This window comes from Homalodisca vitripennis, chromosome 1 (genome assembly GCF_021130785.1).
Source record: "Homalodisca vitripennis isolate AUS2020 chromosome 1, UT_GWSS_2.1, whole genome shotgun sequence".
NCBI classification, from domain to species: Eukaryota; Metazoa; Arthropoda; class Insecta; order Hemiptera; family Cicadellidae; genus Homalodisca; species Homalodisca vitripennis.
The window spans coordinates 162,657,789-162,729,877 of NC_060207.1; positions in this window are offsets into that span (position 1 = coordinate 162,657,789).

Genomic DNA, 72,089 nt, shown 5'->3' on the forward strand with positions numbered 1-72,089 from the left:
TGTACTCATTGAAATTCATTTTCCACTTGTAATTGATTTTCAACTATTTTGCCTTCAAATGTTATTGCTGTTACCTTGGAACCCTTGTTTTTGTGTTTACTTATATCTCGAGAAGAACTCTTAATGCTTTTCCAGGCTGTCTTTGAAAAAGTTTCACACTCACCCAATGCTCTATTAATGTCATAGGCTTTAGTTTCACGTATGACCTTTTTATAGATCCTCCGGTACGTTCTAAAAATATTTTAAAGTCTTCATTTTCAGTTTGAATGAAAATCTTGTGAAAGAATTTCACTTTCTCTCGAGAAATAAGAATTCCTTTTGTAACCCATGATAACTTTTGAGTTTTGAGACTGTTTTAGTTTCTTTAATAAACATGAAACATCTAAATAGCAATTAAAGCAATCACTAAAAGGCCCGATACATATCATTGACATTGTCAAAGTTATTTAAAAAGTTCCAAGTCTCATTTTACAGAAATTTATTTAGTGGGCAAATGTTTAGAAGACTCGTGAAATTTTGAATTCTTATATTTGAGAGTCTAGTTTCTAATAATCTATTTATATTTTGAAATTTTAGTGACCAAGATGGGATTTTTCACTACTTTAAAACCAGTGGGATGTAGCCCGGAGGGAATTTTAAAAAAATAGTAGGTCTATATTCATACCAGGGACCCTAAGAATATCCATGTTAAATTTCAGTATAATTAAGTTAAATTGATTACTCGTGAAATCAAAACAAAAATAACAAAGGCACTTCCGTTTTTAATAACATTATTGGAAAATAAAGGATTAACATGTACAATTACTCAGAATTTATATAGTTTTAACTATTTCATTGATTAAATTCCATTTGGAACAATTAATTATAGTCTATTAACAATTAAAAAATTATATTCCAAATGGTTTTATTTCAATAAATGTGAATGAATTTTTAGTGAATTTCGCAGTGAAATTTTCAGATTTAGCATGATTCCAGTTGTGAATGTGCAACGTCATGTTGCATTTGGCTGTGGGTTAAAGTGTTTTCATTAAAAAGGCCATGTGTCTTTTTGTTGTAAAAATTCCTTTACCATTGTTTTAAAATTTTTATACAAAATGTATACAATAACTCATGTAAAACATATAAATGCAAATTTAATCAATATAAAATAAATAGGGCAACAAAAACAACCAGTAAGATACGTTAACATAGCGTATGATAACCATAAACGACATGAAAACTGTAGCTGTAAGAAGTATTGGTAATTTAACAGGGCATTCCTTTGCATGTTTGTTTTTTGTAAATCTGTTTGTTTACTTGACCACATTCTTTCCAAGGTTCTATATTCCATCATAAACTGATGTGTTGTAAAAAACATACATAGAGCTGCATTTATAATTGTTAAATTGTATGAAAACAAACTTTTAAGATAGAATTATCGATTTTTAGTATGATTGATTCTTTTACTTTCCTAATAGCATTCATATACGGTACATGCCTAACAAAAAAAACAAAAATGAATGTGCTTACTTTTGTTAAGAGTCAAGAACTTTAAAAGCAGTTAAAGCATGGGTAAACAAATGAAAATAAGATTATGAATTGTTTTCAAATCAATGTGAGTTTTTCATTTAGAGATTGTCTTCTCTTAATGAAAATGTGACTTACGAAAACGAGACTGTTTTTAAACAAAATAAAAGACTTATTATGGAACACAAATTTATACTTATTTACAAAAGGAGATCTCCTGACTGAGTAAATGATCATCAGTCCGAGCATAAATCACGAACGATAGAAGCAGGAGAGTCGGTATATAAGTGTATCTTGATCCCTAGAAGCGTACTAAGGAAGGATCGTAAGGATAAGTTTAATTACACGAGCACAGAGGTTATCCACATAATTCAGTTTTGTTTTTTAAATAAACTTTTAACTGAACATTGTACTATAAATATTGATAAACTAAGTAATGCAACTATCGATTATAAAGTTACTATCTTACTTTTGCTGTGAATTTAAAGTACTGTGAGAACACAATAGTTATTATTTAATTGATTGAGGGTTTATATACATGTGTAAATTTCCTTGATTAAGTAAGACTGGAAGTAAATTACAATTTCCAAAAGTAGACACCTTATCCCAGAAGTAGGTTACTCGATTTGTGTATATGTGTATTGTATTGATCGGGGAAACAAGGCAAACTCTTCTTTGAGACCAGACCAGAGTAAAATTACAATGGCCATAGTATATTCCTTTTTTACCGACATAGGCTTCTCAGAACTGCTTAGGTACATATATATATATATATATATATATATACTTAATCAGATAATCAACGGAAAATTGTTACCCTTTTCAAAATCAAAATTACATGAAGCCTATCATGAGAGTGTTAACTGAAAAGGTAACAATGCCGACTTTAGGATTATCAACGCTGGCCTGAATTTTTTGAAGTGTTTTTAAAATAGGTAATGAAAGAAATATTGTAATTCAGTTCAAGTTATTTTATACGGTCATAAAAAATCCTTTACAACCTCCAACTTCATGTCCCAAAAACACTGTTCTTTACATTTAGATCTAGAATTAATTAACACATTGGAATACATTTGAGTAATTATAACTTACATAACTCATGAAATTATGTCCAGATTTTTTCACTTGGAAATTACATTACGAAGCCACGGGTTACAGCTTTTTGTATAAAAAAAATACGAACGCTAGTTAAAACTTAGAAATTTTTTTACGGAGCTGATAAATAAAAGTTATAGATACACCGTTAAAAATATATTTTCTTTCCTAAAAACCCATATAGTTACTATACAAATATTCGTTTGTATATAATTCTAAATGTATTTAAGGAAAGAGGAAGGGGCACGTTGGAATCGTACTGTTGCTGACTTCGTTGAGTCAGCTGTCCTGTGGTTGGCCAGTTTCCCTACCCACATAAACTTTTAGCTTTGTTAGTCAACGAATCCGTAATGCTTCAGTCGCTGCAACGTATATTTTTTTATAACAATATAATTATAACAGGTGTTTTAGAGTCTGGACACCATTGTATATTGATACAGCATGCAGTCCCGTGTGTACTTAACGTTTAAAATTAACCAAAATACAAATAAATTAAAGAAATATTATGTTCCCTTAATAAGTAAATAACATATGTTAAAACCAGTTAGAAGTTGTGTTATTCATGTTATGTATTAATAAAACCATTTTTGTGTAATAATTTTACGTAAAAATGTTGGTATGATTAGATTTTAAAATATGCCTATGAAAAATGTATATAAATAAAAATTATATGTCTCCACCAGCCCTTTTATATTTTTCTATTAGACCATTTATTTTTTTACAACGCTCATCGATGATTATTGTTTGTTTTAATAATAGTCTAGTCAAAAGAGATTACATCTCCTAGTAAGTGGTAAAAACCAGATCGATAAGGCTGTGTTTGTGTGAACCGAATTAATCCAGATAATACAGTTTCTGCTGTTATTATAACTGAACTACTGTTATTAAACTGTTTGAATTGAACTACGAGTGACAACATACTCACGCTATCCGACTAAAATTACTGTAAACATGCTTTGTTATTGCTTTATCCGCTAGATGGCACAGCCCTACCCATTATATATAATTACAATTATTTATAAATGTTTTTACCGAACATGTTTAGTTCGACATCTGTACCCACGCTTAAAGGTCTATGCTACCTGGACCCGCCGCTACCGCCCATATCAGTGACAGTTTTGCGCCTAAAATCTTTGCTGTAAAATATACTTTTCTGAATAATTATTTTAATTTCCATTACCAGTGCAGATCGATGATTCCAGTCTAAGATGCACCCGAGAAGATTTATCATCATCGCTACAAAGTTGTTTAACTGTAGAGAAGGTCAGTGATGCAGACAATTATACAGTTCAATAATTGTTCTACAATTATAACACAAAACTATGTTTCCTTATTAAAATTATTATTCATGTCTTATTAGAGTCAAACTGTGGATATTTAGTGTTTTTATTACAGTTAATAAAAACAGATTCATTAAAAGACAATTAAGCTATCAAGAGATTGTATAATCATTGAATTCCCCACTCCTTGATAATTAAAATTACATATACGTCTAGATTACTTCTGTCAAATAAAAAAACGGAAGTTTAGGAGTGATACCCCACCTAAGGAAGCTGTGTCAAAAAATAATTAGGATTTTAATAAGAGACCTAGTACTTTTTAAATAAACGCAACACTTAGTTTAGTGGGAATTAATAAATGCCAAACATAATTAATACATTTATAAAAGTATTACATTTCTAATGTTCCAAAAATTCGCTGTACCTCTTGTCCGCGTGAGAAAGATGTACAGTCTTTGTGGGTCTTTGTGCCTCGTCTTTGTGGGAAAGATGCCTTTTGGTAAAAATTGAAATAATTATATAAAATATAACATTATCTATTGGTTATTACTGGTTACGATTTATTTTTAAATCATCAAGAAAATTAGTAACTGAAACGAGACATTCAACTGATCTTTAAAGTGTCATGTTTCCTTAAGTATCACCCACAGACATTTGCAACACATAAAACATCTGTAACATTTTTGTAATGTGTCGGTAATCCTGCCTAAATAAATATCATTCTACTTTGAAAAATATAATCATACTTCTAATAGTAATAGCAACTTCTTTTCTACTTCACCTTCCAACTGTTTCTTCGTGTTTAGTTTCTTCGAAATCTTTTTAGTTTTAAATACTATCTTTTTTTCTTTGACGTGTCCTGCAGATGTGCGGAGTTTGGGTTTCTTCCTTTTTATAGATATCCCTTCCAGCCTAGGAATTTGTATAAATTAGTCTAGTAGCTTTGTTGGAGTTTCCTTTGAAGTCTCTGGTGTTGGATCATGAACACAAACGGTGAAAGATTGAAAGCATCTTGGTGTCTGTACAACTTTCAACTTTCCTTGATCACTTATGGCGAAGAAGTGATCAAGATTTGCTTCTTTTTTCAGAGATAATATTCCAGTTTAATTAAACCTATTAACACGAGTTTCAACGAATCAGCCTTTTTCAAGCTTTGTTACCTCTCTTGTAACCTCTCACGATTAGATTCTACTAATAGTTCTTCCTGAATGAAGAGCCAACCACTTCTTTGCCTCTTCCTTAAAATAGTGTTTAAGTGGCTTCAAGAAAGAGCGGTCAAGAAGCTGAGGAGCTTCGGTTGTATAGCAGGGTAAAGATAAAATTATGTTTTTAATTTCGTCAGCATATTCTATTAAATCATTTGATCATGCAGTTTACGTATGATGCATGACCATATAGACAAGCCGAGTATTTTCTGGAGGTTTTGTAGGTACAAAATGTCCTCTTAACCACCTTAAAAGTATTTCACTACTTATATAGGATACTTTTCTTATTCATAAACACCATAGAACTGGAGATAGACTATCAGATAATTCCTTTTTCTTTCGAACTCCTTAAAAACAACTGAGAGAGATAAATATTATCCTTCAGTGTTGCAACACGCAATTACATTGACATTTTCTCCTTTCTCTGTAGATATCATTACATGAATATATCTGGCACCTTCAGTTGCTACAAATTTTTCTTAAACCTTATTTATCTGTCTACCAGTCTCACCTATTTTGAAGCCGTTACCAAGTCTAATAAATAAACATTTTTTTAAATATTCTTTAGAGAGAATTTGAAAAACATTACCAACAATCTCTATCTTCATCCCATCACTTCTTGCTATAGAGAGCCCATGGATATGTCCCACACTGATGGATCTGGGTTTTCCTTAAAAAGAATGAAGCTAATCATATCCAGCCATACAAAATTAAAAAAGATGGTTAAGGCTAGGTTTGTTGGCAAATTTTAAAGTTAGAATTCTCATTGTCACTTGACCTGGTTCAAACCCGTAATTTTTTAACGCTGAATATGTTTCACAAGATGTTTCTCATTTTCAACACCTAAACAACCTGGGGGCCTCTTTTTGAAATTGTCTTTATGTTACTTGTCTGTCTTCGACGAAGCGTTCTAGAGGAAATTCCTTAGTACCTGGGGGCCTCGTTAACACTAATGTCTCTTGATTGCAGTCTGTGAGCATCTTTTGCCCATTTAGCACGGATAGCTCAGATACTCTTTCGGTTTTATACAGTAGGCATCTTCTTTGATCATAGCATTATCAATCACTTAAATTTAAAAATAAAAATTGGTATTACATAAATAATAGTTTTTATGTTAAGGAATTGCCTTTAATTTCAAGACTATTAAACAAATACAATATTTGACAATAGTAAATCATCATATGGTATATAAGTTCTTCCTCATTTTCAAAATTAAAACCTTTTGTTGTACAAAACCCTGTGGTTGTCATAAAAATATGTATGTGTATAGTTTTGAAAATTTTAATGTATTAATATAGAATTTTCAAATGTAGGGACAATTCTCCATGATAATTTTGTGACGGGCATCTGTGCCGAATTTATGTGCGAGACATCGCACATAATAGACATATCCTTTATGGCGTGGGTGAAATTCTGTGGCAGATGGTCGATCTATAAAGCAGCCAGGATAGCCATTCACTACATATGATATTACAGATATGCTAGCAATAAGCTACCCAAAACAAACTTTTAACAGTTATATGAAAATGTCCTGTTATATTACTAAATACGAGTCTCAAACATAATCACTTCTATGAAAACAAAAAAGCACGGTACTTGAAAAGTATTTGGAACAGCCAAAAATACAATCTTTAACAGTTTTGAACGGACTCTATAAATCCAATCAGCTTATGATCACTAACGAAAAAATAAATATTGATTGAAAATATTTATTAAAAGGGAGATATCCTTTCATCGAAATGGGATTTGTCGAATATTTAGTACAAGATTTCTTTAAATAACCTATAAATTCCCATAGATTGAGTAACTGATATGAATGAAACTTTTGAGTTCGTTAGGATTTTGAAATGAATTGCGAAATTCCTATTAACCACTGTTTATTATTTAAAGTGTTTTGCACAAGGAAAAAATGATCCCTTATAAATAAAAAATTATCTTCAAACTCAGTAAATATGTAAACTATTTAATAAAACATCTGGTATACAGGTATACATAACACTGATAAAATATACTCATGTGAGTAAAACACGTGTTGGACGAGAAAATAACAACTAATATTCGATACAGATCAAATGGAAGGTAACGTGCGGCCAAATGTAAACCATAATAAAAGATAACAATATCCAAACAGCATGTAATCGTATATACCTACAACTATAATATTTATTATACGTTACTACACTTCCAACTTTTAAATTATAAATCATTGAAATTAGGTTCTAATAATTTAGAAATATAAAACATTACAGGTAAATTAAGTAAAAAAAAAAAACACCATTTAGACATTTAATTACCATTATAAATGAAAAATACGAATTTCAGACCTATTTAAAACATATAATTCAAAGAAAATATATGTAATTAAAAAAAAATAAATCGTGCAACATTTCTTCAATATAAAAACATATCATTTAGTGTATGAAATTAATTAATTTAGAATTCTTAACGTAAAAAAAACAAAAAAAGATCTGAATAATCGTTTATACTCGTATTCAATAATTAATTTACAAATTAAAAATGCGTTTCTGTGCTGATATATCAGGCATAAAGTTACCAAAAATATAAGATTATTAAAAACCAACATTAAGAGAATATATTGTGATAATAATTAAATTACCGTATCAATACATAAACACAAGTACTAAAAGTTTAAAGATGAAATGTGTACAAATCAAGGTAACAGTGTAAAATTGTCAAAATTAATTAACCAGAAAGTTGGTTGAAACATCTGATACTAAACGTATATGACATGACAGCGTATATTTTAAAGAGAGAACACCACATTAAACTGGTGTGGTAGTATACAAACTTACTGTGGGCAAATGGAAACACCAACATCTTAAGGGTCAAATTAGTAATTTAAAGTTTCATTCAATCAGAAATGAGGCACCTCGACTAGCATATATGGCCAAAGAATTAAACAAAACTTAGCGTAGCCAACATATGAATTAACCGATCTGGCATATACAAAGCATTAAGCTACGGTACAATCCACGTAATTGATTCACTTTGGGTATTGACGAGAAATGTGTGTGGGATTTGTTTCCTGTATGGGAGTGTGCAAAACAGTTATGCGGTGAGCCAGTCGCAACTCTCGTAAACAGTCAGTACGAGTGCAGCACTGAAAGCAGCGATGATTCGGTATATCAGTTACTATTGGTTTGAAGTGTTTTTGTTGCACAAGTGTTGTTTTATGGGAATATACATTGTATATGGAAGTAAATATTGTAGGATACATTTCCCCTTTCAAGTCATCAAAATACTTTTACATGTTGTTATTATAGTGAGTGAGGTAATCAAATTTCACTTCTAAACATAACCAATCTTCTAGTTCAAGTTTAAGAGAATTTAGAACTCTTTCATGAAAAATGGTAACCGTTCCATTTTGAGACGAAAGGCGTCGAATTATAAGTATTCTGCGGTGAGGTTCATAGCACGTGTCCAAAACGTCTCCATCTTTCTTTTAACTATTGAACAAAAATTATCAACAAATATTCATAGAAAATTGTTTTAAGTATGAAACTCATGATTTTTGTATGATAACTTCAACCCGTTACCCTAAACTCACAGATTTAAATTTTGAAAAATATGATACAAATGATGTGATTTTTGTCATAAATAGAGAATTGGGGGGCTTTTAAACAATTAAACGTAGAACCTCGTCGGCTGATATCTGAGCTTGAAGCCCTTACAAGAGGAGAAAAATGCTGCAAACCAAATATTTGTCAATCCAGTATAAAATGGCACGTGTCAAAGTTTGCATAAAACATATAAAAAACACTGAGTTCGATGAAGGCACATTTCACTCCATTTTATTTAGCTGAGAGTTGTTGAATATTTTTAACAAAGTTATATGGCTATTATGATGGCAACGCGAAAATATCAGAATAAATAAATGTCAAGACGAAGTAGATCATGTTTTATCAATGTGACATATTTATTCAATTTTGTACAAAGAAAAATAATACACTGTAAAGGCAATTTTAAAATATTGTAGTAACCTCCCTAGCTCACCGACAAATTTTATATTTGAACACTACTATGAAACCTAACGTATGGAATCAAATATGATTGTATTATGTGACAGGATCAATAAATTCCTAAATTATTATAGCAGTATTTTGATTATGCTTCCACCACAACTGAAGGATGTAACCTCATTATTTGGTTGTAAACATTAATAAAACACACACACGTAGAGCGGACAGCGATGAACTTATTCCGTGTTTCTGCCAACTTAACATTGTTATCAACCTATCGAAACAAAATATCCTAATTTGTGGGAAAACTGGCACATGCGCCACCCTGAATATCAAGGAAGATTTCATATCTACACTTTACACTTAGCATGAAAATTTATTCCTACATAACCAAGAGTAAGCTCTATGATTGTGCAGGTCCAAATATGGATTTTATTTTAGCATAATTCAAACCTATAAGTCAGTAGGTCAAAATGATACTTCTTCCATCTTTTGGGAAAAAGGGCTGTAAAAATTTCCTTTTATCTGTCCGTATGACATCTTAAGTATCAAATGACATATATATATATATATATATATATATATATATGTATCTATATATATATATGAATATAGATGTATGTATATATATATGAATATATATATATATATATATATATATATATATATATATATATATATATATATATATATATTCTGGAATAAGGCTTAATATTTATCATCATAGATACACAAAAATCTTTCATTTGTTAAATACATTTACACCCCGTATAGTAGGCTTTAATCTAGTAATAATTTATGGAATAATGTTGGCATGTAATCTATTTTCATCCCAATCAGACCGGGCATTAAAGATAGGTAGAATAAGTAAACATAATGATAGACTTTAAAATTCCAACTCTGGATTTATTTTTTAAACTTGTAAAAATTTTTTTCAGGAACTTAAATTTTTTCTAGTCTATTACATAAAATTTATTTAGTCTATTCGCAGCATCAAAATAATTCTATAAGTTAAAATTAATTCCATACAATTGTTATGCAGTCAATCTCCATCAGTGTAATAATTGCCTTTTAGCTAAAATGAAATAGTTTAGTTGGTATTTTTATGATTACTTAAACCACAATTTTAAACGGTAATAATAAACTACGTTGGTTAAAAACAGTGTATATATTTGACGTACCGAAGTGTTACTGGAGCGTGGAGAATGAAGATGTGCTAATGACTGTGGTGGTTAATGGCTGGGTGCAAGGAACGTGTGCGCTCTCCACAGAGTCTTTCTTTATTTACAGAGTACTCAGTCTTTGTTAAAAATGTAACATTAATTACAGCACTAATGGCCATTACGTGTTTTACTACATGTTTATCATTACTCTACACATATTTTATTGAAACTACTGCGAGAGTCATAGAGGAAAACAGTAATGTCCACTGCTACCATGCAAGAACTCCTGGTTTCGTTCTGGAATGTAAATCTAAATTGTTAAATGTCAATGCAATCCTTGTATTTATCAAATAATTTTTATCTAAAAATATTCTAAATTTTAAATATTACTATTAACACTGAGACAGCGTTTTTTCACCAAAATCTACCATTTAAATAGGTACGAAAATTATCACTAAATACCATCAATTTAGAATACCATACATAAATTTAGAAATAACTTATTCTTTTACTATTGCTAATATATATAGTCATGCTTTATTTGTTTCTCTACTAGGTCCAAGTTCCAATACTGTATTATTAACATTCAACACACTTTAGGATAGATTATGAGCAGTTGTTACTATGTTCGTTAATACTATCGCTATACAGCCAAAAAATAAACCCGAAAAATTACATCTCAAACTGAACGCGTGAACATTTGATTTTACACACCAGCAAAACTTCTTTCTTCTTCAAGTTTCTAAATCCGTATTGATAATAAGCCAGTTATCCTCCCACCTCTCCAATTGAAGCTGATTGGAATTTAAAGTTTTTGTTATTCGATACGTTGCTTGGATAAATAATAGGAGCTTACTGCTTACTCTTCCATCGTGAATAGAAATATTTCAAATATAAATATTTCGAGTCGAGTAACAAACTTAAGGCACTTCTGAAATTACTTCATTTAAGACATAAAAAAATAAAGAACCCTATTTTAATATTAAACAATACGCTTGTTTTCACCCTTATTGTGTCCAATCTCATGCCCATTGGCCTGTTAAAGGAGGAATAAAACAATACGTGGGGGAATATTGATAGGACAAGGAACTATTTAAAATTACTACAGTCACAGACAGGATATAAACATTCGCTGAAAGGAATCACGCCTTAGTCTGTTTGTCAACAAGCTCTCCAGATATACTTTTTATTTAATTTAGACGTAGAATAAAGGAAAAAATTTCACATTTAGTGATTTTACCACGGTTATTCAAATTAAAACCATTAATCACTTAAAGAGAAATTTTGCTTATGAATTTAAGTAATAATAACAGTTTGTAAACGAAATACTTAGAATAAATTCATAGTCACTAAAAAAATATGTTATATAAGCTGTTTGGTTTTCCGATTAAATCGGTATTAGCTATAATGTGTATTGCATTTCCTACAGTGAATGTTGATTTCCCAGAGGATAATATCATGTAAAACAATCGCATTGATATCATGGGTTCTAATGAGTCGTACAGATTATTTTAATTAATAACATAGTATGTTGAAAGTATGGACTTATTTCAAACATAATTATCAAATTCAGAGCATTTATATTTTAAATACCATGGCTAGTGTAACTAATGTTTACAATATGCTTTTCAACCTAGTTTTATTGGCATACCATTCCACTGGAATTTACTATGTCTCATTATAGATAAATGACATACTGTTAAATGTCCATTACATAGTTAACGTGTCATTAAGCTTCAGTTGGTTACATTTATCCAATACATTGGAAGCAGTGCGTACACACACATGCCCAACAAACACACACACACACACACACACACACGCACGCACGCACGCACGCACGCACACACACACATTAAAATATATAATGTGCATTGTAGTTATAAAGGGGAATAATGCTCCTATTGGCCTAAAGTATTATAGTCGAAAAATCACGTATGTTTTATTAGTTACAAAAGACAATCATAGGTGGAATGCTTGGATTTTATGTCCCGTGCTGTCGATTTATTTTTCATTCATTAATTAATTTCAAATTAAGTATATACATCCTTAACCCAATATTCAGTCTGTAAATAAATCGATTTTGATTGATCCATCATATATCGTGTGGTAATTAATTTGATTTTTTATTAACCATTCAAAACAGTGGGAAAAATACTTTCATGTTACAGGAGAGATCTGACACTTAAACGTAAAGTAAAAAATTCTAAATTTCACCAATTTAGATGAGTTATTTATCACTACAGTTTACTGACATTTTGTCTTGATTATATATAAACACAATTCATACTTATGTTTTGTATAATTTAACTTTCTGTATAATTTTAACTATATATAATTTTAACAAATTTAACTTTTTGTATAATTTAACATTCTCAAGCACTAGAAAACTCAAATTCAAGGAGAAGGATGTATAAAATGTTGTGCAAACTGTTTGTAATAATATCAACGTATATTATAACAATGTTTGGAATACAAAACTAAGTGAAATTAGTTTTTAAATAATTGTAGGATTTGTAAATTTGATTAATATAATATGCATGCTTTATATGAATCAACTCAATAATGAAGAACACTAAAACTATCCGTGTGTTTGAAACTGACTGACCTAATTAAATACATAGATTAGTTGCTAAACCACGTTATTAAAATAATTACATAGTTTCCCAGTTAAATTAAAGTTAAAGTTTAAAGTGAAACAGATAATACTATGTAATTTTAATGGTGTCTGGTATAATTATTCCTATCGTGACAAGAATGCCTTGGCAAATACACTGAAATTATAATAATGTACAATAAAGGGAATATTTTTACCCTTTCCACACGGAGAACTCAATATTGTTCTAATTTATATTAATGAGAGTTTAAAACGTGGATTGCCTAAGCCCACAAACAGAACAAGCTGTTTTACGTTTAGTTGTGGTCTGCTGTATAAAACATTGGTATCTTATACAGTTTTTGGTGCGGAAGGGATCGTGTCCTTTTCCTAATTAGAATAATTATATCGCTGTAATGTATTATCGAATTATTAACTGAAATGTACGATAGTAAAATACTGAATGCTGTACATTTTTGATATTTGTATAGATGTTTAAAGTCTATTATGGATGAAATAATATAAAACCGGGAATTTTACATAAACACAGGAAAAAATACTAAGCCTATTTACATTTCTGTGCCAAGTACCCTAAGGGTTAAAATTAATTTAAAAGTGGATGAATATTTCTAGAAGTTTACAGTTTATTTTATTTTAATACAATTTATAGTTTTATAAAAAATTGCATTACTATTTTTAAAAGCACATTTCAAAATTAATTGGCACGAGGGTAGCGAAGAATCTTATTCAGTCCCATTTATCTCAGTCTTTCCGCACGATGTTCCGAAAGCGCACTGACCCATAGAAATAAAAGTTAGCTAGAAGCTTCATTTATAAACAACAATCACTAAGTTCAATGATTGTGACTGCCACCTCATGGAACTTGGCTGAACGTTAGCGAATATATTTTGTACATTGATTTTATTGTTAAAAACCATGACAACGGGAAAATTAATACACATATTTGGAAATTAATAGAATACTATCATGATATTTTAACATATGACTTGTTTATTCATAAAGTAGAAAGAAAAAATTAATAGTAGAGAGTCACTTTTAAAGTTAATTTAAATATAAATATCATGGTGTTAATATGTAAGAAACGCTGTTCCATGAAAACCTTGGTGACAATATGGTCCATTAGTCTTATGGACAATCTCTCAATTAATATATCAACGTTTAATAAGTTAGAAACTAATTATGCAACAATAAAAAAAAAAAACTCAATGCATATATGATCCATTCAATATTACTATTGGTAGGCTATGACAAGAAGTTGTATAATTTTTGTTATCTAATGTATGATAAAATATTACTGGGTGAAATAAAGAAACAAATTCGTATTTTTCCTCAGCTCAGCGCATTGGAGGTAAAAACTATCACAACACCGTTAGTCTTGACCTGGCTGCTTTGACACAGTTGTATTAAAAATATTGACTCAATGCTTTTTGCCCTTGGCTAGTCTCCAGTCCTCTAAAGGAAAAATAGGATATCGTTATCCTCTGGGTTTGCTTCATATTATTACAAGGTTTTTAAAACTATATGCTTTATTAAACTGACTTTCCTAAATCTTTTTACATAAGGTGGAACAAAAAAGCCTACAAATGAACATAACTATTCTCCTTCTTTATAATAAATCTGATTACTGCCCAAAAGTATTTAATGATGTGATAATGAAATTTGTAAATTTTGTTTTAAAATAAATCATTTACTACCGAAAAACATTTAAATGTGATATACATCTTTTTAATGTTTTTTTTTTATAAATCGATTTTTAAGCCTTATCCTGCCCGTTTAATTGGCCAAATATAATATATTTGGCAGTATACAGAATATATTATATTCTGTAAACTGTATATCATATCCAGGAGTATTGTTTTGCAGTTTGGAATTACGCACTGCGCTGCAATTAGTAAAAAGTTAATCAAAATCGATAGAATCAGTCAGTCATGACGTGATAGATTGAAACATTTGTTTCATATGTGAGGTGTATAATTGATACAAGGTTTAAATATAACAGCAATATTTACGAAATCATTACAATGTCATGGCAAAGTTCAAAATTATAATCAGACAATGGTTTCTTTCACAATGGTAATGTATTTTACACAAAATACGTAGAGCTCAATTTCTTCTGTAAATTAAGAATGGTAGGTACATGAAACATGTATTAGGTGGTTAATTAAATAAGAAAATATGGTCGCAGATATAAGCAAGTATCAAGTCATTACAGGGTGAGGTATTTCCCAGAGGTTTGAGGAACTTAGAGGAATTGACAAACGTGAATCTGTAATGTCAAGTCTGTAAAATATCAGATTGTCTAAATATAATAGATAATTTCAGAAGTATAGTTGAACTGATGTTTCAAGCTAGTTCTTTACGTTTGAGTGTACTTTTAAGGAATAATACACACTGGAGTCTATGTGCATCGTAAATCAGTAGCTGAAGTTTTTAGTCAGTTCGAGAACCTAGGTACTAACATCTGGCCAGACGATTCCACAAGCCAGCATAACATACATTCCGCTTTTCCAAAGGCTTCAGATGCTACAGGCGGTTCGTTGCTTGAAATTTTTCATTTCATTTTTTATGTAGAGAATTATCATAAAACAATAAGGTTTATTGCAAAATTTTTACCAATTTTACCGTAGGATTTTGTTTTTGTTAGAATTTTTATTGAATACCGTTATATGGAACTACTCGTATTTTACCTCCTAAGATGATGAAACTCTACAAATTTGATATCAACAAAATGATATAGTTTTATTGTATTGTTTATTAAAACAAAAGCAACATATATTACTAGTGTTCCTGAAAAGATTATCACTTTCGTTGTTCTTCTCAAAATTATAGTTGAAACAAAGGGAATATTTACTCTTAGTATTTAAAATATAATTTCGAAAACTGATGACTTTTAATAAACTGAGTAAATCAATTTTGAAACGTTCATGAGTAATATGAAAATATGCACAGCTCATATTATAACACAGTTTTCCTCGACATGACTAAGGAATGGTTGATCAGTATGTAATCCGTTTTCTCCCTCTTTTTGCATACTGATAAAATTGTAAATACTGTAGTCCTTTAATAGTGTTTTGTAAAAAGTGGTAGCCCATCAATTTATGTGCATTTACCGATAAATCAGAATATGGACAATTTAAAAAAGAGCAAACTTCCTTGATAAAATAAATTAATAAATTATTATGCTCCTTTTTAGATAAATGGCAATGTGTAATCCGGGTTTTAGTTTTAACTATACTTTGCCATCGTCCCCTAATATGTAAACAAAATCGTTTCACACACACACGGATATGTACTAGAACACTGGTGTCCTGTTTTTTTTACTAGCATCTTATCACCTGCATATGGATGTTGGAGCATAGTTACCTAAGAAGTTCTAGTGGTCTTCCACGAACTTGAATTGGCTGTTGTGGACATCGGTTACCTGTGAGTTGTATGTTGCTCTCTAACAGAATATCTATGTTGAAAGTTCACGTGGCTGTCTCAGATAATTTATGTCCTTCACATTTTAGTCAGATTTTTTTATGAATGTGAAGTGTATTAATTTGTATCGAAGAATTACTGACTTCTAAGTTTACGTGGCTTAATCTAGGAGAACACCTGTCTTTGAAGTTCGCGTTACTATCTCAAAAAAAGGTTGTCAATGAATTTCGTGTGGCCCTTTTGGAGAAAAGCTGTCATCTCTGTAATGAATATGGTTATTAAATAACAATTGAATAAGAATTTACTTCAACGTACCATATACAATAAAACGTTTCTATTTAATTTTTCAAAATAATATATTATAATTGCATAACCTATGTAATTAAACTCGCTTAATTAGAATTTTTCTCAAACTATGATTTATTAGAATAAAATAGATCAATGAATGCTCCTTGGAAAAATAGTGGCTTTATATGAATGCCTCTGAATATAAAGCAAATCAGAGTGCATGTAATATATTGATGCGACTAAAAAAAACCATTCTGTAGAACTCACAACAAGGAAATCACTGATAAACCGAATATTTGTGTCTCTAATTTCTCTCTAAGGCATCTAATTTGTAGAACGTACTTAGCAGCTTTACTAACCCACTTGGTTGTTTATCCACTACTTTTTAATATTAGGATTAAGCGTTATGTTAATTATATAATATGTTTAATATTTCGATACATGTACCTTTAAATAAAAGTTAAAGTTAATGAAATACACAACTTAAAAAGTTCCTTTAGAGCAAAAATTCACATTGAAAAATATAATTTTAAAGACACATTTGTATAAAATCAAAATTATAACCGTTTTCACTACTTTTTAGCAAAGAACATTGAGTTATAGTAGAATATTTTTGTGTGTGTCAGGTGTCTGTTTCAGCAATACTCGTTTGTAGATTATTAAGATTAACCCTGTTTGAGAAATCCAATTTATTATTATCAATTATTATTATTTAATATTATCGTCAATAATTATATTAATTTTTACCCCCCCCCCCCGTGGGGAGTGCTCTCCATAATGGTTGCATTTAATCGTATAAAATTTCGTATGTATCTATTTTAATATTTTCAAACTGCATGAATACTAATAAAAATATGAATATATATATATATATATATACATATATATATATATATATATATATATATATATATAATATTTTGTTATTTAGGTGGCAAATATAGACTACCCACACAAGTGACTGGTTAGTTCTGGAAATATCTTTAGTTTCTATATCCTTTTGTAAATACGTGGAATAAATCTGTCATAAAAGCTATTCGTACCCGTTATCACTAATTTCGGAAGATAAGCGTTCATTCGGAAAATTATGTGTGCTCGGATATAAAATTATGACAATGATTAAACCACACTGGTAATATCTTTCACGTTGCAGGTATGGAGCGGCCTCACGGGTTGCTTGATACAATTAATCTCTCTCGTAACAATCTCGGACATTGTAAGCACCTGTGAATTGTGATGGCAGAACCATTGTTGTATATTCTCTCTGAAATCAGAGTAATTTTGTCCCTTGCACATAGGGGTTAGAGCTGGCTCTAAAGCTCAGGTTGATTATTTATTTTCATATTTTCTGTGAACATATCGTATATTATTATAAACAATAATTTGTTTTATGTCATCAAACAATAATAATTATATAAAATTCTAACGCATTACATTATTTCATTCAATGCTTTTGCCAACATATTTATATTAGAATGATACTTATTTAATTTTGAACAATCCATTCCCAGAGGAATCACGGTCCAATGTTGAAAACGAATTTTCTATCACAGTTTGTTTCTTAAATTGGCGTTAGAGGTTTCGAAAAACACGATCTGACGGGATAAAATAGAGGGATAAAACCGGGAAACATAACTGAATTTCTTTGAAATTCGTAGAAGCCTCGTTCAGCACCCAATGTCAAAGCATGGACAATTATTGTGATACTTTTGTTTTGATCACCACAGCCACCAGAAAAAAGACATACCGTGGTGATTCCAGTTAAGTCTAAACCACTTAACTTGTGGTGCAGTGCCGATGCAACCCGTACTGAGCCTTTTAGATATTCATCCTAAGTCCAAAGATAATATATTGTGTTTTCTTTGCTCTGGATTGTTTAGAATCCCCTTCACACACAGTAAAGTTTTAAATGTACAGCTACCTTCGGTAATACGCTTCTTGATCAGAAACATTTGACAGAATAAAGTGCATTGAACCCTGTCACGTCCTTTTTGCAAAATGTGTAAAAATGCAGCACTACACACTCTTACTTGTTTAACGTGGCCTTCATGCTGCTTTAGTAAAGTAAAATTTGTGGTTATTATTTTTCTTTATGACGTCTATTGCATTGATTTTTGGGTCTCTTCTTGTCTACTGAAGTTAATTTCACATGTTGATGAATGTAATTCTCTTGGGATAATTGACTTGCGTCTTGGTAATAACGCTGGTAAATCTTTCTAACGTCTTGAAGTGACAACTCTTTGCAGCGGTAATACTCTTCCCATCGTGTTCACATCTTGTGAATGTAGGAAATCCTTTAGCTTGGTGCCTGTAACAAAAATCAAATATTACAATCAAAGAATAATAATCTTCAAGGTAGTTCTAGCATTACAAAATAAGTTTTGTTAAAATGCAACTTTGAGGATTTCTGTATTTAGTATAGGCTAGTATGGTGTCTGCATGAAGTGTTAGATTTACAAATATCTATAATTTATGTTAAACTTGACAGGCAAATTTTGACTTATCGATAAAACTGTGTAAATTGTATTGGTTAATAAAATTAAGACAATGTTATATAAGTAACAATTGTTCAAATAACAGAAACGAGACAAATACTTCATTTTACAACTATATATTATGTAATAGAACTGGTGAGTTAACCTTACCTTCTTCTCTTTGTTCCGCTTCCATTCTGTCACAAATCTCTTCCTTTTTCTGGCCTTATTCTCAACTTTTTCGACAATGAATTCTTCCATTTCACAATAATATAAATCATATCCTTAAATATACGTTACACTACTACATATTATAACAACAAATCAAGAAATATAGAATACAAACATCTAAAAATTAACGTTTCGTTTCACATTGCCAGCTTGCATCCAAAGTTAAAAAGTAAGTTAGACTGTAAATAACATATTTTAGAAAACAGACTTGTACAAAATATTAGTATTAAGCATACTTTAATTATTTAATTAATGTAATACGGGATGTTTCGTTGAAAATTAAAAAATAACTGCTTTGCATCTGTTGACATATGGTAGCCATATAGCACCAGTGCATGGTAACAGCTTTTTCTATTGTAGGAGTAAACATGTACGTACATTTAACAGGTTGTACTTCTAAAACTAATACGGATTTTATAGGTTTTGTAAAAGTAATGAATTTTAATTAGTTTTTACATCATTTATGACAAGTTTTGGAACTTAAAATTAGTTTTAAATAATAGGTGTAAGAAAATAGTTTGAATGAATAGAAAAATCTCAAATTAGAATAAATATAGATTTTAACAGGTTTTTCAAACGGGGTGTCAAGTAAAGTAATTTTTATTGTTGAACTTAAAATAAACCACCATTAGGTGACATGACTTAATGGAATTTCCTGTTAACAGTATAAATCTAAATCTTTAACAGCCTTAATGCCCTAAACAATTTTGTTGGGTGTCTGTATTAACCGGTATGCCTACGTATAAAGATTGTTTGCTTTCGTAACTCATTTTCGTAGTGATTGGCTCTAGACTGTTCCTGAACTAATTTAATTACACACTGTATGTACGCGCTTTTTCATACTTGTAAATATTTAGGTTTCCACCAGCATATTAAAGTCTGCCATGCTTAGCTATCAAAAGCATTTTTAACACTTTAATAAGAACCTCATCAAAGCAAATATTTATTTGGGTTGGTAACCAAGTAATAAAAGATAGTAAATATTTTAAGTTGTGATTCATAATTTAAATAAACTGGATTTCAATCAATTCCTTTATCAACTCACCACTGTGGCCGTTTCGTTGGAATTCAGTTTAAATACCTATCATACATACTTTACTTTTAATATGAAAACAATATATAAACGTGGCATTATCAGGAAGAAGGGCTTCAAATTAAAATTTCATTGCACTCGTAATCTAGTATTAATTTTTAAAGGAAACAAATTCAAACATCATTTTAAACAAAATAATGGTATTAGACGTAATAAACATTAACCCTGAAATATGCATTTCGTTGGTAAGTAGTTCAATAGTAATGTGTATATTTCAGTGAAGTTTTATTCATCATTAATACTGTTATATACAATTGAAATATTACTAAATAAATTGCTAAAATGTATTGTTTTCTACGTGATATAATCTTTAGTGCTAGATACGGCTAGTGCTAGAGGGTAGAAAACCCAGGTTGGCCACCGTTATTGCCAGGATTACCGGCTCTGATTTGTTGATGGCAATTAACGGGAAGCACAATGTAAGCCGATTTGTCCAGGAACAACGTGCTATCCCATAATTGCCAGGATCTTAGAAGTCAGATTAAACTTTAATAAAGACAGTGGGAGGATTATTTTAAGGAAACTGTGGACTGTTTTTGAAGTTACACTTGTGTTTTTGTAACATGGTTATACTATTTTGTAATATGTATAAAAACGATATAGATAACAATGGAGCAGTTTGTGTAGTAACTATACTCGTAGTTTCTTCAAATATTTTTTACGATTTCTTTACATAGTACAACAAAAAGACATAAGGACCATCAGAGTCTCAGAGCATCGTTTGATTAATATAAAATTTAACATTTTTACAATAATAATTGTCTTTAGTGTTATCTATAATATCTTTATAAGCTAAATGCGCTATTACTATATATTATGAACAGATATTTGTACCTGTATCATTCTGCAGAATTACCTATATAAATGTATTTGCCGTGCGATATCAATATCTGTTAAGACCAATATATTGACAGGTTGTAACAGCCATAATGAAAGCAATACATTTAAAAATGGATAAATTCTTAAATCGTTTGATTAAAATATGTTTGCGGGATATCGATAAAAGTAAAATAAAATTATTAATGTATCATTTTGGATCCGTGTTATAAATTAGTCGATTTAAATATTTACCAAAAAATTGACTGACCACTGCTATCTTGAAAAGATTTATTGGTTAAAATTGGCGAAAGAACTTATGAAAGCTATGTGCAAATACTGACTAGGTACCAAATTTAGTCTGAATCTATTTTATTTGAATTCCATCAGTTGTTGTAATCATAATTATTTATTTTAACACTGTTGTTGTATACTACTCATAATCATTTATCTTAAACTTTTAATTACCACCATTTTGAACCTCGAGAGATACATGAAAATACACGATTTAAATTTACTTAATATTTTAACAAATATTTGTCATTTTGGGTATTTATGGCCATAGAAATAGACAATTAAAAATGCACAGATGCGAACGGGTCCATCTAGAAACCTTTACTAGTTATTACTTGCTAACAAACCCATTTATTTACACTGTACAATTTTAGTGTGGATATATTAAAAAATATTCCAGTTATCGTGTTCGAAGGGGTATATTGCATAAGCTAATGTGTACATATATAGTGTTCAGAAAAGGGTGGCATAAACTTCTAGCTGACAGTACTGAAAATTCGATAAAATACTATTTAAACATAGGTTAAAATACAGTATATAATAATTAATAAGAAATAATAAATCTATAACTAGTAATGATACGGACAACAAACTTTGCAAATACGAGTTGTGATTAATAAGAGGAAAAAGCAAATCACTACAGTCTCTATATCAAATCTGGTAGGATAAGCAAATTAATACGTAATGAACATTATAATTTACAGGAAGATATCGTATAATCGAAATGGGAGTGGTCAGATATTTAGTTAAAGATTTCTTTAAAAACCTAGAAATTCTCATGAATTGAGACACTGTCATGAATGTAATTTATTAAAAAGTTTAAATGTATTGAAAAACTCCTATTTCTGAACGTTTACTATGTAAATTTGTTTTACAACGAACAAAAATTATCCTTTATAAATAACAATTTGTTTTCGAGCTCAATGAAGATATAAAATATATAATAACAAATCTTGTATGCAGGTATACATCACTCTGATAAAACAGTCTCAAGTTTATAGCATGTGTACGACAAAAGAAATCACAAAATAATCTTTGCACACAGAAAATTTAATTGGAACATTAAGTGTGCGCAAAGTGTAAAATCATAATGAAATACAAAATTATCCAACCAATAATGTAATCCCATACACGTTAAAAGTAACACTTACATCTTGTAAATTATAAATACGCTATTAAACACTACACGTGAATAAGGATAAAAACACCATTTAAAAATAAAATTGTCATAATAAACAGAATAATTCAGTTTTAATGCTATTAAAATAAAATATATGTAAGGTAAAAACATTTCTCCCAGCCAAAATTCTCTTATTATAGAAACATTTAGTTACATACAAATCATTCTGAGCAATCTTGTAAATTTGGAAGTTTATTTACAAGTTAAAGCGTTTCTTTGATAATGTATCGGGCGTAAACTTACAATGAATATAAAAGTATTTTTAAACCAACGTTTAGATCATATATTGGAGCAATACTTCAACACAAAAACTAAATATGTAAACATGAGAAAATATGGGTTCAATATAGGTAACAGTATGCATATTAACATCAAAACTAGAAACTGCTGAATTGTCAAAAATGTTTAGCCACAATAAGTTTATTATGATACCTGATATGTTTAACTTATCACTGTATATATTTTAAAGAGAGAACACCATTTTAAATTGTAATGGTATGCTAACTACTTTGCTCATTTGGCTTCACTAGGACGTTAGGGGTTCATTAAGTTAAGGGGTTCGGAAACGAGACAATTTATATCGATTAGTATACCTCTATCAAGGTAGTATAAAACTACTAAACACGTATAAAGAGGAATTTATAATAATAAAAAAATATCCTCACTATAGTTTAGTGTATCTTGATTATACAGTCACATTCTACAAAGCTTTCAACAGGAACATCAGATATAGATTTAATTTCATATGAGTTGCACAAAACGTAGGACTGTATTTTATTTTTCAATAGGCCCTAAAGTTGCATCAAGTCTTTATAAGTTGTATTGCAATGTTATAGCCACAAGTTTCGTTTTATTTATAATTTATTTTCATTTCCATCAAGAGTAGTCAAGAAAGTATTTTGGCAATGAGAATAAAAAACTAAATCAATTAAGTAGTATTTATTTAAATTCCATTTATAATACTCTAATACGTTGTAAAAACGGATAATCTTTTGTAAAACAAAATTATTTATAGTATTGCAGTGTTTATTTTTGTATATACACAAAACATAAAACTTTGTGTGGTGAGTTCCGCAACAATAATTTATCATTAGATATTAGTTAAACCAAACACTTTGTTTTAAAAATAGTCGAGAACATAATATCCCATTCGTTTTTTTCTAGACAAAGAACTTTAATATAAACGGTAAATGGACTAGAAAGAATTGTAGCCGACAGTGGTCTGTAGTAATGGTGTGCTGGGTTAAATGTTCCTCGGTAAATAACTTATCAAGACTAAACAGTCTGTTAACATTATTGAGCAGGGTTACGCCATTACTAAATATCCTACACGGGAAATTGGTTTTCCTCGGGTTAGGCTATATATAACCAAATTTTTAATCACTGACAAACAATACAAAAAACATTTATTTTGTGATGAATCCTCAACCAATTGACTGATAATTGGTTAAAACAAATTACTTTTATAAAAAAGAAAACATTAAATTAAAACTAGAATTTAACGCATAGAATTTAACAAAAAACACATAGAATTAAAACCAGCAAAATGTTTTAAATACATTCATGCAAAATGTAGTTTCAAAAGTAGCTGAATTAGGTAGAAAAGCCTATCACGGTCTAGAATGGACCAAAACAAATAACTCATTCCACCCCCCTGGAACTGTATGACAGCCTCTGTAAAGTAGCGGTAAACTCTTCCGCAAAATGAAATTTTCGCGTAACCAAATACTCTACGCTCAACAAAACGATGGTTTTTGTATTCACTAGCAATAAATTATGATGTTTGAAATAATATATACAAAAAATATTTTCAATACATTAAAACTTTTATACATTTAAAATTCATTATGAATTTAGAGGAGTCGTAAAATTAATCCACAGTGTAAAAAACCCATGTTATATATTGTAATACATGTAATGTTTTTGTATTAACATAATACCAATAAGAAGAATTATAATTTTACTAGCTAACTAGTACTTATTGAAATATACTTAAAATTATGTTTTATACAAATCAAAAATGTACTAAACAGGACCTACACTTCTACAGTAAAAGTTTATATTTATCATTATTCATACACAACGATTTGCTTATATTTTAGATACATTGAAACCCCATAATATATAGGTTTTACTTTAGAAATAATTCAAATAATAATTTTGGCATATAATCCATATTCTTTTCAATCAGACCGAGGCATTAAAGATAGTAAAACATAAATAAAGGTAAAAGGAAAGCTATTTAAAAAATATAACAGTGAATTACTTTTTTTTTATTTGTAAATTATTATCCTCTAGTAGTAAACCTCTTTCCAGGCTTTTTTCCTCAGTAGTATTCTTAGTTGCAGTATCAACAAAATTATAAAATAATTTCAAATTCATTCTATTTATTTTAATACAGGTAATCTTTTTAGGCGTAAGGCTGCCTTTTTCGCTGAAATGAAATCGTTTCTTTGGCTATTTTTTTTATTATTAAAACCACACTTTTAAACGGAAATAACAAACTATACAGGTTAAGAATAGTGTATACAGTTGACGTACCAAAGTGTTACTGGAGCGTGGAGAATGAAGATGTGCTAATGGCTGTGGTGTTTAATGGCTGGGTGCAAGGAACGTCTTCGCTCTCCGCAGTCTTTCTTTATTTACAGAGTACTCAGTCTTTGTTAAAAATGTAACAGTAATTACTGCACCAATGACCATTATGTGTTTTACTTCACGTTTATCATATTATTCTAAACGACCATTTATTTGAACTACTTCCATAGTCATAGAGGGGAGCAATTTCCGCTGCTATCATGCAAGGACTCCTGGTTGCGCTCTGGAATGAAAATCTGAGTTGTTACATATCAATATATTCCTTGTCTTTATCAAATAAGTTTTATATACAACATTATAATTTTTCTTATTAGTATAAAAACTGAGATAAAGTTTTTTCACAACTATCCAAATAGTTACGGAAATTACCACTGAGTACAGTCATGTGTAAGTGTTTATAAATGTATAATTAATTTTGTCTTTTGTTACTACTAATGTATTGCTAAGCGTTACGCCTTAATTGTTTCTCTGCCAGGTACAAGTTCTAGTTTGATATAATTTATACCATTTTGGCGATGAATGATAATATATAATGTGCATTTGTTACTATGTTCTTTAAAACTATCGCTATTTCATAGTTTCATCTCAAACTTAACGTGTGAAAAATTTGATTTAACACGCTAGCAACGCTTCTTTCTTTATCAAGTTTGTAAATTCGTTTTCTGAATAAACCACCAATCCTCCCTCTTGAAGCTCTCAAATTTAGAGCTGTTTGAAATTTAAAAAGCTTTTGATATTTGATACATTGCTTGATATATCAAAGAACCTCACAGAGTACTCTTTGATTATTTTGAGAAATCGTTTATTATATAAATAATTCCAATCCAGTAACAAAGTAAAGGCAATTATGGTAACTAGTACTCAATTTAAGACATTACAAAATTAGAAACCCCATTTCACTTCAAAGACTATGCATGTTCTACTCATACTTAGTCCAATCTTATGGCACACTGACCTGTGGAAGGAGGATATAAAACAAAAAGTTGGAGACTATCTCTAGAACGAAGAACCGATTAAAATTACTATTGTTAAATACAAGATATTAGCATTAACTGTAAGCTCTCTGTAACGTGTCTATAGTAAGGTTATCTTCTATAAACCAATTACAACTATTTTTGTTTTAGTATAAGAGCGATCAATTGTGTTCTGAACTAATAACCCTTTATTTTAAGAATGCACAAGTTCCAATGGAATTCAATAATTAAACTCAGTATAAAATAATAGTAATTTTAATAAAAATTTGAAATCAATCATACAGCAACGCCAAGCTAACTCTTTTACCTTTAATTTGTTCTCAATTATTTCGTATTAATAAACTATCAAATGTTCACATGTCCAGTCTTAAAATAACAATCAATCAATCATTCAATAATTGTGTCCTTCAAGTTCTCAGTGCTAATATTTTCAACACTAACTCAAAAAATAAAAATCTTCACTGAATTTCAAAATAAAATAATTTTCTTCTAATATAAAATGAAACAAATAATAAAATACGACTTCTTCTCAAAATAAAAATCAAACAAATTAAGGTAATATTAATATTTAATATATGAACAAAGACAATGTCCAACCAGTTAAACTCAAAATTGTATCAATTTCAAACTACTTATTTTCTGTAAATTTCCAATTTACAAATTATTGAATTATCCAGAATTATCCGCTTGGCTTTGAATGTTAAATTAAGGAACTTGTTAAAATATATATAGAATCTCAAAACATTAAATAAATTTTCTTTTTCAGTAGGCTATTCCTGTCTTAACCAAATTGAACAGGAAAATATCATCAAGCAATTTAATATTTAAATGTTAAATTCTAACCTTCACAGTACCTCGCACTTCTCCTGAAGACTTCACCAAGTAACCAAAATGACTATTATAGATTAATTAATTTAAACTTGAGACTTTAAATTTTGAAAAGAAATTTTAATCTTAAACTTAACCTTCCTGCCGAAAAATCAATACGGCAAGAGTAGGCTATCACTTTACACGAACTTCTCTCTCTGAGCACACAGCAACGAATCTCCCGAAAACGTGGTTGAATCCACCGGAAGGATTTAGAAATCCCTCCCACCATCTAATCAACCTAACATTGGCCAATCAAATTTGAGCAAACACAATGTCTGAATTGGATGGTACGTATCCAACCCAGACCTGTAACCTATGCTCAATACCTAGATACAAAAGGAAGCTTCTAGCATTCCTCGAACCCGAATCGACAAGAAATTCAGCACTGCTGGAAGAATCACAATCTTACAATTCAATTATTATATAAGTTTACAATTCTCTTAATTAAAAATAAAAATATTCCTATAAATAATTCAATAATATAGGAAGCATCTATACTCTCCAAATATATTCTTCATTTATTTGAAACCTAGAAATACTGAAAAAAGTATCACATTATGTGTTTCTTATCAAGGTTATTAAAATTAAAGCCATAGTTGTGCAATAAGCTGGCATATATACGCTGGTATACATAAAACATACAGACTTCGAGTAAAACTTTAGTAGGCCTATATCTAGGATTATTTTAAAATTCAAAATATCCACAGTTCATGTAATGAAGAGAACTTTTAGTGATAAATTTAAGTAATTTATAAAGAAAATTTGAATACATTTATAGATATTAGGTATTGAAGATTACATAAGGTATATAGTATTTTCTCTAATGTTTATTGTATTTCCATCAGTTAATTATTATTTTCGAGAAGATAATGATATGATAAAAAATCGCATAAAATATCATGCATTTTAGTGAGTTTTATAGATTATTTGATTATTTATATCCATAACATATGCTGAAAGTACGAATTTGTTTTAAAAAAATAACGGTCTATCCTACACCATTTATATTTATAAAAAGACATAATAATACTAGTTTATTTACTGTTTAAAACAAGCTTTACAACTTAGTTTCATTGACATAACAATCCACTGAAGTTTAATGTGTCTCATTTTGGATTGATGACATACTCTTAAATGTCTATTACATAGCCAACCCTTCATTAAACTTTGGTTTGTTACATCGATCTAATACATTGAATGCAGTGTGTATTAGATATGCAGTTATGCACTTAAACCTTTATATTTATAGGTAGGAGAATGTTGACTAAAAAAACAGGTGGTTTTTTAGTGAAAACATGTCCTGTGTAGTTCTATTACATTGTAAGGGTAGTCAGAGATGAAAAGCAGAAATTTGAAGTGCAATGCAGTCGATTTATTTTTCTCGATTAGCCTAAATCTGTTTGGAAATTTTCTGACTTTCATCTCGCGATTATATTTTACTTAATCCTGTTACACAAAATCATCTGAATGAATTTCTAACGATTTATGTATACTTTCTGAGATCAATCACTTAAATTTCATCCGTAAATAGTATAAACAACATACAATTCGGGAGAGTGATAGACTCTAGGCGATGGCCAATAAAGGTCGCATTAACCAACTATTAGATACTGACGCTTTAGTGAGATACAAAATACAAAGTGACTTTTTTGTTCATACCTTTTTGAACACTAACAACAATCAATACTGTTCTTATTTTGATTCCCAACACAATTTACAGTGCATTATCATTTTGTCACAATACCCGATTATACTACTCATTTAATCGTGCTACTGAAATCATTAAACAAACTAATAGGAACAACGCAATATACTAGGAAGTTTGCCAATTCATTTTACTATTCATATAAAACTCTTAAAATGTACGAGCTACTCTTAATATACTCAACTGATACTAAGATATATATTTATTTAAAAGTTTAAATAATTACCTAGTGTACTTATTAATAGTAATGACCAGAGTATTCAGTTCATTTCGATGTGTGTTTACTTTTAAACGGCGGTTAAATTTAAGTTTAAAATATATTTAAAACTCTTAAGATTAATATCACCTACATAACAAATTTATATCAAGGCCCTATTTTGTTTAGGAAAGGATTAACATTTAAAATAGTAAATAAACAATTTCAAGAATAGATAAAAACATGTTAATCTGGAAATTCATTTTCGTTAAAAAAAAAAACAACCTTCTCCTAAGGTATTTTAGGTGTTATAGTAGCGATTAGAATCTCCTTCTGGTACAGTAGTATCGTTTATGTTTGTTGTACCAATAAAGAAGATACGTTAGTCTGAAAAACCTACTTTGATCACAATGCCACTATTTCCAACTAATATAATTTAGATATATATATATATATATATATATATATATATATATATATATATATATCTTTACAGCTATTGTAATTTACTTACAATCTCAGATATTTTTGGAGCTTTAGTAGAGTTTCAACTCTTTCTCCAATGAAGAACATAAAAAAATACGTAAAAATACAAAAAAAACGTATTGAAAGTAATACGTAGGTCTGAAAAGTCTTCTGTGTGTATGCATGTAAGTTATGAGGGATACTTGTGCCAAATTTAAGCAGCCTGAACAAACAAAAGTATAGTTCTTCTAGGGCTTGAAATTACATTTCATTTCAACCCTTACGAAAATTTTATCTAAAAGAAAATCCTTTATTTTTTATTTAAGTTATAAGGAATACGTGTGTCAAAGTTCTACTTTCTGGGATATCGATAAGTTGGAAAATTATTGCTGAGTAAGTGAGGTCTTTGTCATTTATGTAATTATATAGATTACTCTGCTACTCTATATTGAATATATTAAATACCTATTTCTTATTATTTTTATTAAATTAAGTGTAATATGATAAGTAATCTAGTCTTAGTTTAAATGGCAGTACCCTTTATAATAGCGGTAGTAGATTATTTAGTTCGTATACATAATTTAATGTGAAAAATGTATTCAAGTTGGAAAACAATAATAAAATTATATTGTAAATACACAATAATGATGTTTTAATTAAAGCTTAAGTTTGTATAGCACTTTATATGATACTAATAAGTATAATTTTTTACTGAAAGGTATACTTTGCACTTGTGTGCAGTCCTTTACAGTTTATCTTCCCAGCCAACCGTAGCTATAAGATTGTCCATTCCATCTCATTCCTTTATTGTTTATGTTTAACTACAACTGAGTTATCTTACTTATATACGTTCATCAATGGAGCTATGCATATATGTATATGTATACATGAAAGCTCCATTTATCATGTTATGATTGTTTTTAGTTTTTTGGATACTTTCATAACAATGGCAAATATTTTTTATATTCAGGAGAGATCTTAGGCTTTATTATAAAATCTACCATTTGAGATAAGTCGTTTCTCAGTTTCTTGACTTTGAACGTTCATTATAACTAAACACAATTTATACTTATATACAACGTTTCTCAAGCACTAGAAGGAGAAGGGTTGATATTTTTTTAGTAAATTCGTATAGGCTAAATTAATTACATACGTATATTGCTATAATGATTGAAATACACAATTATATGAACAGAATTTTTACATTATTTGTCATTTAGTCAATTTTACTAATATAATGAATAACATTTTTCTTGTATAATTTTGTGTTTGATGAACAATAAAGAATGAAGAATACTAAAACCACGTTTTTGAAACTGACTTACATCATTATATATCATTTAGTTGTTAAACCGCGTTATAAAAACAATAACATAGTTTCAAAGTGATGAAAAAATCAACATTATGTAATTATATTGGTCTCTAATATAATTATTTCTATCGTGATAACAACCAAACGCAATGGCAAACGCACTGGAATTATATGAATGTACTGAAGAGAGAATATTTTTACCATTTAACAACAGGACCTCAATTTGGTTTCAATGAATATATTCATGAGAGTTTAAAACGTGGATTGTCAAAGCGCACAAACAGAATAAGCTGCGTTATGTGTAGTTACGGTCTGTTGTGTGCAAAGTTGGGCGCCGATACTGTTATTGGTGAGGAAGGAATCGTTTCTTTTTCTAATTAAATTATTATTATACTGTAATTTTATTGTCAAATTATTGACTGGGATTTAGGATAATAAAATACGGAATACTGTAGATATTTTATATTTGTTTAGACGTTATTATTTATCACGGATAAGCTTTTTATAAAACAGAAATTTTCATAAACACTGGATAAAACACTAAGCATATTTACATTTCTGTGCCAAGTCCTTACACTTTATTAAATGTGTACAGTTTCAAAATGTTCGGTGCATAGATGGGCAATTAATATAAACATTTAAACCTTTTCGCGGGACACTCGGTATGTTTTTAAATCTGTATTTAATAACCCGGTATGTTTTTTGGCATTTACAACTACACACTATGCTGCAGTTAGTAAAGCAATAGTAAAAATCCATAGAGCCGGTCAATCGTGTCTTGATAGATTGAATCAGTTGTTTGCTGTATGTATAATGGATTACTAATTGATACATTCTTGAAATATAACAAATATTTCACATTAAATGATTGAAATGTGATGGTTAAATTCTACATTTAAATCAGACAATTGTTTTTTCACAATATTTTAATTAAAATAAATGTTGTGTACCTTAATTTGTGCTGTATATTAAAAATGGTAGATACAATAAACATGTACCATCAATTAATGTATATATATATATATATTATATATATATATATATATATATAGATATTATATATATATCTTTATATATATATTTCTTGTGTGCGTGTGTATGTTACTGAACTCCTCCTAAACGGGTGGACCGATTTTAATGAAACTTTTTGTGTGTTCAGGTGGATCCGAGAATTGTTTAGATTCATAATTTAGTCCAATTTCAATAGTTTATTTAATTAATTTTTTTAATAATAAATTGTTGTTGATGGTGGAGTGTTTTACATTGGATCCGCCAGACTGCGCCACGACACGTAATACAAAGTGAACTGTTACTTAACAACTGTGAATATTTTCAGCTGAAGTTCATCAAAGAGGCAGAAACATTTTGTTCGCATTTAAAATTTAGAAAGTTCATATTTTAAATTTGTAAAGTGCTTGATCAGTAGTGTAATGCAGATTGCAAAGATGAAGTTTCACCAATTGTTCTATGTAAACATTATATATTACAACACAGCCATAATATTTTTCTATTTTAATTTCTAGGTTGTCTCGACAGTTGTGCTGCTATCAAATTTTGTGTGTTTTGTAACATCGTGTAGCCTAATTATTGTGCTAAGTGTTAATTGTAATAATACATTAATAGAGATTGAAGATGTTTTGAAGTGCATAACAAACTATAGTTATTTATTGAAGTTAATTGTACTCATGTTGCAAATTTTATTGAAGTGAGTATATTGGTCGCATACCTCAAATAACCTAAGTAGCATACAAATCAAAAGGTTGTGTTTCTATGTGTGAATATTGTTAACAGTTTAGATAATCAAGTTTTAAACTAATCGGATTTAAAATAATTTGTTGTCATTTACATTTTTTAATCTGCAGTTAGAATTGGTCACATAAAGTTCAAATTAAGTAGCATACAAAATCACATGTGTGTGAATAACTACTTATAGTTAATAGTGTAGGAATTGGTTTTAAATAAATTAAATTCTGTTGGCCAGTTCCGATGTTATACTGTAATTTTAAATTACTAATTTTATAACAAGTATATTTTTTTAATTTACAAGTTAATTTATCGTAATGCTATTGAATGTACAATATTTTTTTGTTAATCCTTCAGGAGTGTACATAAACAAATTAGATGGTTTTCCGATAGGGCTGAAGTATAATAAGTGGCCTCCATCACAATCGAAATTATTGATATTTCTGAATAGCCTATCCAAACTACTATCCAAATTGGATTATAGTTATTTAATGGCTGAAGTATAATAAGCAGCCACCATCACAATCGAATTATTGATATTTCTGAATAGCCTATCCAAACTACTGAATTTCTTTATAGTTATTTATTTGGTCAAATTTAATTAAATTTTTAATTATAAATTGTTGTTGATGTTGCAGTGTTTTATTATTGGATCCGACAGACTGCGCTACGACACGTAATACAAAGTGAACTGATATTTAACAGCTGTGAAATATTTTCAGCTGAAGTTCACCAAAGAGGCAGAAAACATTTGTTTACATTTAGATTACATTATTATAAAGTGCTTGATTAGTATTCTAATGCAGATTGCAAAGTTAAAATTTTCACCAATTGTTCTATGTAAACATTATAATATAACAACACAGCCATACGTTTCATCAATAATAGTCTTGAAAGCATACAGTAAGCATAAACATATAAAAATAACACCACTTCTTATTTTCAATATATTCTGTACTCACTTTGGAGGATAGAGATTATCCAGATATAAAATTGGAAGTTTTAGCTTTTAACTGAAATTGACAGTTTGTGCTGCTATCAATGTGTGTGTGTGAGTTTGTTTTGTAAAGTTCATGTTTCAAAAGTAAATACGGCAAATAACATTAAAATATAATAGAATGAAGTTATAAAAAGTGTACAACGTGGCCGCTTTATAAGTTTATAAAAGCCAACAGGCAAAAAGAAGAAAATAAAAAATAAAACATCGTGTAATTATTGTGTGAGTGCTAAAATTGTAATAGTACATGAATAGAGATTATTGGTCGCATTACCTCAAATAACCTAAGTAGCATACAAATCAAAAGGTTGTGTTTCTATGTGTGAATAACTATTGTTAACATTTTAATAATCAAGTTTTAAACTAACGGATTTAAAATAATTTGTTGTAATTTACATTTTTAATCTGCAGTCAAAATTGGTCAGATAAGTTCAAATTAAGTAGCACAATGTGTGGAATAACTATTGTTAATAGTGTAGGAATTGGTTTTAAATTAAATTCTGTTGGCCATTTCTGATACTATACTGTAATTTTAAATAACTATAATGAAATTCGGTAGTTTAGATAGGCTAATCAGGAATATCAATAGAGGTTATCCAGATATAAAATTGGCAGTTTTTATTAAAATACACTTTTAACTGAAATTCCTAAATATTAAGTGTGCAGCGATTGAATTAGTTAATTTTTTTTGTTATAAATAAATGTTTTTTATCTTGGTATGTTTTAAATTGGATCCAGCAGAATGCGCTACAATCACAGTTTTTTTCAAATGTTTTTCTATTTTAATTCCAGGTTTTCCCGACAGTTTGTGCTGCTATCAAATTTGTGTGTTATTGTTTTGTATCATCGTGTAATTATTGTGTGTGAGTGGCTAATTGTAATATATAATTAATAGAGAATCACATGTGTCAATAACTATTGTTAAATAATGTAGGAATTGGTTTTAAATTAAATTCTGTTGGCCAGTTCTGATACTATACTGTAATTTTAAATAACTATAATGAAATTCAGTAATTTAGATATGCTAATCAGAAAATATCAATAATTCGATTTTGATGGTGGCCACTTATTGTACTTCAGACCTATAGGGAATACTTATTTAGTATTTTAGATACCGTAGTCTACGTTGTTATACATTTTTTATCTAGAAGTTACTTAATTAAAATTACATATTTAATAAGTTACTCATATTCATTGTATACTATTATACAGAATTTTATTTTTACTGAAAAATGCCACGTCTTCGTGGAAGAGGACGAATAGTTATTCAATCATGTGATTTATATGCTACTTAATTTGAAACTTGTGTGACCAAACTGTTAACAATAGTTATTCACACATAGAAACACAACCTTTTGATTTGTATGCTACTTAGGTTTGCGACCAATATACTCACTTCGTTTCAATAAATTTTTCAAAATTAGTTCAATAACTTAAATAAATATCTATAGTTTTTTATGTACTTCAAACATCTTCAAATCTCTATTAATGTAATATTACAAATAGCACTCACACAATATTTACACGATGTTACAAAACAACACACATATTTGATAGCAGCACAAACTGTCAGGAAAACCTGGAATTAAAAATATAAAACATTTGAAACTGTTATCGTAGCGCATTCTGCTGGATACAATGTAAAAACATTCCAAGATGGTCCACCCAATTTAGGAGGAGTTCAGCTCCTTATTATAATTCAGCCTTTAAATAACTATAATCTAATTCAGTTCGTCATTTTAGTAGTTTAGATAGGCTATTCAGAAATATCTATAATTCGATTGTGATGGTGGCCACTTATTATACTTCAGCCCTATACGGAATACTTCTTTAGTATTTTAGACAAATTAAATTCTGTTGTCCAGTTCCGATACTATACTGTAATTTTTAAATAACTATAATGAAATTCGGTAATTTAGATAGACTATTCAGAAAATATCAATAATTCGATTGTGATGGTGGCCGCTTATTATACTTCAGCCTTTACATAACTATAATCTAATTCGGATAGTAGTTATATAGGCTATTCAGAAATATCAATAATTCGATTGTGATAGAGGTCACTTATTATACTTCAGCTTTGTCGGAAAATCATCTAATTTGTTTGTGTATACTCCTGAAGGATTAACAAAAATATTGTACATTCAATGGCCATTACGATAAATTAAGTTGTAAATTGAAAAAATATACCTGTTATAAAATAATTTGTTTCAACTTTTTTTACCTTCAGATTAAGTAAGTTCTCATTTAAAACATCCTCTACATTTCACATCACTCATGTTATACTCACACACTATCGGTTGGTCGAAGTGTGATTAAATGTACATGTGATGAAGTTAGATATTGTAATAACTTTTTAATATACATTTTTATCAAAACAGCCCAGATTGTTACAGATTAATCAAAGTTTAAAATTTTCGAATTGTGTACAGGACAACGTCTGTCGGGTCTGCTAGTATATATATATATATATAAAAGTTAAACCCTTACTTATTACTTATTTTACTAAAGGGTTTTGTTTCATTACGCTTTTATTGAATATCCTGGTTATACGAAAATATTGAAACTCTACCACCTAGAATATTGAGGTTTTACTAAGTTGTATCGAACATATACTTTATATAGTATATTATTAGAACATCTCATACAAATAATAGAAGTTACTGGAGATCCTAAAAAAGTACCTTCTATGTTGCTCTTCTCAAAAGTATAGTTCAAATAAGTGTAATTCTCAGACCGCGGATACTTCAAAAATACATATATTTATTCTTTGGGTATAATAAGTTGTAAAATATTCTACTTTCTTCTTATTGGAATATAATAGTTAATTTATAAACAAACACTCTAATAATTATCAAATTTTTTAGACTTTTAGGTTCAAGGAACATATCATCAGACCAACATAATGAAGAAATTAACAGGAATTTGATTAAATATTAATATTCACACATACAGTACACATACTTTCTAGTCTTGAAAATTTTTCTATTTGTATTATTAATGACGTGTTTTTATTTGGTAATTTGTTTGCATTATTACTTTACTACTTTTATTTCAGTTATGTGGGTATAATAATGCGTTCTTTGAAAAGGAAAGGCCTAAAAAAATAATTTTAATACATGTTAAAGTGTTTTATAAATTAAATAGAAATTATAATAGATTTTAGAGAACTAATGACTCTCAATAAATTGATTATTTATGCTTTTTACGTTCATGATTAATATAAAACATTTACAGCTCATATTATAACAATTTTTTGTTCATGTCTGAGCAGTTGATTAATTTCGTTTCTTCCAGTTTTGGCACACTGATGGAAGTAAACACTAGATCAACTCTTTAATTGTGTTCAGTAATAAAATGGTAATCCATTAATTTATGTTGGTTTCCATATATAATCTAAATACGAAATATATAAAAATAGTGCAAAAGTAAACATAATTCCCTAATAAAATATGTGTAAAAGAAGTCCCCTGTAGTTGCATGACAATGTGTAGTCTAGGTTTTAGCTTTTATTACAGTATGGCAATTGTCCTCTAATAGAAACTTTCGAACTATATAATATATATATATATATATATATATATATATATATATATATATATATGTAGGTAAACAGTATTTATTTTATTATTAATAGAGAAAATAAAATAAATTGCATAAGAAAAGTTACTGCAATTCACATTACATTCTTATTACATTGAATATCTCTTAGAGCACTGGTGGCCAGCCAGTTTGTTTTAACTCTTCTACCACGTTCATATTGCTGTGGGATAATGGCTAACACTGAAGTTATAGAGATTGGCTATCAATGAAAAACGGCTGTCCCCAAAATTCACGTTGTTGTCTCGGACAGTGGCAGTTTCTGAGGTTGCATGTAGCTCTCTAGGAGAAAGGCTTTCTCTAAAATTCATGTGGATGTATCGGACAGTGTCTGTCTTCGAAGTTCTTGTCACTTCGAGATTGCAAGTTCAAGTGGCTGTCTTGAAGAATAAAACCCTCTGAAGTTTACGTAGCTCGTGTGTAGAATTGTTGGAGAAAAACTGTGATCTCTGTAATGCGTATGGATACAAAAGTCTAACCCTCTAACAAAATAAGAATTTAATTTACTGTTCGCTTAAAAATGAAATTTATTATATATTTTTTTCTAATTTAAATTATAAATTATATAAACTATATATAATAAATGTATTGTAAACCTAAATATTTTACACTGGCTTATAAAAGAATCCAATGCTCGTTAGCAACATACTGACCACATATTAATCTAACCGAATGTTAAGCAAGTCATTCTGCCTGTTATATTTTAAAGCGACTCAAAAAGAAACATCCTATATAGCCCAGAGCAAAGAAGGCACTGATAAATCGAATATTGGTGTCTTTAATTGCTCTCTAAAGAATCTAATTCGTGGAACGTAGATGGCAGCTTTGCTGCCCCCACTTGGTTGTTCATCTACTAATATTTGATTTTAAATTGAATATTTATTTGGTTGTAACACTAACACTGTTAGTTGAGCTTTTAGGCATTAAAATCAATATATAAAATCCTTTACGTTTACCAAGAATCTTGAACACTCATTTGATTGTATTTGAGAGCAAATTTAAATTACGATAATGGTATTTAGTAGCAGAAAAATATTCATTCTTTGAATTTTCATTTATTGAAAGGAAAAATGATTCATTATTTTACGCAAAACATTATCGAGATTGCCTAATACAGGGTTTCATTTGTATCTTCACAAAGAGCCAGATTACAGGAAACCAATGAACATCCCTCGCGGTTACGCAATGTTCCGGCTTCTAAACAGATGCAAATACACTCTCTGTAATTATGAAAATCTACCTAAAAAAAACTTTTTTCATTTATTAAGATTTTTTTAACAGGACTACACCATTATGTAAAACTATCTTGGAAGTTAATCTATTTGATCAAATACACTGTTAAAACTGGATTTGAATATTTCCGATACCATAACTGTTGTTCTGCAATAAATTGTTAAATACGATTACATCTTTAAAGACTTTCACCTTCTTTGGTAAAAGAATATTTAACTGTTATCCTCAAAACAGTTTTACTCCAGAATCAGTTGAATATTTTTATATCAATAAGTAGTTACATAATCTAACAGACATAATTATAATTATGCTTATAGGGAAGGGTATACGATTTCTAATTTTAAAAGTTTCTAAGAGTATTTTTTACATTACATTCCCCAACAAGTATAACACACACTATAATATTTGTGAAACAACATTGCAGGAATTAAACTTTTAATAAAAATTAGATTAATACACTAACTAATATTAATAAAACATATAACTTAAAAAACACACTTTCAGTAAAATTTCTAAATTAAATATTCTTTTTCAAAAGAAAAATACCAACGATTTCTCACGAGCTTTAAACTAAAAACAATAAAGTATGGTAGGATGGTTTTTTAAGTGTCAGTTCTCTGTTTCAAAAATACTTGCTTGTTTATCACATAGATTAACTCCGTTTACGAGATGAAATTTCGAAGACGACAACCTCTCTTACTTATTTACATTGTGCTCTCCATAAATATTTGCGTTTAAATATGTTAATTGTCTGAAGATACCTATGTAGAAATTTTAATATTTTTAAACTACATCAATATTGCTTTTAGGTGGCAAATATCATCGGGCACACAAGTACCTGTAACTCTAGGAATAGCTTTTGTTTTATAGTTGTTTGTTATTACATTGAATGAATGTTGTATAAAACTATTCGTACTTATTATCTGTAAAAAGTATTTTGGGCAGAAGTGTCCATATAGACAATACTTTGAGCTCGGGTGTAAAATTATGGCAATTAATAAACCACACGGGTGCAGGCATCAGAAGCGGCCTCACGGGTTACTTGATACAATTAATTTCTCTCGTGACAATTTCGGACATTGTAAGCACCTGTGAATTGTGATGGCAGAACCATTGTTGTATATTCTCTCTGAAATCAGAGTAATTTTGTCCCTTGCACATAGGGGTTAGAGCTGGCTCTAAAGCCCTGATTGATTATTTATTTTCATATTTAATGTGTACATATCATATTTTAGAACGTATTAGTTTTATTAGGACAGTTTATTTAAGACCAATTAGTATATTGGTCTCAATTTAGTTGATACTAAAATAACATGACATACACAATCATGCACATTAATTTTTTAAAATCATACAGGAACAACAATTTGTTCAAAATAGTTAATTTTAGCATATTTAGCTTATATAGTTATTAAAGATACCGCTAAATAATACGGTAAATGTAATTAAATGTTGCATTAATCATGCGTAGCTCTAAGACTGCGATGGTTCTAATGCCTTGTTAGGGAGTGTTCTACTAAGTATGGAAATTATTAAACCATAGTTAAGGAACTACTGGTAACAACAAAAACAGTTAACAGATTCCTTAAAGTAATCTTTACAGCAGTCCTTATGAAAGTTTAATCTGGCTTCTAGGATCCTGGTAATTACAGGATAGCAAGTTGATTTCAGGACAAATCGGCTTACATTGTGCAATATCCCGTTAATTATCATTAAGCCAGAGCCGGTAATCCTGGCAAAATGGTGGCCAACCTGGGTCTTCTAATTTCTAGCGTTGTCCGGAAATTGAAATACTTACACATGACGTAAAAAAAACTGTACATTTTAACATTTTTATTAGTATTATTTTAAAGTGGTTTGTTTCACGGTTTACATCCATTAGTAACGGGATGATGTACTTTAGGTAGTTTAGAATGGACCATTTAGTTTTTTTTTTATTCAGAGGTTTGCGACATATTACTATTGAAGCTCTAACCATAAAGATTTAGATATCTGGGGTGGATAGTAAGACACTATGGGCAATTTTCATAATACTAGCAATAGTACGTAACTATAAAAAATATGTCTACCAGGAGGAGGACTATTCGGGTTGTGAATCTTTGGAAAGGTATAAATTGTCTGTGTTCGGGGCCAATTTTTAGCTATTGAATCTTTTAAGACAAACCTTGACTGGGACGGTAATCTTTAAGATAATTTATGATCATTTCAATAAATTTACTTGTAGGATCTTTATCCAAGCTTGCATGTATTTGTATCAGATAACTGTGATTATATTATGATTGTTCTTTAGTGATGTAATGGTTCAAAGCTCAAAAACTCTAAAGCACCTATAATTCTCATCTAAACACATTAATGGAAGAATTGAATAAAATAAAGTAATGTTTTACAGATTTTATATGACTATAATAGTTTGATGATCTAAAACAAAGTATTGTTCATAATAAGATATAGTATATACACACTAAATATGAAAATAAATAATCAATCTGAGCTTTAGAGCTGGCTCAAACCACTCTGTGTAAGGGGTAAAATTACTCTAATTTCAGAAAGAATATATAAAAAATGGTTCACAGGTGCTTACAATCTCGGACTCACCTGGAGAGTCGGTGTACTACTCTCACGTTTTAGCTTTTTAATTAGTTACTTGTATTATTTTACCCTTGACCACATTAATTACGGATATCAAGTAATATATTTAAGATTCACTACTTTTAAATACCCACCTAGGTTTTGTGGTTAATAAAACTGTAAACGTTCATGTTTCATATTAGTTTAAGTCCGTTCATTACAAAAAGAGTAGCTTAATTTTGAACTTGTGATAACTCTCTTATTACTTAGATTACAAGTTGGTAAAAGTTACACACTTGTAGAATTTTATATTGATGTACCATTTTAAAAGGACTGAAAATATTTGATTAGTTTATAGCAACAAATAAACATCGTCTTATAAGTATTCATGGAGAGTTACAATATTGTAAATTAGACAACTATATCCGCATTTTTATTGTAACAAATGCGACCTTTTCAAGTAAATATTGTAGTAGCCATCTTCACAACTCATCGTTACCACTGGCTTTCTTAGTCTGACTACTTTACTGTTTATTGACCACATCTATATTCAATAAACTCCTTGGATTATGACAAGGGATCACCTAGTGATTGCAAATATGATAATGAATATGTGGCTTGAAATTTCATCCAATTTTAAACACTCTTCACGGAAAAAGTGCACTTCTTTTATAATTCCGGTTAGCAAAACTAGTAGATGTCTTACTAATATGAAGAACAGAAATTTAACACCAGAGTTAGAAGCGTTATTATAAATAATTAGGTTTTGACGTGATATGACAATACAAATATACATCATTATCGTGTAATAACGCTAAAAGAGATAAAACGTTTCTATATTGATACACAAGACGGGTCATGAATCAGTCGTTAAGTGCAACTGGTAGTTCAAGCCATTAGATTAGTTCACGCCCCAACTATTGTCAGACCTCTCAGATCTGCTGTAATAACTGATTGCTCTGGTACAATTCTTACAGTCGACATCAATTCGTGGTTCGTTCTGAGAATGTAAAACAATCAAAGAATTTAACCAACGAACTATCTCCTACATTTTTATCTCATTATACAGTTGGTACTGTACATCATTGTTATTTCTGCAGTTACAGTTCATTGTTTCTCGATTTCAACTACATCGATACATTAAAAAAAAATATTTTGAATATAAAACTGGAAAACAAAAATAAAAATAAGAGACATATCTATTACCATGAAATTGAATTACATTTGAGTATTTCGTACTACGACTTAATTGTCCAGGATCATACCATTTGTAACGGCTGTCAACAATTCCTTTCTGCAAACTAGAGAAATGTAGATTTCACTTGTAGTTGTCATTTACAAATATAAAATTTAAAGTTTAAAATAAGAGTTTTGAAAATTATTACGAACTACGTTGAAGGTGTTAAATAGTCGGTGTATTCCTATATGATAATAATTATTTATAAAATCAATATTTAAAACCCCGCACGGACAAAACCACGCCTGACTTCGGATGTGAGGTCAATGGAGTATAAGTTTAACGAGTACGTTTTTAAGTACTCCTTTTCTTCAAAGTTAATACGCGGATGTTTCAGACCACTGGGCCACATCTCCTGTGGTTGAACCTTAATACATAGAACGATACAATAAACTGTAACAATGTCGTATTTGTTATAAGGTGGTACCCGAGAATGAGGGTCACTGGTTTGAATCTTGAAAAAATCTAATAGCTCGAAAAGTAATGTGCATATAAATATATATACTGTATATATATATATATATATATATATACTGTATATATATATATATACTGTATATATATATATACATTTGTGATTCAATGTTTATTGAAATTAAATAAGGCTATTGCCATTTATACAATTTGATGTAAATAAAAGTCGTTTGACAGGTATTTGGTCTTTCGATCATATGTTAGTTTGCTTATTTAAACGCATATGTGACAGATACGGCCAAATACAAAATAATTGAATCGGAAAAAGTAAGCGCTCTGTGGTGTAATGGTAGCACATTCACCCGGCAAGTGAGAGATCCGGGTTCGACTCCCGGCGGAGTAAGTACTTTTTGTGATTCAATGTTTATTGAAATTAAATAAGGCTATTGCCTTGAAATTATATATATATATATATATATATATATATATATATATATATATACTGTATATATATATATATATATATATAAATTAGTACGATACAAATTAAAAAAAATGAAAAATAAATGTTACTATCATAATTAAAAAGAATATTACACTATAATATACATAAGCATTACTAAAAATTTACCTAAGCACACGATCTTGAAACTTTCCATTCATTATTTGTATTGAATTTATGTTACTCCCTATCAGTAACATTTATTGTGTAATGTAAATAAATACACTTATTTTTAGTTAGAAATATATACATATAAATGTTAGTTTAATTTTTATGGGGTTAAGTGGTAGAGAGGACTTTATAGTCCTAACTTCGCCTCTAATAAAGACATTTTTAATTTAATTTAATTTTTTTCCGTAGGAAAAAGGAACTTATGGTTCAGTTACACGCTTGAAAATAAATTCTGCCATCACATGAGTGCTATGGAACATTCACATATGTGTTCAAGATTTACTGTGTTTCTTAACACATAAAAATATCAGCTGTAAATCAAAAAGTACAAGGCAGCGGCGTCAAAACATCGTTATCCTCTAGCAATATTTCCGTCAACCACTGACTCTCTGCTACATCTTCCACTGGTCAAAATATATAAACACTAGGTGGAGAATAATTTGTTAATTCATTATGTGACATTGCGTCTCTTTTGGGGATCTCCCAGCTCACTCGATTGCTTGTTATCTGATTCGAACGTCAGTGCTCTGGTATATAGAACCAGTCGAGTCGGCATAGATATGTCAATTTAATGTGAAGCATATTCAGGTAAGGTTATCTGATAATGATCGCATTGTAGTCTCTTATTTTAGGACGTTATGCTGTAAGGCGAAATAGAGCAACAGGATGAAGATTACTTCTGATACAAATATCAATAAATTCAGAGATGTTTCAGAAATGTTAATATCAGGTAATGAATTTCGAATCTCTGCTGAAGGCGGAGTCGCAAGTAATTGCTAGTTTTAGGTTTTAACTATATAACTAAAACATATAACATTTTCGCGATCCTTATTCGTAATTTTTTTATCCTCTTAATTTTTTACTGTTATGTGGTTACTCAGACTAAGACTATTCCCATATTATTTTTGTGACATGTGCAAGGTTGTCCTAATAGCATACCAATAAGCCGTTAAAAATCACATATTTAATGAACTGAACCGATTTGTTACATAATACACTTCTGTGCGGAATTGCCATATATTGTTTGAAATTATGAACCAGTATTGCTACACAAATCACCTTTCATACTGCGAGGATGAAGCCGTCTATATCTGACGCCTGTGATGCATACCTGAGTATGTAATAAGCATTTCTCCAACAGGAAACTCGTTTCCCATTCAAGGTTCTAGTATCACGTATTATATAGAAACACCATAATGAATACATATTACCGTCATCGAATAAAGTATTGTACTCTTATATTACAATGATTGAGCTGTATTGAATTTGGAACGTTGTACAATGAGCTATACACTAATTAAAAATGACGAGGTATGTAAGCACCATTCTGTAATTTATTACACTTAAGTAAGTACACCGTCTTTGGGATACTACAGAACCGTGAATATTTGAAATAACTGCACCTGAGGTTTATATTAAGTATAGGAAAGCACCCCCCCCCCAGACTTTCTTTGTTATTGTATTGTACCCACCAACTTACCTCAGTCCACGTATGACGTAATATTGTCACTGTACCTGTCATCTTGCTTTGAAAAATCGTTGATTTATTTATTTTGTGATTTTTAAGTCACAATATTTTATTAAGTAATTAGATATTAAGACTTCGGTTAGTTGCTAGTCAGTTTGTAAAACAAATTTATTAATTTGGGTTTAACCCACACCTTTTTATCACGAAGAGGCCTAACTAGTAACAAATAAAACGAAATTTTACCCATAATATATTCCCTTCTACTAAGAGATATTTTATCTGAAATTCTTAAAGAGTAGTAAGTGAACTTACCTAATACTTTACTTTAATTATCAAATGTACCAAACTGTAAAGTATAAAGACTTCAGCACTTCTGCACCATTCTGCTCTGTTCTGACCACTGAGGACAAGAAGCTGAGAAAACCTATCATTGAACTTATAAAAGGCATTTACATTGGTTTTTAAATTACAGAACACTCACGATGTATATGTTAGTATTAGTAAGTCCTTTATATCAACTTTCCTTTTTACCCAGGAGTTCAATAACAAGCACTGTATCTCAGTCCATAAAATCTATTTTCCAAAGTAGATGATACATTTATTTTTGTAAACTGTAACAACGATGCAATATAAAGGTGGAAAGTGTTTTGAATCTTTTACAATATGATTTTTCTTTTGGAAGTACAATTTTTTTCATGAAGGCTTCATCAGCACTTCATTATGAATGATATCCATAATATGTCTCTAGAATGTTTTAATAACAAATACATTACTACTCGGTTTCAATTTATATAACAGATATTTTGCTTCAAAATCGAACCATATAGTGTTTCGTTGTAAATTGGTAATTAAATATACGATGATCTGTAAATAGAGTTTTTGTATAACTTGCAATATAAAAATTATATTAAATTTAAGGAATAAATACATATATAATATTAAATACCAACTACGTAATGAACACACACGGATACATGCATATAATACAATATAAATAAATACATAAGAAATATGAAATAATAATAATTAAATTTAAAATATTAGTATTAGATATCGTATATTTTACAATTAAATAACACTATAGTTAAATTGTTACGCTATTTAATATCTGACGAAAAACCTTTGAGGAAGCAGTGAGTACGTATTGCAATAGTGCAATAGTATTGCAATTCATAAAAATGTATTGCCTGAGCGTTAATGTAGCCTATCACTCGTGAGGCACGGACAATTTAATTACTGTCTGTCCATTTGCCCTCATTGTTTCATTTTATATCTGCACATCTAGCAGTTACGCACTGCTCTGCACGCAGTTTAATAGGCCTTGCACGTGAATTATCACTGCTGGATCCAGTTAATTATCTTTGCTACGCCAATTTTGAGCTTGTCTTGTTGCCTTGATCAACATAATTCAAAAAAATTTAATTAATATAAATAGTATTTATATGTTTCACTCTCTGACTAAAGGCCTATTAAACACTGGTATTCTACCAAAATCCTATAATTTTCATATTGATTAGAAGAATGGATTATTTTCAGTCACTAAAAACCGATATTTAAAAAAGATAAGGCTCTAAACCACTGTTATTTATTCAGAAATAGAGCGCCGGGAAGTTCCAGGTAAATGCTAGTGGTTTGTACTTGATTTCTATAATGCTTTGTAGTAATAAACATAGGATCCCATAACATTTGATTAAGTATAGAAGAAAATGTTATAGATAATTTAGTTACCAAAAAAGAGTTAATTCCATTTCAGAAATGAAATTAGACATTAGAGTCTGTCTGTTGATCATACAATTTATTATCATTGTACCAAAAGCAACGTCAAACCTTCTGGAACACGAAACTACCTAAAATACATGAGGTATTTTTTTTAAATAATTTCAATAAAAAGACGGCAACACTACATTAGATTTCGTCAGGAAAAAGGTTTTGTACTACAACAGTAAACAATATGATGCAGTGTAGTTTAAAAGTACAATAACATACAGTAAGCATGGTTTAGCTGATAAGAGAGTAGATTTAGTAGTAAGGGTGTGTATGAGATTTCCAAAAATATATTTCAATTAATTATTATTTTACATTTGCATTTGAAGCAAAGTAAAAATAAAATTATAAAACAAACCTTGTCGTGCCGTACCTGGCACCACTGGGCGTAGGGTAAGAATGTATTACAAAAACATTCAGTTAACACAAAAGTTTATTTAAAATTTGTCATAGATGGCAAAATACTGATTACAAGCGATAAAAGAGCATACAAGTTCAAAACAATATAATTAAGATTATAAAGTTATATAAAACTTACAACATACTTAAATAGTTCTACTAAAGAAAAACCTTTAACTCAAAGTATTAGATATTTAATTAAAGGCGCGCGCTTGGAAGTAGGGTCTTTGAGAGAGACTTGAGAATTTAGTTAAGTTATTGTTATAATTTAAATGTTTATACTTTAAACAACATGATGTCTTGGCAAAAAGTGAATGACGGCTATTTGTCTAACATCTGGGAGGGTTCACTTACTTGTTCATTACGTGCTGTCTCATCAGGAGCTCGATACCGAATCATATAAAATTATGCTTTTCGGCTGGGCTTGGGATCCTCCCCACTTCTATTACTCTACTTAGAGCTTATTGGTTAGTTCATGTGCGTCATGTATTAAATGCCCATAAATGGAAATGGTCAGAGTTGGACTTCTAGGATTGGTTCGTGGTTGGAGTGGGTTATTGCTCTACTTTTAGCGTTATCATTTACCCGCTTCCGTAAGGAAAGTTACTGAGTTATATTTTCTCATGGGAACAAATATTTTGCTCTAGTTTATAAATTATTGATAAAGAAAATATTAAATTATTTTAGAGACATTTTATAATAATTAATTGGAGTTAAGTTAATTTGGGTACTAGGCAACAGCACTACAACCTACTTACCAGTCCAGGAGTATGGACATAATGAAAATGAGAATTGTTTTTATACCTCATTAAAGCCTAGAACTCAAAACATGGCGTGTACTCTGTTTAATTTAAATATTAAGAACACCATTGATAAATATTCAATAATTAATGCTGTGTTTATACAGTAAGTATTGTACAAATGCAAGTTTCGCATGACACGCACACGCGACACACACACACACACACACACACACACACACACACACACACACACACACACACACACACAACACACACACACATATGCCTAAATATTTTAAGGCCATGATTGCACGTTTGTTACTCCGACGAGAAATAATAAGGCATAACTGTGAATAGATTTGTTATAGTAATTGTATCTCATTTACACTCCACTGATCCTTTTCGCTACAGTCAGTGCCCGGAGCAACGATCCCTTACGTAGACTGACCGATTCGTTACCCCAACGAGATGCAAAAAAAATAAGTGTGGTTGGTTGCGGTATGGTAATTAATAAGATATTTTATACTTTCCTGCTATTCACTATGTATTTGGGTTATAACTGTGAACTGAGTGGTGATTTATAATCCGCTTCTTTTTTCGCTAATGTGTAATGCAGGAGTAACGATCACTCTTGTAGAGAGGGACTCGTTCGTTTCCCCATCAAGAGATAGGTTAATGAAAAGTATAACTAGTTCAGTGTTTGTGGGATTGTAATTTTTGGCAGAATTTATACTCCGCTGCTCCTTCTCACTACCGTGTGTGCCGGAAGCAACGATCACTTGTGTAGAGAGACTGGTTCGTTACCATAACGACAAATATCCAAGGTACGCCAAATATCAAGTATTTATGTACGAACCTGAAGGGATATATCGAGATGTAAAATTTGGTGGCAACATATACACTACTGCTTTTCTGCTCGATATCAAATGTACATTTGTACTTGGTTTCTTGTTTACGTTGAATACATCTATCATTTCCACTTCACTTATGTCATTTATCCTGTAGGAAAGAGAATAACTATGAAAGCTACACATGTATGTTTTCTAATATTAAGTTCAATACATTAAAACCAATATAGATTATAATCTATCACACAAAAATGTTAGCTTTGTGTCAAACGATAATATTTTTCCCCTTTTTCAACAAGAGTTTTCCTTACTGTGTTTTCAGATAGATTGAATCAGTATATATCTTTGTGGTAAAAAATAGTATAATTTACTTTTACAAAAAATTATGTAATAAACATTCTTACTCCCGGACCAATATTAATCTTAAATCTAACTTGTAATTGGGATTTACTGAAGAATTTTTGTGCGAGATATAACTCTAGAGTAAGATAAGTTTATGCGCTTGCCTGTTTTAGCTCATGTGCAGCATACTAATGAAACTCAACCGAGATTACATTTCGATTTGTCAGCCGTTAGAACCACACATTTATCCGGACAGCATAAACATTCAATTTAATTTATTGTCAATTGTCTCTATACTATCCATCGTATTTCTATAAAACTGTTTCCTTTTTGTAAAGTAAAGGTTCTATCAAATAAAATTTCTGTCAAATAAAATTCTTTATTTATATGATTAGCTGACACAGTCCAGCTGACAAAGCCTTTTTCAATTTTAAAGTTATTTCCAATTAATATTTACAAAGAACTATTAACGAGATTAATAATTGACACTAATTTATTAAATTATTTACATGTAATAATAGCGATCTGAAGTGGATTGGTTAGTAAACTGACCACATTAGTTCACAGTGAGATTGATTTCTAATAAGACAGTTTGTCTTGTAAAACCTTAAAAAGTACAATTATTTTATATGATAAAAACTATATATTAAAATAGTTTACAAGCCAGAACTCAAAATATTCTACTTATTGTATTGAATGACATGCTATTCAAACCTTGAGCCTTAAGCTGGGTTGTTGAAAACAATGTCGTCTCAAAAATTAGGACAGTGTTTTTTTATACAAAGTACTGATCATTTACAACTCACAGACACATCTGCATGTCGGACGATTCTCATAGATTTTTATTATAGTAAAGTTTATGATTTAAAGTTGAGTAAACTACGGCTGGAAAACATCGTAGGTTAATGCCAAAATGTGGTCCTTGTGCGAAAAATCTTTGTTTCCTACTTTTAATTAAATTTCAGTAAATCTCAGTACTTTATGACAGTTATTTTAAACCTTTCGAACGAAACAATTTTAATCTTCTAAAACTCGTTATTTAGTTGTTCGTATAACTGTGTTTTAGATGTGATTAAAGTTTAAACTAGGCATATATTTGTTGGACTAATTCAAAAATTATTTAATTATATGTGTACGCAGATGCAAAGTTTAAACAAGATAATAAACAATTTCTTAAATAAAACAATACCATTTATTGTATTGCTTTTCTGTAATTATGTCTTTATTCTCCTATTTTTGCTAACATATGGAGGAATTTTAACAAAAGCCTTGGCTTTAGCTCAGTCCAAACTAAGGATTTGGTCGATACATGTATGGATAATACCTTTGTTGTTTTTCCTGAAGGAGACTATGAAACGAATGAGATTTGAATCACATTTAGTGCTCACAATGGAAGTAAAAGTCCAGAACAAACTTCATTTTTTGGAAGTGTGTGTTAAGTGTGTGTGTGTGTGTGTATTAAGATATAGGGATGTCCTTAGGACTATTTTTATGAAAACAAACACAAACGAACATATTTATATTAGCAATCAAACCATAAAAAATCTGTAAAAGAAGGATTTGCCAATTATGATTTAATGAAACAAAAATATCAAACAGATTAGATATTTGTAATGGACAAATGTGGAGTCTCAGTATGGTTTTAAAAAGTTCATCTTGACTAAACCAATAGTAGAAAGGACCACTCCCGTTCCCTTATATTTTCCCTGCCATCTTCTTTCTGCCGTAATGATTGCCATTTACTATTAGCCTCTTCTTAGGTGGTGAGCCGGAGGAAGCAGACACATTGAAACCTGTATTTTGTAGTTCAGTGTTGTTATGTTGTTTTTTTTTTTATTATTATTATTAGTGCACGTTTTAGAGTTAGAGTCGATACACATCATGGTGGTTTTATTTACTGACTTATGCTAGTCACAACGCTCTTTGTTTTCTTTAACCTAGGTTTTAATTTATGTGTTAGGTTATATTTGCCTGAAGAAGAGATCAGATTTCAGATCTCGAAACGTAGTGTAACTGGTTTTTTTGTATCACGATACGATGTAAATGTCCGGAAAATTATGTTCCTTTTCAAATACAACTTAACAAGTAGTTTGGTTTGATATATCTGTAAGATATGTGTAAGATCTAGTTTTTTTATATATAATTCTTTTGTTATCTTACCAAAATTTACGTCAGTAAAAAATATTTTTCACAAAAGATATTATTTAAAATTCTGAAAAAGTAAGTGTCTTAGTATATAAACAACATGATGAAATTTAATTTTATCTTGCTATTTCAGCGGATATTTACGAGATACACTCTGAGTATATGAAAGAATTAACTTTTAATCTGGATAATGTGGTCTTGGTTTCAAAGGATACAGAACAAACATAATTTTAGTTTGAAATATAATGTTATTACATTTTCAGAGGTAACAGCTAAATTCAGAACAAATAGAATATTAGAGAAAAAATACATCCTAATAAGTTTTTATTATCTTATAAGAGGGTAAAGAACCATCTGACCGCGCTTATAACTATAACGATTTTCTTGACGACTTCCGGAGTAACACGATATTCTTGGTAAATTTATGTCACGCCTTGTCTAAATCGCATGGTAAATCCACTATGAGAGGGGCAACAACGTCTCAGCTATATTTTAATGTTCTTTGTTACGTCTCAGCTATATTTTAATGTTCTTTGTTTCGCAAACAATCTCATAATTTGGTACAGTATATAGTTTTATTTTCAACATCTTCCATCCGATCGTCAATATTGTAGACAATTTAGCTTTTAAACTTCTCTTTTATTTCACTACAGAGAAAGCTAAAATCAACCACATGTTTCTTTAGATATCAGACACTATGGTAGATAACCTATCTTGCAAACTAATCCTTCAATAATACTTATTATTTACGCAACAGACATTGGTGTCCTTTAACACATTCCTAAATATACAGTACACACACACACACACACACACACACACACACACACACACACACACACACACACACACACACACACACACACACACACACACACACACACACACACACACATATTTGCTGCATATATTGTTTTTACTTTATCTATTCGGGTTTTATTTTCTTATAAAAATACTAGAAACTAAATAATATATATATAATAATATATATACATATAATAATTAATATATATATACTATATATAATATATATATATATATATATATATATATATATATATATATATATATATATATATAATTATTACCCTTTTTTAATTGTGTGCAAAAGAATATGTTATAATTTACTAAGGAATATTTTTGCCGACAAAATGCAAATTGTGTCTAACAAGTCCTACTTAACAAGATAAAAGGTTACGATGAATGCTTTTATAGAATAATCAATTCATTTATTCAGAGAGTCAAAGAATAAATTTATACTCACAATATCGAATATTTACCAGATGGAAAAGGGTCCTTCTTAAACAGTTTCACATATTTTAGAACGTTATAAGGTCTTGTGAAAAAATTTGTTGCGGTTGTTTAAACGCTTGTATAAGATCTGTTAGGCTACTGTTATACGTGTGGTAATACTGTAACATACAAGTAATGCTCTAAATACTTCTATATGGGCGACGTTTATATTAAGATACAATACAATGCAGTATACATTTTATTGCCATAAGCTATTTTAATATTGCATAGCATTCGTCACATAATAATAATTTTATATTCATTAAAATAATAAAATGTCTAATGCTAAATATTTCATTTTTAAAATATCGTATTTAGTTAACAATAAAAGTTGTCAAGCAGTAAAATTAATATATAATAAAATATAACTTTGGATGTCTTCGCCCCTGTACTATCACACATAGAAGCTAGTAAGATGAGCTATGAATTCACTAACTGTATAAAATGAATGAAACACTAAACAGTGTCGCAATGATAATCAATTATTAATACTGAGTAACATTAACAAATTAATTGGCTGAGTTTTAGGCTAGCCTATTTCTCATGAGACTAAGAAAATTTCATTTCTATCAGTCTGACTGTCGACACAATATAGTACTGACTTACCAACCAATAAGTGCGTAAGTATGGTGGGAAAGGTTGACTTAATGTGAATATTTAGTTTATCTCCAGTTCACCTTCCCTTTAAGAAAATGTACAAAAGACGGAGTCAAAGTATTTTGTAATTGTCAAATTTTCTCTTTTGTATATGGGTGATGTAAACATTTCTTTTTTGTATGGTCTGTCTATCCATCTATCTGCAGAACATCTCGAGAATAAAATTAAATATACTTATTAATTGAATATATTGATTGAAACTTAAGCGAAGCCTGTCACGCGACACCTGGTGTAGCATACTCTAACCTTGTAGATATACGTTCCTCATCGTAATGAGTATGTTCATATCCTGGAGGTACCATCTTGATCAACTCGAATATATATAGAAAGGAAGATAAAAAACATTTGTAGCAAACAATGACAAGTAAATTGAAATCCACAGCAGAAATCATTGAAGAGTCACTCAAGGTATCGTGGAATAATATATTAGACAATCCTATGGTATAATCATCTCCTAATCTTGGAAGCACAGATTCTTAGAGTATCTAATGAAATTCAAGGGATAGATTGGACCTTCAGAAGAAAATTACATGCATATTACAATGAGGTTATTACAGTTTCAGGCATTATTATTTCTTAATATATTTTTTTAGCTTGTTTGTTGGTTATGTTAACGGTATATTTCATCACTCATACATAATATAGCTGTGCGTTTTATCAGGTTTGTACTTGCGACTTAATTAAGAGATAGAAAACAAAAGAGTATTAAAAGTATTTTATCCAGGACAGTTAAATTAAATAGTTTTGTACGTAACATGCAAAATTATTATCACATCCAAAATCGATTGCGCTATTGTAATTAGTTGGCGATTTTTGCTCCCGGTGATTGAGGTCACATAATATAAATCAACTGAAAGCGCAGTAATGTTATTCTCACTCTGAAGACCAGAGAACAGCTTCACAGAGACTCGAGAGAGCAGTACATCTCCCTGTGTTGTCGCTATCACGATCATCACGTACAAGGTCCATGAGAGAGGGTATAATAATAACAGTTTTTCTTAACGTTGAAACTCTCCAAGGGGTAGATATTTTATTTTTCGTATGATTCTACTCAGATAAAATGCATTTAATCTATACTGTTTCGTCATCTCATAAGTTATGTAATCTACTTTATAAATAATAATTAACATGTGTGTTAACCAATTTATCTACTTATTTCTAACAAAAATCAGTAAATAGTTGTTAATAATATTTTCCTCATAGTAAAAATATGTTTTACTCTTCTTGTAACTTCTTATTAAAAATTTTAATCTAAATCTTTAAATAAGTTGGTGGCTTGTGTATCATAACATGAAAATGATCAAAGGTCGTATTTTTCTAAGTATATGAAGAAAAAACTAATAATCCATTGTTACGTATACTTTGTTATCTCTTAGCAAATATAAATATATTTTCCTAATTTCTCCCTTCTGTATGCAGTGTAAATGATTTAATAGTGTGTATACGTAGGGGTTGTAACGTTTCCTTAGTTAACAATCGCTAAAAATCATTTAATTTGTTATGTTGAAACTACTATGATCTGAAATTCTTAAATTCTAAAATGTTATTTCAACTTTAAGTACAACTTTATTAACTGAAAGTATATAATTCATTTTGAAGACAGAAACAAACATCCTCATAAATATTATTATTTTAATATTTCTTTACTCATAATTTAAATATATGTTACATTCCTTAATACCTTAACATTTTTATGAGAACGAAATGGTGCTTTCTTTATAGTTTTAATCTGTAGTTAATTTGTAAAAGCTAATATATAAGTTCTAACTTATCAATTATTGTTCAGAAGTAGTGAACATATTACCTTTTAATGTACGTATATAAACGGGCGCGCGCGTGTGTGTATATATACATATATTATTTACCTACAGAACCTAGTTAATTTACATGCGTTTTTAAAATTAAGTCTGCGTGTATACTACAAATTTACCAAATGATAATATAACATAATCTTTGTCAATTATTTTTTTTATATGGGGATGGATCAAAATCATATTATTAACAGGTTAAAAGTTAAAATAAATCATAATTTTTCGTACACATCGTGTATATATTTATTTTCTTCTCAATTAAACCATTTAGTAGGCGATCGAGGCATCATTCGTGGGTACGGACGGCGCGGGGTAGTATTGACGGAATGATAATAATTTTTAAGTCCATGATAAAATCCACAGTGCAACAAATTGTCTTAGGTTATTTATATGAAATTAGTATATATTTCACCTATTTTGATTGAATGATTCAATATTTTGGGCGCATATAAAACGTTTGACAGTGATCTGAATTGTTTTCTTATGATCTAGAAATATTCTATAACAATACTGATAAAGATACAAACTACATTTTAAGGTTAAATTTATACCTTTTCAAAAATAATACTGCATCAGATTCGTATTTGAATTGTTTGCTGGTATCTGGATTGGCGCAGTGCATTGATAAACTAACAAGGGTGTCCGAGTTCAGCTGGACATGCATTGACCATACATTTGTTCGTTATCGCGACATGAGCAATGATCGGTCAGCTGTTCTACAGACCTCTGGTACTAACTACTTCTCCACTGCCCTCACCATTATGGGGCGTACACACACTTTTACATAGAACGCCTCCTGTCAGATCCACCCTGCACCTCACACCTATATTGACGATGAGTTACTACATAATAATCTTTTACGTGCCAGAATTGGAAATTAATAACTAAAAGCACTAATATTTGTGCATTAGAACTTAAAAACATTGTTACAATTTCAATAGTGCAAGGTTAAGAGACAACTTGGCAAAATAAGGTAAAACCATAGATTTTTTCAGATTATAAGAGAAAGAGATAAATTAAGTAAATTGATGAAAAAACAACCATTGAAACCCCTATATATGGAGTGGTAGGGAGGTTAGTACAATTCTTTTAGTTAAATAAATATTTGCCAAATACCAAATTATTCAGTGAAAAAATATAGCTTAAGGGAACCAATTAATTATTGAATTCTTTACTAATGTGGGTCAGGAATTGGCAAACTCTATTAGCTCCAATGTAATAAATCTTTTGGATGATCAATATTATACACTTAATACGACCTTAAACTTACGCACTGTTACGGAATAAGATGTTAAACGTTACATATTCAGTTTGAGAGGAAATTCTGTTGCTGGAAACGATTCAATACCTACAAGTATATTAGAGAACTATATTAAAATTTTGCCTACACCCTTATCACATGGTAACTTGTATATGTAAATGTACTTGTATATGTATATCGACCAAAGTTTTTCCTAATCAGTTTAAAATGTAAAAAACCATTCCCATTTTCAAAGCCACCAATACACAGATTGCAATAACTTCCGTCCTAATATAGTTCCAATATAGTTAGGTGTGGTATCAAAAGTCTTAGAGATAATAGTTACAGATCAGCTGGTAGTAAATTTGATTCAGAATAGTATTCTTAATGAAAAACAATTTCACTTAGAATAGAGACACATTTTAGATGCTTTATTTCATATTAACAGGAGTATCAACGATGCGTTAGTAAACAATAAACAAGCAATTCTGACATTTCTTGATCTAAAAAAGGTTTTTGATTCCGTTCACCGGAAACTAAATAAACTAAATTCTATAGGTATTTGTGGTATTGATTTAAACGCTATTTCAAAAATAGACTTCAACGTGTGATTAATGGGGGAGTAAACGGCGATTCCATGGAAGTAAAGTATGGGGTTATTCAGAGCAGTACGCTAGGGCCTGTATTGTTCCTAATTTATATTAATGATATATCTAGATTATACATTATTGGGAAACTATTTTGTTTGCTGGTGATATGGCCGTTTCTTTAAAGGCGGAACTGGGCGGAGCTTCGTGAGTAAGCTCAGTTTGATATTTTTACATTGAAGTAATGATTTTACCATAACATCTTGTCATTAAATATTTCCTACACCAAATTCATAACTATCATGTTCAGTGAATAGCTAATAATTATAAATTAGAAAAAATTAAAATACATGCCTCTTAATGGCGATTGTGCATATGATGCAATTGAAAAAGTAACGACTTACAAATATGTTAATGTAATGTTTGATTCAGAAATAAATTGGTCAAAACAAGTTAGGTTTTTGAAAAATTAGATCCGCCAGTACATTTTTGCAATCCTACACAACTATTTTCCAGCGATTAAGTATTGTACAGAAACATTCTTAATAATAATATTCCTGAAGAGTAAAACATATTCTTCAGAACTAATTTTCTTCGAGGTAATGTTAATGAGGAAAAGGCAACTGTTTATTAAAACAATTTTTATTTACTTATACACTCATGGTAATACTCTTTTTTCATTGACATCAATACCCATTACACACGATACTCGTAATAAGTTGATATTAGAGTTTCTAAGTTAAAACTAACACATTTAGCATAAACAATCCGTATTATATTTCCCCAATTTTGTACAGTAACGTTTGTTTGAATCAAAATTTTGTACAGTAACGTTTGTTTGAATCACAATTTTGTACAGTAACGTTTGTTTGAATCACAATTTGCTAAAGCGTTTCAATTACGTAAACCTAATTTGTTTAAAAACGCGTGAAGGATTGGTTGCTATCGTTGGTTGGCAAAGAAGTAGATAAAATTATTGTCCCTTGTTGTGGATGAACTCTAACCTATCCAACAATGTTATTGTTTTTCGCCTGTCCTACGTTCTAATGACCATAGGCAATGCTTGGAAGGAACTACTTGTGGGGTAACGATATTATATTAATATATGCTTGTGTATATTTGTCAATATGCACAGATCGACACAGTCTACCTGGATTTCTCTAAGGCTTTTGATCGCATTAGCCACGTCCACCTGATCAAAAAACTTGAGGCCTTTGGGATCCATGGTGTTTTGCTTGACTGGTTTGAGTCCTACCTTAATAATAGACATCTACAAGTGCGGTTTGGGGGAGCAGTTTCTGAACCGATACCCGTTCTGTCAGGCGTACCTCAGGGCTCACTCCTGGGACCCATTTTGTTCAGCCTGTTTATTAATGATGTGGGCGACAGGCTTTCAACTAATTTCTTGTTGTTTGCAGATGATGCTAAGGTCTTTGTTGAGATAACTGGTCCTGATGATTGCCGTAGATTGCAAAGTAACTTGGATGGTCTTGTAGAATGGTGTGTGTTGAATGACATGGACTTGAATCCGGACAAATGTTTTGTGATGACATTTGCACGTTCTCGGTCAGCTCTTGAGTATGGTTATACTATTGGAGGTGCCCATCTGAAGCGAGTGGAGAGTGCAAAGGACCTTGGAATAATAATGGTACCTAATCTTGACCCTCGGGAGCACTTGCAACATATTTCTAAAAAAGCCAACGCTTCCCTTGGATTTGTCATAAGAGCCTCACGTGATGGTCTTTCTGTTCCCTCATTGAGACATCTCTTCATCTCGCTGGTCAGACCACATCTGGAGTATGCGTCCGTGGTGTGGGCTCCTTTCCAGAAAAACCATTGTGACCTACTGGAAAGAATTCAGATAAGATTTTTGAAGACAGTTGGAGTCCGGCTGGGATTTAACTATAGGGAGGTTCCGGTGACAACGCTAAGGGATGCTCTTGGACTGCCCCTGCTGGAGTCAAGAAGAAGGTATCTGGACCTGATGTTCCTGCACAGACTGCTAAATGGTAGTATCGACTGCCCCGATCTCCTCGGCATGGTAGATCTGCGTGTTCCAGTCGGAGGCACCAGGTCGAGAGACCTCTTTGGAAAGACACATCAGCTAACCAGCTACGGCTACCACAGTATCATCCCTCGTTTACTGAGACATGGGAACTCTGTTTCAGCACGGGCCGACTTCTTTGGCTCTTCACCCACTGCCTTCAGGGAAAACATATTGCACTCGTGATTATTCAGGAAATTTTATACTTATTCTTTTTCTAGTCTTATCTTCTTTTTGTTCTTAGGCATAGCATTTTAAAATGTATTTAGATCAAATGCTAGTTGGTCCCATTGTAGTTAATAGCATTTATATACCTACATATCAGTATTGTTCTTGGGTTGGTTGAAGTCAATTGTCGTTAGAGAGTATTTATTGATTGTTGCTTAGTTTATACTCTTTGTTGTTACTATTTGTGTATTTAAAATAATTATTTGTTGGAAATTATTTATATACATCTTGAAGCTATCTAGTAAATATTGTTGTTAACTTATGTTGTAATTTGTACTTTTGTATGTACTAGTTGCTTGTTTGTACATTTTTGTAAATGGCACTGACCGTTGATAAATAAATAAATATGACTTATTGATACCCTATGCGATTGCTGTTGCTATTGTCGAGTAAAAAGATAAATTATACAATTTTTGATCAAATTTCTAAAATGAAAATAATTACTATTTTTTCTACTTAAAATTGAAAATTTTTTCTTATTATAATATTTAGTTTCTATATTCTTACGACCGGAGCCTAAGCACAGGCCCTAAGCCCATTTAGGCCCTTCTAAATGATATTTATATCGTGTAATAAATTTTAGTAGAATTAAATAGATCTGTAAGAAGGTTTATATACCTAATATATATGTATGTAAAATGCAATATAATTAACTATGAATAAGTACAAAATTGTTACGCTCATGTGTGTGTTGCTATAAGTGTATTTGTATATATATTATTGTACTATTTTTGGGGGAATAAAACATTTTCGTAAAGAAAGAAATTTTCTGTTTAATTATGGTCAACATGTAACGTAACTGTTCAGTTTCAGAAAACTTTCGGAGTAATTCTTTAGCTTTTGAAGTTTTTAACATTTAAAATTTATCCTCTAAAATTTTTGTAACCTTATGGATATTTAAACTTTTGAATTTGTTAACCTTTACATTTTTTCTTTTGGGAATTGATTACATTTTATAGTATTTATTTCACAGTGGGTGAAGATATGTGAAATACCTGGTACTTCTTACAGCCAATATACCTCGGTAGCAGCTTCTTCCGGTAGATTTTTTCTCATATTTCGCAGTAGCTCTTATAGGCGTATCTAACGAATCAGCAGTTGACACACCAGACATCTGGAGCCCGTGTAAGAACCTATATCTTGAAATACGTGCTGTCTTATAGAGATCCGCCTGTAATGTCTGATGAGTCAATTTAGCTGATCCTAAGAATAGACTGACGCATTCTGGAATTCGGCGATGGTATTGGCTATTGTAAGAAGGTAGTCTCATGATCAGGAACGGTACCAATTCGTTTATATAGCGTCAACCCACACGCATCTTTACCTCACAGCAAACAATCTTTACATCACCTATGACAGGATATAGGCGTGCGGTATGTATTTTAAAAGAAAAAATGTCTCGTCAAAAAACTTGTAATACTTTTACTCTAATTCTCCATATATTATTAATTGAACTATTTTTATAATTAGATCCATTAAGTGTTTACGCCAAAAATGTTATGTAATAAAAAATTATTAAAATGTTTCTCTAACCACGTAGCATCCGTTGTTGAAGAAAACATTGTATCAAGCTGGAATACGTAATTGAACGTTAATTGCCTTACGGAGTCATGTTTGAAACCGTTAACAACTTTAGACCCGATTGTATTTTCAGAGAAGTTAACAAACAGGAACTTAGGTAGGGGAATGCTAAATACATAAACAATACGAATTACGAGTTGAGGTTTTGGGAACATTAACTTTCCCTGTGTGGTCCCCGGCTGACACTTTACTTTCTCCTCTTGTTACTGGTTATATTTAACTCGAGTTCAAAATGCCCCGGTTAAAAAACTAGGAATTAAGAGCGATTGTTAAAAGCAGCCTACTTATGTAATTAGCTACGAAATTATTGTTTGTGCAATATACTTAATTCATATGGTCCTTCTATAAAAGATATATATATTTAATTACAAGCTTGGATTAAACAATATTTTTTTAAAAGCTTGCAATAATTTAAGAAACAAGAGAGGCTATTACGTACGTATTTAAAAGAAACAATAGCTCTACTAAATGGTAATACATGGATTTCTAATGGAAACTGCAAAGCTTTGCGGAGTATTTGAATTAAAAAGCTATGTAGTGTTCCAAGGTGGAGTCTTATCTTGACCTTTGGGTTAGATAATAACAAATAAAGACAGTAAAGTGTTTGAGAGTATCTGTGCTCTTTTTTTAAATAAATTCTTTATTAACAGAAAATTCAAAAAAATAATAAGTTATAATAAGTAATAATAACAATGATTTAATTGATAATATTTTTACTAAACATCGCAATTGAAGTTATATTAATAATTACTATTGTACTTCATTAATATGCAGTAATTCAGTCCATACCCAGCTAGAGTAAAATAATGATATTCTGACGTTTATTTTTAGTTTAGTTTTTAGTTCGTTTAATGTTTAAAAATGGTAGAGATGCAACATCACGATTACGGTTAAAGTTATTTATTATCCCTTATTTGAATTAGAAATTATTACTGAAATCAAAAGACATTCCTAATAGATATATTTTCAATTGTAACGAAAAGAGTTTTAATTAAATGCAATTATGTCAATTTAACACGCTTCAAATTTGTTACATCATCAAAACAATAGCTGTTTATAAAGATTACAACCTATACAAAGAAACATCATTAAATAAAATTTTTAGCTGAGAAGTATTATTTTTATTTATAAACATAACTGCAAATAAAATTAAAGTAAAGAAAACCTACAGTTCTCGATAATAGATAATAGTAGATATAAAAATCTATAGCATACTAATTACTAAGTTTAGTTCAGCGTAAAAGGCTTTGTGTGTGGGTGTAATATATGGAGGTATGCAATTAATTTTCAAAACATGTTCCTTGCTTTGTCTATACATACTTCAATTTGCTACTCAAACTCGCTCACTTTAGTTTACTGAAGTGGAATATTACTACGTGTCGGTAACTAAACTGAGAATGAAAACTCCATATTGTTCTATATCAAATGTTTTCCTACATTGGTTTTCACGTCTTTGGTCACAAAATTTGTTTCTACAAAATAGAGATATACTTGAAAAGTCAATTACATAATATGCAAATAAAATTTTAAATGTTCTGTTTAATCCTTCCATTAAACGGTGATTTTCAGATATAATTATAGTCGTAGTAATTTAGAATCTGCGATAGGTTATATATTTATTATATTACAAATTAGAATTAAAATAAACAAACAGGCTAATCGAACTTCACCTAATGTGGAAAATTAATCTCTTAGCAAATCTGAGCGACAAGTTAGTTAACAGTATTTAAAAACAAGCTAGAATTATGCAACACTAGATGTCGTGTAAGAGCCTTCCCTAAGTCTGCATACGATTTTAAATCTATTGTCCGTTTCATATATGAAACTATGATATACATATATATATATATATATATATATATATATATATATATATATAATTCTATCATTAGGTATACAAGTACTGGCCCAAGATTGCTATCTTGAGGCACCCCACAAGTATTTGTTCTGTAAGTGCTGAAGATGTTGGAATTTGTAGCTGTAAACATCCGATTTTTTAAATAGGAATGAAAACATTCCAGCTGCAGACCAACCTCCCCAGTACCTTCCATGCCTCAGCCATTTTGCAATAGTAAATTGTGTCAAATGCCTTTGGAAAGTCTACAAATAGGCACAGTATGTGACAACCTTTGTATAATTGTATATTAATATGTGTACCAAGTAAATTTAAAAGATATTCCACTCCTAAATCTTTTTGAAATGCTTTAATTAGTTATACTGCATTCATTAAGATATTTATTTAGTTTTCCAACAGTACACCTTTTTGTTATTTGTTCAGTGCTTGAAAGCAGGGCAATCAGATGGTATTAATATAGGTCTCTCCAGATACCTTCATGTGTAATGGTCTAACAACGAATGCTATTAAATTCTCTGTAAATACCCCCGGTAAAATCTATATATTTACAGGTTTTGCCGGAGCAAGAGCTCCTAATCCATTCATTATTTCTGCAATATTGACCGTTTATTCTATTTTGAAGGAAAGTGTAGTTCATCCTATAAAATGGATTTGGAAGATTCGCCTTCGATTTTCTAAATAGCCTATCCTTTCCTTTGTAAGATCTCTCAGGTCATTGGTCATCCAATCTTTATTTTCTCGCCATTTCTTTAATTTAGTTGTTACTTTGGGTGTTTCTTTATATCCTACCATTATCGTATAATGCTTTCAGATTATTGGCTATAAAGTTTAAAGTCTATATCTGAATTCTCTGTATGTATATTTATTAAATCAATGTATCCTCAAATATGTATTTCAAATATTTTCAATTATTGTATATATTTTGGGCAGAGATGCACTACAGTTTCTGATGGATTGCACAAATTTGAGTTTTATTCCAACAGGATAATGATCCGAAATTTTAGATCGAATTTTCAAGAATGTAGAAACTTCTCTAAATATATATACGAGCTGAAGTTCAATCAAAGAGGCAGAAACATTGTTTACATTTAAAATTTAGAAAATTGTTATTGTAAAGTGCTTGATCAGTAGTGTAATGCATATTGCAAAGATGAAGTTTCTCCAATTGTTCTATGTAAACATTATAATATTACAACACAGCCATAATGTTTATTCTATTTTTAATTCCAGGTTGTCCCGACAGTTCCTGCTGCTATCAAATGTGTGTGTTGTGTTGTAACATCATGTAATTATTGTGCTAAGTGCTAATTGTAATAATACATTAATAATGAAGTGAGTATATTGGTCGCATAACCTCAAATAAACCTAAGTACCATACAAATCAAAAGGTTGTGTTTCTATGTGTGAATAACTATAGTTAACAGTTTAAAATAATAAAGTTTTAAAACTAATTGGATTTAAAATAATTTATTGTAATTTAAATTTTTAATCTGTAGTCAAAAGTGGTGACATAAGTTCAAATTAAGTAGCATACAAATCACATGTGTGAATAACTATTGTTAATAGTGTAGGAATTGGTTTTATATTAAATTCTGTTGGCCAGTTCCGACACTAGGCTATACTGTAATTTTAAATAACAGATTTTGTAACGTATATTTTTTCAATTCACAACTTAATTTATCATAATGCCATTGAATGTACAATATTTTTTGTTAATGCTTCAGGAGTATACACAAACAAATTAGATGGTTTTCCGACAGGACTTGAAGTATAATAAGTGGCCTCCTTCACAATCAAATTATTGACATTTCTGAATAGCCTTTCTAAACTACTATCCGAATTAGATTATAGTTTTATGTAAAAGCTGAAGTATAATAAGCGGCCACCATCACAGTCAAATTATTGATATTTTTGATTAGCCTATCTAAACTACCGAATTTCATTATAGTTATTTAAAATTACAGTATAGTATCGGAACTGGATCCGAATTAGATTATAGTTATTTAAAGGCTGAAGTATAATAAGCGGCCACCATCACAATTAAATTATTGAGGATTTCTGATTAGTCTATCCTAAACTAACGAATTACATTATACTTATTTATAATTACAGTGTAGTGTCGGAACTGGCAAACAGAATTTCTTTGATCTAAAATACTAAATAAGTATTCCCTATAGGGCTGAAGTATAATAAGTGGCCAACATCACAATCGAATTTTAGATATTTCTGAATAGCCTTTCTAAACTACTAAAAATGACAATCCGCGAATTAGATTATATTTATTTAAAGGCTGAAGTATAAAAAGCCGCCACCATCACAATAAAATTATTGATATTTCTTATTAGCCAACAGAATTTAATTTAAAACCAATTCCTACACTATTAACAATATTTATTCACTCATATAATTTGTATACTACTTAATTTGAACTTATATGACCAAACTGTTAACAATATTTATTCACACATAGAAACACAACCTTTTGATTTGTATGCTACTTAGGTTATGCAACCAATATACTCACTTCGTTCAATACATTTTCAAAATTAGTTCAATAACTTCAATAAATAACTATAGTTTTTTATGTACTTCAAACATCTTCAATCTCTATTAATGTAATATTACAACTACCACTCACACAATAATTGGCACGATGTTACCAAACAACACACATATTTGATAGCAGCACAAAACTGTCGGTAAAACCTAGAATTAAAATAGAAAACATTTGAATCTGTGATCGTAGCGCATTTTGCTGGATCTAATGTAAAACATTCCAAGATGGTCCACCCGTTTAGGAAGAGTTCAGCTCCATACACACGCACACAAGAAATATAAAGATAATATAATTTCGGTAGTTTAGTAGTTTAGATAGGCTAATTAGAAATACCAATAATTTGATTGTGATGGTGGCCGCTTATTATACTTCAGCCTTCAAATAACTATAATCTAATTCGGTTCGTCATTTTAGTAGTTTAAAATAAGCTATTCAGAAATATCAATAATTCGATTGTGATGGTGGCCACTTATACTTCAGCCCTATAGGGAATACTTATTTAGTATTTTATATAAATTAAATTCTGTTGGCCAGTTCCGATACTATACTGTAATTTTAAAATAACTATAATGAAATTCGGTTTTTAGATAGATTAATCAGAAATATCAATAATTCGATTGTGATGGTGGCCGCTTATTATACTTCAGCCTTTACATAACTATAATCTAATTCGGATAGTAGTTTAGATAGGCTATTCAGAAATAAAAATAATTCGATTGTAATGGAGGCCACTTATTATACTTCAGCCCTATCGGAAAACCATCTAATTTGTTTGTGTATACTCCTTAAGGATTAACAAAAAATATTGTACATTTAATGGCATTACGATAAATTAGAATATACCTGTTATAAAATAGTTTGTTTCAACTTTTTTACCTTCAGATTAAGTAAGTTTAAGTTTTTCATTTACAACATCCTCTACATTTCACATCACTTATGTTTTCACACACTATCGGTTGGTCGAAGTGTGATTAAATGTACATGTAATGAAGTTAGATATTGTAATAACTTTTTTATAGACATTTTTATCAAAACAGCCCAGATTGTTACAGATTAATCAAAGTTTAAAATTTTTCGAATATTAAAAACGTGTGTACAGGACAACGTCTGTCGGGTCTGCTAGTATATATTGTCAATGCAAGATGAACACAATATTACAGCTCTAAATTCTTCTCTAGAGTTATCATAAATTACTTTATCCTGCCCCTTCGAAAACAACATATTCTAATAATCTAATGCATAATTATTTACATCACCATTAATATTTATGTTTGTGATCTATTATTATATTCTCATTATGATAACTGTTATCCAACTTCATTGATAACTCATTTAAAAAATAACTTTCACTACAACCTGTGCTCTGAGTTGAAGGTCTATAAAGAGCTAGAACATGCAAATTGCAATAATATTATTTCCCTAAGTATGTAATGACCCAATAATGTTTTGAAATGAATCTTTATTCGCAATGTTAAATGCTACAAATTTATTTGAAGGTACTATCAAATAGAGCAAAACGCCCTCCGTTTTATCCACCCTACATGCACAGACATGCTGAAGTTATGAATGTGAAATTTTTCTGTCTCAAGTATAATCCTTTTATATATAACACCCGAAATTTGGCTAGCGAGCAGAAGGCGAGTACACATATATAAACACATATATGATGGTAACATGATGGTTACGAGTAATTCCAATATAAAATTATGGCTATAACTCACTTAAATCCCAGTGAGTGTCATAAACCATCATATAACTAGATATAGGTTGTATAAAAATGAAGGTGTTTGCAGAACCTCAAGTCTATATTGACTTGATCGCTCTCGAGAGATCATGCGTTCAGTCAGACAAATGGCATTTAGTATTTATGCCATACTAATCTAATATTCAATCAACTACAATAGCTGTTAATTGCTATAACAACAATATTGGTTACAATTAAATAGGCGATATAAATAAGAAAGGTACCAACATAACCTATACAGGATTGAAATCTGACCAACAAATGATGACGATGATGATTGATGGATTATCTTATAGGCGTTCTACCAGAACGCATGAATCTGTTTTTTCTTGTTAATTGTTATTGTGCTTTTCTGTACTCACTATGTTTCGTTTCTAAGAAATTTGTATTTGTTGGAATTTTTTGGATTGCTCCTACAGTGATAGTATTCGATAACACTTAGTCAATGATTACCTAAAATAAAGCATATATATATATATATATATATATATATATATATATATATATATATATATATATATGCTACACACACACACACACACACACACACACACACACACACACTCATATTTATAGGCTATGGATTGTAAAACAATTTAATACGGAGATGTTATATTCGGATCAGTTTTCTTATATGGAAATGGTTTTACGTCATAGTACTTCAAAGTGATATAGAGTATTATTATATCGTTGTAATTTATCATTTACAATATATAATTTAAATCTTATTGACATTTTATGCATCAAGCAACGTTAACATTATACATAAAAACTACTTTTCGAGGTATGAACCTGATATTTTTTCTAATTCAAAACAATTTATGTCATGAATTGAAACCAATGCACTAAATAACCTTAGACTAAGCTGTAAAACGCAACAATGAATTAATTTAGGTTTTTGTCCTGTTTTTTAAATAATTACTCGTAGGAAACGGGCTTGTCAAGATGTATGCTTGTTGTAAATATGTGCGTGTTGTCCTTACCAACACTTTACAATCCAATATGATATACTGTATATTACACGGTACTAAACCTAGGTAGCGGTGAGAGAGTGGTTACTTACACGGTGTGGTGCATACCCGATAAGGTAATAAACTATCCAAGTCCTGCACCGCGCCGGTATCTTATGTTGCATTCACCACTGAAACTATGCCTCTAACAGTTTAGAACATGCTACAATCTAGCAATGCCGTTCACTGGCCAGTCTATTTGGACTGATATTAAACATACAACTATTTATGCATACAAATTGTCCCAAAACAGGATACTTATACTTTTAAAATTGTACCTATATGATGACATAAGGAAAATCAAATTGGATGTAATATTTTTCCAAAGTTCTTTCATTTTTGTCTGCCTATCTGTATGGGATGTATAAATATTTTTTCAATAATATGACTGAAATTTTTAAATTCAGCTGGACTTTTTAAAGTACAAGACTGAAAAATAAATTTGTTGTGTCTGTTTTAATTTCAAAATATTACAACTGTTACTGTAAAAAAATCTCATTACATTTCTCTAGATCTATCATGGAAACTGAAATTTTCTTACAAATAAGCAAGCAATAATAATAATAATAATAATAAACATTATAAAAACTAATTAATATTATTATAATATTGCTGGTGTATTGGAATATCTGTGCGTTTGGATACATTTCAAATATTAGAAGCAATAGGGAATCTAATGGAAATTTAATGTCACATGATTTGTAACTAGCATATGACTGTAAAGGAATTTTTTTTCCCAAAGATTGCTTTTAAAAAAATCTGCCGTATTATTTTTTCTAAATACATAAACATAACAAGACAAACGATATTAATATCAGTACTTCTGGTTCGTTCGTTTCCAAGGCACCCGAGTGCTCACAATGAAGTTATTCTCAAAATATCACAGGCATCAGTTCTATGACATATTTCAAAAAATACTATGAATAAAAATAGAATTTCGTCTAAACTTTTACTGCTACAAGCAATATAAGGTAAAAAAACTCATTGTTAGAAACACAAAAAATTTAAAAACCTATCTATATATATATTAAAATAAGAAATAACAAAATAAGATGGTACTGTCTCCATCTAATTAGGCGGAAAGGAGATAAACACAACAATAAGTCTCGTTGTGTTTTGGACACTAGTTGTCAAGAATGGAGGCAGTTTCTGGGCTATTATTCTTGTATAATTTATTTTATTGGTGCTAAGGAGATGAAAGTTAAAAACTGAACATGTCGCTTTAAATTGAACCATGTCATACGGAAGCTGAACGCATAATTATACCAATTAATTTGTCTTACGAACACACTTTGTTGCAGTACTTTATGAATTTAATGAATTAACATTATTATCATAAACCTTAATATAACATTTATGTATTGTTTAAATAATGTTTTTAAAATAGCACACGTTACATTTGGTTATCGGTTGATTGTAAAAAGTTTAGTTTTTACATTTTTGAAGTGCGAGTTGCATCTAAATACTACATACCTAGCCTAGACCAATAATTTAATCAGAGAAAATGACTCTATTATGAATACATTACAATTTTTAAATAGAAATATTACTTCATTCAGTTTTGGTTACTGATAAATAGTAACTTTTGTTTTAACTAATCCTTTTTTACCCAACTGGAATGGAAATTCAATTTTAATAACAGTATATAGATAAGAAAAACAGAATCCTTAGAATATTTAATAATATGTTATAGTGAGTTATACTATATTTTATATCACTCTTAAAAGTTTTGGTACATTTAAATATGTATAATGTTTTGAAATTGTATAAAAACTTTTTAAATGTAAAGTTTCAAATCAACTTACAATATAATTCATTATTAATGATAATTTTTTTATATAAAAGATTACAGCTATTAAAGGGTGCATGAAGAAAAACATATTGAGATGTATTTAAAATGAGTAATTTACGTATTTTTTACTTTCTCGGATATTATTTGTGGAATTTACATCTCTTTTCATATTAACTTATTTGGCTTTAAATGGCGAATTTATCGCAAAACGTTTTATTTGAAATCTTAAATCATATATCTTTGGATTTCATTAACCTTAATGTTTGACTGATTTTATGGTTTTTAATTTCTTAATAAGAGGAGTTTTCGTTATTATACCTTATATCATATAGGTACCCTCTCACCCATGTTCGCAAATCAACACTTTTTCACCTGTTAGAATGGAATACAGAGATTCTCAGGTCTCCAATACCATTAGTTTGCTATCTAGTGAGAATCATTTTTATCCTCTAGACAGTAATTGGATATGGGTAAAATGATAATCTCTCGTTTGTACAGCTTTTGTAAGATAAGTAAACTGCTTCTCCTCTGTTGTCTAATACGAAAGATACCAAAGAAGACTTTCCTTGGTTTTCGGTCAGAAGAAGTTACTGGAAATTTCTCGACGTTTAGTGTTTCTTGTTTTCCTTACATTACGACGGCATGTGTCTAGGACTCATGTTGTCTTTTTCAACTTTGTATCGTAAATAAACCCAACACAAATATATTTTAAATATGGTTTAATAAAACAATAAAATTTATCAATGACTGAGATATCATTCTAAGAGTAGACTCGAAACATTTTCCACTTAAATTCCATGCCAATAGTATACGATATTTTAACCGAAAAGATCGAACTCTATACAGAGTATTATACGCTTGTATGACATAAATCAACAGGGTTTCCTATGTTCAACATATACAATAAGCTTATTTAATTGAATTTATTTGAAGTATACTACTGAAAAAATATATATGATAATCTCTATCTAAATCAATGTAGGCAATATACAGTTTATACAACTAACCTTACAACTGATCCGAACAACTAGACCTTGTAAAGCTTGTGGGAATTTTTGACTTGTTATATGTGCTAACTTTGAGGTAATATTCTACAGTAAATACCGATATTACAACAAAACTGATGAAGCCATGTTTTGTTTTGACGTTTAATGCATTTCAAACGAGGCGGGAAACGGTTTTATTCATGACAGGATTTAATCAAAACAAGACATTTGTGGATATCTTAGTCTACACAAGTTACAGGAAAAAATAAAGGTTATTATTCATTAAAATAACGTACATTTAATAATATTAGAATATTAAAATAATTAACTTACAACTTTTTAACTTATTAGTACTATTAATCCTCATGCACACCACAAATTAAGAGTAAGTAAGATTTTGTATATATAGCGAGCTATTGCGAGTCATACAAATTACATATTGGTTGATAGGAGCATCATAAATATTCTAGTATTTTGTTGTGTAATGTGAGTAAGTTGACAAATATTTTGTAGTGGAAAGAACCAAGCAAAATAATAACTATCCACAGTAAACTATGTAATACAAAGACCACAGTAACTTAAACATTTCAGGGAAGAAATTTTCGAAGTATTATGGCGGAAAACACATTTCCATACAAACTAACTGGACCAAATGTCGCCGCTACGTATGGTAATATGTACACAGCAACCAAGAGCAATCATCTGTGCTTCGTATGTCAGAAAATAATTTCAAAAATAAACTACACACCAAGTTACCATAAAATTATTTTGAATTTGTTAGGATAATTAGGCTACATGTGTTGTTATGTCACATGTTTAAATTTCTTATGAGTATACCGAGTGTGCATCATAATTATTCTGATATTTATCATCACGATTACCTATTCAATTTTAAATGCAATCTAAATGCGTTGTAGTAACTCTTCCTGCTAGGTCACCAAATATTTCATTATCTAATAACTGCCAAGAAAAGTAATTTAACGAACATAGGCCTATCATGTGAATATACCATGCGGTATTTCAGCTCATAAAAGTATCTCAGTATATCAGTAGGATTAAATCTTTCATGGATATTCATTACCACACAGACTAGAATGAGAGATCTGCTTTCCAAGTCCAACCATGGGATTAGGCTGAGTGTTATTGAGCCTATCGCTCAGTATTCTGACACAATTTCTTTTCCTTGATTCAAATGGATATAAAAACTTCTTTTTCTATGATTGCTTATCTGTCCGCTGGGCATCTTGGGAATCAAATGACATACAGTAAACTTGAAATGTTGCATAAATCCTGGGAGAAGTCTGTTATACGACATGTGGCGGGGCGTACTTCTACCTTATCGTAGCATAATGATGTGTAATAGAATCTAAATGTATTACTTGTAGCAATATTACAAGATGAATCTTACGTAAGAGCTTACATTATCTTTGTATGGCTTGTAATAAAGAATCTTGCGCACTATTAAATGTAAAACATCACGTAAGCAACTGTAATGTTTTAAAATGAACAAAATAAATACTCTCTTCTAGCGATAGTATTTTATTTCACTTTAAAAATTTTATATTTGTTAAGATATGTTTATTACTTATAATAACGAAGAGTTACTTATTATTGTTTCAATTATGTTTATAATTTACCTACAAAATATAATAATCTAAACCTTATTAAAGAAAAAATAGGATGTGTATATTTATTTTTTTTTAATAATAATATTTTATAATAACGTTGTGCAAATATAAACATAAACAAAGATTTAGACTATATTTGTAGG